Raw genomic sequence first — 69,367 nt, forward strand, 5'->3', positions numbered from 1 at the left:
GAATTTACCATAGAGAAAAATGACTTTTAATTTTTAGAAGATTATAATTATATAATATTTATAATTATATTTGTCCTTCCCTTTCCTCCCTCTTATCTCTTCCATGTGCCCCTCTCTACTCCCCTTTAGTTAATGAAGGAACAGTAGGGTAAAAAGATAAAATATATATCAATAAAAATAAAACATAACTAAGCAGTGCCTTGGTCCTCTTGTGGGACTCCTAACAGAGGGAACAGGGGCTGTCTCTCACGCTTTTACCAGCTTTTGAGACCCTACTCTCCATACTGTGTACCTTGCCCAGCCTCAACAATAGGGGGCGTGCTCAGTCCTACTACAACTTGATATGCCATGTTTCATTGATACTCAGGGGAGACCTGCCCTTTCCTAAACAGAAATGGAAAAGGAGTGGATGGGGGGTTGGAAACAGACAGGGGGGTGGCAAGGAGCTGGGAGGAGAGGAGGGAAGGAGCCGGGATATAACATAAATAAATAAATGGAGGAGTGGAGGGAGTCTCACTGGGAAAACAAACTACTCTTTTTTTTAATTTATTTATTCATTTATTAAAGATTTCTGTCTCTTGCCCACCACCGCCTCCCATTTCCCTCCCCCTCCCTCGTCAGCCCAAAGAGCAATCAGAGTTCCCTGCCCTGTGGGAAGTTCAAGGACCACCGCCCTCCATCCAGGTCTAATAAGGTGAGCATCAAAACTGCCTAGGCTCCCACAAAGCCAATACGTGCAGTAGGATCATAAACCCATTGCCATTGTTCTTGAGTTCTCAGTACTCCTAAGTAGACTACATGGCCAGCACAGTAGTTTGTTTTCCCAGTGAGCCTCCCTTGGAGGGAACTAACTTCTCATTCACAAGTGGTTATCAGTTGGAGATTGCTTCTAGGTTAGGGAAGGAAGCATGTGTCCACTCCTCCATTCAGTTCTAATACACAATCTGGTGCTTGCTACCTTAGTCTCCGTGAGTTCATATGTGCTTGGGTCATGTTGATTTAGGGACATTTTGCTTCCTTGGCATCCTTTTTCCCCTCTGGTTCTTACACTCATTCTGCCTCCTCTTCTGCAGAGTTCCCTGAGACCTGAGGAAAGGGATTTGATGGAAACATACCATTTAGAGCTGAGTGTTCCAAAGTCTCTCTCTTTCTGTCTCTGTCTCTCTGCATGTTATCTTACTGTGAGTCTCTGCATTTCTTCTCATCTTCTGGAGAAGGAAGTAAGTTTCTCTGCTGATGGGTAAGTAATGCTTTAATCTACTTTCCTGGTCAGAGCATTATAACCTTTGTTTCCAAATATCATATGTTCTTGAAGAAACAAGATAAAAAGAGAATGCAAATAGATTTATAAGTGCTTATATATCAGCTTATCATTCATGATGTTTCCATCTGTTGTTATATTGTTTGAATTGCCATCTGGAAAAAACTTCGTTTACCTGAAGAACTTTCTAGAATAGGATAGAATAGAATAGAATAGAATAGAATAGAATGCTGTGCTCTATAGTGTAAATTCAGTGATAACTTGTTCTTTTGATTTTAAATAGACTATTTCTATATTTAATCTTCATTATTGAAAGTTATACATGATATACTTGTTCCTGGTAGTTAATATAACATAAATGTTCTATTTTAAAAAAATATCACCTTTTCTGGTTACTTCCAAGATTTACTATTTTAACTCTGATAATCTGGGTGTTGCTTCTTGTACTTTTTCTGGTAGATTTTCTTTGAGATTCTTGGATCTGTACTTTAATATTATTCACCAGATTTGTGGAAGCTTATAGCTGAGATTTCCTTCCATGGTTCTAGTCACATTTCTTTCACCCTTCTTCTGGAACCTCAGTCACACTCATATTGAAATTCCTGCTGGTTCCAAGAGTATTTTTTTTCTGGCTTTCTTGATTTATCTATAAAATATGAAGTGTTGCTATATGCTATAGCATAGATAAGACTTGAAAACATTTGGTAAGTAAGGGAAACCAGACTAAGAGCATCTCTTATCCAATGGGTTGATTTATTTTAAAGGCATTTGGGGTCAGCAGGGAACAGCAGTAGTATGGTTGACTATATGTATATGTATATATATGTATATGAGTACAAGTGTCCTTGAGGGATGGTAAAATCGAATGGGATGAGATAAAGATCACTGCACAACGGTTTGAGTATTTGTTCCTCCAGATTCATGTATGTCAGCCTCTACCCTCAAAATGATACATTAAGGGTATTTGGAAGCAGTGCTTCTTAAAAATGGTTAGTTCATCCAATAGTTCATTCATAGGAGCTCTTAGGCAGTAGTTGTGTTAAAGAAGTGAGGTCTGTCTGTTGTTCTCCGACCTGATCTTCATTCATGTATAACCTCCTGACAAAGAGATTCAGGAACCACATACCTGGCTTCCTAGTCTCCAGAACTATGAGCCAAATAAATTTCTATTCTTTTCCATGAACAGTATGCGATATTCAAATATAACACAGAACATGGACTCAAGTAGACAACTTCCTGAGACCTAAAGGCCAATGAACCTTTAAAATAGCAAGACAGTGCTATGTGAATTATAGCTCTATTTTAGAGCATGTGAGGAGTTGTGGAGAGAAAAGTATTACAACTGAGGAGACCGAGAATAAACACCCATAGAGATGCGAAAGAATAGGAGACAATGGTGTCGTAAAAAGTAAGACAGAAAGATGTTCATGGAGTGCTGTGCAGTACCAAGAATGAGTGTGGGTGGAGGCTGAAACCTAACCACTGGGTTGAGAACTGGGTAGAACTGATATCTTAGTAAGAGACCTTACAGCAGGTTGCTAAGAGAAACCAGGGAGCTGTGTGGGAGGAGATTAAAGGAAGGTAAGAACGCAATTACTATTTACTTCTTCTGGATGTTTTATAGGGTAAGAAAGAGCAGGCAGGGAGAATATAAATGAGGTATAAGTTTTCATTGAAAAACTAATTTGGGGGCTTAATTGCTTTTTATGTGTTATCTAATCTTCGAAATAAAACTTCGAAAATGACAATGACTGTAACTGAAGTAATTTAGGCTTCTTAAAAGGAGTATGTAATTTCTTTCCCTAGCGTCATGCAACCCTTCATCTACCATTACTTAGTATCAATTTGAAATATTTAGTGATTTCCCTATAATTAATGGGCTTTAGCAATAGTTCCTATTTTATATTTGATTTGCTACTGACATTTTATGTTGCTTTGTATTATCTTAATATTTTGATACTGTACAATGCCATAGAAATCACTTCTTAAGAGTAGAGAATTAGATAATTCATTACATAAAGGAAATCTGTGGTTTCTCATTTTCTGTTCTTCTAAAATACCTACTCATTGTTACTAGTTTGGAATGGAAAGGAAAGAAGTAGTTTCAAAGAAAGCGTCTGTGTGACTTAAGCCACTGAGTATATAATGCTTAAGTTTGGTTTACAGTTTTCAGTAGAAACTTTTATCAATTTTGTTTGAGATTTTTAAATCTATTTTTTGCTTTTCTTAGGAATACCAACTCTTGCCAAATAGCAAAGCCTTATGTTTTTGACTAGTACCTCTTATGTCTCAAATAAGCCCCCTCCCACCAAAAAAGCCAAAAAATTAGTGTGTATTCCCATACATTTAAATCATTAAGAGAAGTTATGTTTAATTCTTTCAGCTACTCATTGTTTCTTCTAATGATAAACATAAAAAACCTGACACATGTGAGGCGAATAGAAACAAGAATCTGAGGCACCTGAAACTAATGTAAACAATGCTTCAAGATCGTTAACTGGGGGAAAAAATATACAAAGAAAAGAATTTCCTTCTTTCAGACACACTGTGTCTCTAGAACTCACAGAAGTGGTAGCAGCTGGGTAAGGAAGTCTCTGGGCTCTGTTTCAGTAATAAAAACACAGGTTATAAATTGAAATCTTCTACTGCACCTATTGCTCAATGTTTTTGTTGGTTTCACTTACACTTCCGTTTTTTTTTTTTGGCTTTTTTTTATTATTGATTCTTTGTGAACTTCACATCACGCACGCCAATTCTGCTCACCTCCCAGTTTCCTCATATCTGCTCTTCACCCTTGCAGAGTCTCCCCTTGAAAGAAACTTTTTAAAAATCGGAAACAAAACAGACAAAAAAAATTAAAAAATATAAAAACTTTTCATTCCTCATCTTTCCTGACTCTCCAACACCTCTTCATTCCTCCTAGTGGCATTGGGAGCGGAGGTGTGTCTCACAGTAGACCCTTTTGTCCAATCAGCTTTACTAGCAAATGTTCGTTGCCATGAGTCATTGGTCTGGTCCAAGGCCTCTGGTTTCTGGTACACCATCATCACTGGGCCTTCACTGAGACTCCTCTGATATCCTGTAGCCTCACCAACTCATGGAGATCCTGTGGTTATAGTTCCACAGGACCAATCCCTTCATGTGATCCAGCAGGACATAGATGAGGTGGATCAACCGAAAGCCCTGGATGTGGGCCTGGCAGGCATCTGAGCTGGTTATTCCAGGCCACTGGGGCCCTAACCCTCCCTCAGGTGAGGGGTGAGGCCCTCTCTCCCTAGTGTTGGAAGCCCTGTGACTTAGTTTTGGATCAGCATATGAACACTTGTCCAATGGGTCTTCAAGAGGCGAAACCCATGCAGAAGGTATCTCAGTTGACAAGAGCCAGTGGATCTCAGGGCAGCGCAAAATACTGCTGAGACCACACAGCTGGCAAGCTCTCTTCTCCCTCATAATGTGGATGATTCTCTTGGCAGCTCTTGGTTTCACTTTGCCAGCCATGCATGGGACAGTTGTGATCATTCCTGGAAACGCCATTTTTTTCTCCAATATTTTCCCCTAAAATTCTTTGGGCACTGACACTTCTCAGGTCTCTTATAGAGAGGCTTAGTTGTGCAGGACCCTTTTGTAGGACAAGGGAACAGTTGGAGAAACACAAGCTAACTGTGTGCATGCAGTTTTTGGCAAATCATCCCTGGTTCTATAAATACGCTTTGTTAAGTTTTGGATGACATTGTAGTTCTTGAGAATGTGTGCCTATGTTTACCACCTTTTAGCTTTGTAAGGATAGGACATGACTGACTTGACATTTAGCCAAGCTAACAAAATGCTGAGCATTGTTTTTGTTTTAAAAGTTGTTTTGATAAACAAGATGGGGAAACAAAACCTATTTTTGTTTATTCCAGAGGTTAATCCTGGAAGGTAAGAAAAACCGTTTGTTTTTAAAGTAAAAATAAGGATGGTTTGAGCTATTTGGAGCTGGCCACTTGTGTGAAACACACCTGGTAGTCAGACAATTCATCTTCTGCTGATGCACCTTCTTAATCAGGACCTGAACCCAGGCTGCGGCAGGACCGAGGCACCCAAGTACAGGGAGCCAGCTCTCCCGTGAGGACTGGGGCCAGTTCTCTTGATGTAATGTCCAATGAGGCAGGGCCAACTTACCCAGGACCAGTGAAGGGTGGGGCCGGCTCAGTATGACCCTCTGGTTTCATCACACATGGTTCATATAACCCCCTGTGATAACACAGTTCATAGACAGCAATGCATATCCCAGCTGCAGCAAGACCACAGACCCAGACATGGCCCTCAGCAGCAGTTCAAACCTGGTTGACACCATGGCTCTGGGTGGTAGCCCAGGCCACTAAGATCAGGATAGTTCTGGCAGCGAAACAACCCTCAGACACCAACAAGGCCACAGGTTGCAGCCCAGATCCTGACCTTTGGTGGCAACATGGACCCTAGACTCCAACACAGACCCCATGCCGTGGTGGGAGCACGGATCTAGCTGTGGTCCTTAGCAGCAACCTGACCTCGATAATGGTGACCATTACCTCAGTTGATAGCTCAGGCCACTCAGATTGCCATGGCCCCAGTGGTATCATGGCCTTCAGACCCCTTCATAACCACAGGGAGCAGCCTAGACACTGGGCATCCTTGTGGCCCTTGGCAGCAACTTGGACCACAGGTGTCAACACAGACTCTGGCTGTGGTAGAACCACAGATCCTGACACGGCCCTTGGCAGCTGCTTGGGCCGGGATGTTACCATGGCCCTAGGTGGTACAGGCTACCCACATCAGCCCGTTTTTTTACCACTTTCTCTTCTTCCACCCTGTATCTCTCTACAGCAAGTGAACCACTCCACTTCTCTTTCCCTCCCATTTCTCCACCACACATTTGCTCATCAAAATGGCATCCACCTGCCCTGAGTGTCTGTGGCTATCTTCCTGCCAATCAAGGCCTTGAGAGGACCCAGGTTGATCTGTGGGTGGTTAACACCCACCTGAGCAGGATTGATTCCTTTTAAAAATTCTGTTCTTAGGTAAGTCATATTCCCAGTGGGAACTCATTTTCATACAATTGTCAGTTAAGAGCAAAGAATCTTACACTTTTAGGTTATTAAGTATTGTGAACTTGCTGAATATATTTTGCCGGCCTTGGTATGACAGTTTGTGTACACTCCTATTGTGTCTTGTTATGCTGTATTCCATTAATACTCCTGGGATACCTCCTCTTTCCTGAAGGGAAATGGAGGTACAATGAATCGGAGGGAGAGGGGAGGTAGGAACTGGGAGGAGTAGAGGGATGGTCATCTGTGGTTGGGATGTATTGTATGAGCAAATAAATGAAAAGGGAAAAAAAGTTATACTAGAACAGCAAGAACAAAAAGATTTGATTTTTCTAAGGTCTCATCAATGGACTCAGGGGGCACATCTAGAACTTGGACAGTGTTGGTCAGATGCAGGACACTTTCTACCAAACCAGTCCTTCCCTCTCTCATTTAGAGAGAATTCGTCTCTGATTACTAAAATTTCTTTTGAGCTAAGTCTTCTAAGAATCTTTCATCCCTGATGACAATACCTATAAGCCCTTTAGTATGATTCTGACTCAGCCGTCCAGAAGTAGAGTCTTTGTACATTGAATCATGGAGTCTGCGGCTCTATCAAATATAGTAGAATATAGTAGGAAGATACTTGACTTCGAAAACTGACCCATGAAATGTGACACATCTTCTGCCAGATTCCCAGAAGCTGTTGAGTTTGAGGACATATACCACTACGGAAGAAATGGGCAATTCAAGACATATAACCCTGGCCTGGGACCAACAGTCTACACGGAAACCAGGCAAGATGAGGAAAACATATCCAGACACCTTAGTCAGGATTAGAGTCTTTGATCTAAACAACTGAGGGACCAGATATGAATCCAACCACTGAGTCCCCCTTTGTGTCCTTCTGGCTGAGGTCCCAGACTCTGGATGGGAAACAAGTCACCTAGACCACACACTGAAGGAAAGAATCCTCAGAATCATGAGAGCAATAAAATAGTCATTGTTTTGAGCACCAAGTGTTAAGGGAGTTTATTACATGTCAACAGTAACCACACAAAACAAAGAAGAGTCACAGAAATCTGTGGAGTGCAATGTTGAAGAGTGCTGAATTGTTGGACAGTCCTGTCTGCCCTCCTCTCCAGCTCAGCAGGGACAACGGCCTGTCTTTGTACCTTAGATGTAGCTCCCCAGTCAGTGACTGCTTTAAACAGCGAGGTGCCCACAAGGATTCAAACCGCCTTCTTCATGTGCCACTTTTGCTGTTACTCCTGGTCAGACTGAACCAACATGAGCCTTGTTCCTTTCCTTTCGGTTTCCTTTTTGGTGGGACTGAAGTTGAACCCAGGACCTCGAGCATGCAAAGCAAGGGCTCTGCTGTTGAACTACAGCCCTAGCCCTACACTGGCTTTTGAAAATTAGTCAACTTATCTTCCCCCACTTGACCTGCTGCTGCTTCAGGGACAGCAGGTGCCCTCACTTCTGGATTCACTTGACACTATCTGAATTGCATTGACGTTACTATGGCCTCTTGGAGGCAGCAACAGCTGCCGATCTTGGAGACCAATCTTCAAATCTCTGATCATCATCTTGGAGGCAGTAAGTACTGGAGCCTGTGCTCTGAGTGACCAGGTAATGCAAAATTGGCTCAAATTTTTTCCAGCCCTGGAGTGCAATGGTTGTATCGTTTCTTCTGAGATAAAATGTCCCTCGGCTTGGGTCAAACCATCCTGTGGTTGCACTTGCACTTTCTTTTGCTATTGTAACTGTTCCCCTGTTTCAAATCCTAGCCCTTGAAATCTCTTTTGCAGGTTGTATTGCAAACTGTTCCATTAGAGTGATGACTATCGTCTTGACATAAACCAAGCAATAAGGCTGCCAGGAGCCTGAGATTTGTTCTTTTGTTTGTTTTGTTTTTCTTCATTCAACAGACTTTTAGCAAACATCTACAAATAGAAGCATTTACTTGACTTTGGAAATAAAAGGTAGGCACTACCCAGTCCTTTTATTCAGGGAAATAAAAGGATGTAAAAAACCAACCTTAAGTGGATTATGTACCCATCATATTGTTTGCAGTCTAGCATATCACTGACAGCCCACTGATCAATACCAAGAAGCGTCTTGTATTGCATTTACCTCTACTAATTTTGACTGCTTCGGGTATGTGTCCTACTTTTTTAGGTTTGGCTCTTAAAATGAAGACACATACATTGTGAATCACTCACTTTTATCTTTTTCAAAGATGTACGTAACTCCATGAGTCCTGAACACCAAATTATTAGCAAGAGTAGAGATAGGTTAGTAAATATGATTTTATTTAAGCATCTTTTTTATAACACAAAAGGGTATATTGCAGAAATATTTAGTAAAATGGATGAAGAGTGAGAGAAAAGTTGCAAACCAGCTATGACAAATGTAGTTTTAAGATGTTTGAGAATAATTCTTTGAAGAAAAACATCCCTACTCTCTCTTCTGTTTGAAAATGTATCATAAAACAAGAAAGGGCCTTATTCAGTCACCATCTTGTGTTCTAATCTTGTTTATTTTGAGACCAACTTTTTTTTTTAATGTCCCTTTCCTCTTTCTGCTATCTTGTGAAACTGCCAGTATCTTTGCCTGAGATTCTTGCTGGCAAGTATCAACCTACAAAAATCAAAATGGTAAATTTATCATGAGAATATTGGTGGTTCTCACTGACATGAGAAATACATTGGATATAGAAGTATTGGAACCAGGGTATTAAATGTTTAGGTGTAATGGCAAAAATAAAATGGTGCCATTACTAAGGGGCCCACAGGCCACAGGTCACGAAGGGCAGTGGGTACCTGGCAGGGAGCAGCATGGCCGGTGAGAGACCTCGGAGGGAAGCAGGAAGGGGTGACTGTCTGTTGTTAGCCTACCCATTTCACTGACGAGAAAGGCCTGTGGGTTTCCAGGGAACGCCTACTGTCATTGGAGGCAAGGGTAAACCGATGAGCGGTGGAAGGCAAGTTAGGACGGGAAGTCTGTAGGACCCCCTGGAGAAGGGACCCACAGGAGGAAGGGAGGCTGCAGCAGGTGTTCTGTTGCAGAGCTGGGGATGGGGATCAGACTTGGAGGAGCAGAAGTGGAGGGCTGCAGTTAGCCTACCTGCTTCCTTGACCAGTGTGGTCTGTAGGTTCCCAGGGAGGGCCTGCTGGAGTTGGCGGCTGGAGTAAAGCAATGGGTGGGGTGAGAGAGGCGAGGAGGGAAAGATCGATGGGATCCACTCTAGAAAGGAAGAGGAATGAGACTGTCGCAGGCTCCGCTACAGAGCCGAGGTTGAGGCTGAGTGATAGGAGTTGGCAGGATAGAGACAGAGGGAAAGACGTGGTGTAAGTTACCCTCCATGTTTCCCTGACCAGAGCTGATATAATTCCTCTTAAGCATCTACTCTAGATGTTCTAACATATCACCCTAAGTGTGACTTTTAACAATCTTGTAACAAACCTACATCTATCCACGCTAGGCACTGTGACTCTGCTAAGTGGTTGTATCATTCAGGGACTGGCCAGGAAACAAAAATCATATGAGCATGTAATACAGATTTGATATCAGATAGCTTTATCCAGACTTTCTTAATCCAAAGTCTCTGCAGCTTTTCCCAAAACACTTTCTAGCATCATAGCTGGCCTTTCAGCTCTTAAACCCTAAAGAGCAATATTAAGAACGACTAAGATCGCTCTGAGAAATAAACAGGCATATAGTCCAAGTCACGAAGATAGGGTAATAAAAAAGCAAATGGTCCAAGTGGCAACGACGAGGGTACAGGGCACAGCTGTACTTAAGAGTCTGGCCACAGACCATGAATCTTTTTCTGTTAAACAAAACAAAAATTTTGCTCTAACTTTTTACATAAATCATTATTGTTCTATTGAATGGGGCTGCTATAAACTCAATAACCTGAAGGATTTGCAAACATTTTAATGAAAAAGGGACTGGCATTTTAGAGGAAATTAATTTGTTCCAGAGAGAGATAGTTTGGATACAGGGGGAATTTATCCTAGATAATCTGCTATGAGTTCTGTTACCTGGGTGATATAACACATTACAAAAGATGAGTTCATGCGATAAGTTGCATGCAAGCAACATGCAGAACCTGAAGGTGAGTGGAAGGGCTCAGAAGAAGGATGAGTTACCCAGGATGCCAAGTGGAGACGAGGGAAGATGGGCTGGGCTGTGAAGTAAAGACCACTTGAAGAAGAGTGGATGGCTAGGGGAAGTTTTCTGGATTTGTTGTTAGGAACCTGCTAACCAATCACTAACTTGTACAAGTGTGTGCGTGGTTGAGCCATGTGCTAAATTCTCGAGTTCTTGAAAACCAGGTGTTCACATATTCCGATATCAAAAGTAAAGTTTCCTGTGCTTGATGATTACCATTATTTTCCTTGAAGAAAGAGAGAGCATATATAATACTTGAGTGTGTGTGTGTGTGTGTGTGTGTGTGTGTGTTAGTTTGGGGTTTTTTCTTGCTTGCTTATTGTGCCGTGCACACAAACTAAGCTCAGAACTCTTAGCTTTGCTTGGCCTCTTAAAATGAGGGAACAGAGGAATTCCCATCCCACAGCCGAGCTGCTGGCGAACCTGGTTCCTGTCACCACAATTATTGCCGAGAGACAAGTTTACAAACCAAGGACATCTGAAGGCCAAAACTGGGATTTCTTCTCTCTCCTTTTTCTTTCTTCTTTTTTGTGACTAGCAAATCGTAAATCATTATTAGTGAGGTATACTGTAAACTGTGACAAGACAAACTGTCAGCAGACAGAGAAATACTAGAATCAGCATGATAGTGTGCAAGTGATGTACTAAGAAGAAGAACCCAGACAGGATGTGTGTCAATGGTTTTGAAGTTCTAGTTCATGTTCTCAAGTCCCACATAGCTCCTGGTTCACGAAGCTCATTCCTCCCAAGAAGTGCATCTGTTAGAACCAAAGTCCTCGCTGAACGTAGCTGCTATAGGTGTAATAACAGTGGTTCAAATCCATGAGATTTCTTTCAAACCACCTCTTTATTCGTGAAGCTTTCTCCCCCTCCCTGCCCCAGTAAGGCCTCTCCCCTATTTTCAAAGACAAAAGTTAATTCCTAGGGAAGTTTATATTCTTCCTACCACTTGAGTAAGTGGACTCAGCTTCTTGTATGTAAATTACCTGTACCAAATCACAAACTGAAAACACCATAGCCTCTTGTGTGAACCTCCTCATAAAATTCAAGCATCCGCATATGTGAGTTCAACATATTGTACAATGGTTTAGTGGCACTTGAGGAATAGCCACATGGTGTATCTCATGGCCTTTTGTTTTCCACATTTATTTATTTGTACATATGTTTGTGTGTACACACTCACATGCCACTGAGTGCACACTCAGTGGACAACTTGTAGGAGTTGGTTTCTTCTTCCACCATGTGGGTCCCAAGGATGAAACCCAGGACATCAGTTTTAATCACAAGAACCTTTTATCAACTGAGCCTCCTCACCAGTCCCCCTCAGGGCCGTTTACTGTAGGGACCACATTCTCCCCTGTAATCACCCCTTCCTCCTCTCTTGGATATATGTTCATATATCAGCTATTTGGTTGTTAGAACTACATTTTCACCTCTGTGAACACAAAACCTTTTCCTAATGTCTCACAAAGGCAAAGACGAGGGTTAAAATTTAAACTTCAAAGCCTGAGATCACATCACAGTATTTGAATCATGCCTTCTTTATCTTCAATTTTGTATTTTGTTCAGGAATCTGATTTACCATTTGCTGTCTTATACATGATAAGTATGCTTAGCAAACACTGAGTAGGTCAAACATGGATTCCACTCCCTGAGGATTTTCATCTTGAAACCTTGTTCCTCAGTCCATCAACTGCTGATTCCTCTGCTTCTATAGCTGTCCAAGGAGACTCTTCTTATCACTTCATTTCCTAGTCTGGTATTTCTTATGCGTTCTCTTGGTTCTTTCTCTCATGCATTTGACAAACCGTACTTAGTAAGAAAATCTTCACCATTCTGAGAGCTTACACATGGCAACATATCCAATCTGAACTTACATTGAACTGATGGTTTGTAGGATAAAAGTTTCTAGATTGGAAATAACTTTATGACAGAATTTTTAATTTACTGTGTCATTATTTTTGTTTGTCAGTATAACTTGGGGCAAATTAGTGAACTGGGTTTTTTCCCTTTGAAGTACGTAGGATTAGAATTTTGTGTTGTTATTGTGAAAGCTCAGTCTCCCTGTAAAAATTCAGTCCTTTTAGGCTGAGGACTCTTCTTTGTTTTGCTAATATTCACACAATTGTCATTATTGATAACCATCCAATTTTGTTTAAAATGTCATGTTATAGCACCACTGATCATATTCTCTGATATTGAGAATATTGATTTCTTTTTAGATGAAGTCATTTTCCAGGGAACAAGAAAAGCAACCAGGCCCCTCCTTAACCTAGGAAATCCAGGGAGGAATTCAGTGTCTGTTCATTAGTACAAAGCACCCTGCTGTGAGCCAGCAGAGAGCCATCTGCGAAGCTATAGCTCTTTCCAAATTCTCAAATGAGAGAGACTTTTCTCAGAAATGTTAATGTCTTTACCACGAATCTGGGTTCAGAGAATCCGTCCTGGTTTTTGCACTTGAGTAGAAAAGGCCACAGATGCTCTTCTGTCTTGAAGAATGCTACATCCTTGTGGCCTGTGAACATGGAAGAGGATGAAAAAGGAAGCCCCAGGTCCATTTGCTTCTATGGAAACAAGAGAGTTGCCTAAGTAGTCCTTCTGATTGGGTCTGATTGTGGAAAGCTCATGTTGTCAGGTGGTTGAATCTGAGTCCAGGGTTACCATGGAGTTCCATCTTGGTGATCTGGTTCCTGTTCCCTCAGTAGCCTTCTCAAAGTGCCTCTAAAACAAAACAAAACAAAGCAAAAAAGAAAAAGACATAAAAGAAAAAAGAAAATCCAACCAGAGAACTTATTAAACAAACAGAATGAGGGAGAAGCCCGTGAAGTTCCATCCCTACCGAGGAGCTGAGCTATTGCCAATGGTTTGAGGAAAAGGAGAGTCGATATCATTCAGCTGTACAATCCCTGAAAGTCTACACATGCTCGCTCCCATAGATGGCCCTACACTCCACCACATACATGAAACACCAAGTGGACTCAATAGTTTTTTAAAAAAACAAAGAAAAGAGCACATGAAGGTGAAATGGAAAAACAGTGGTGGTGCTGGGCGATGTAGGAGGAACTGGAAGGGAGGGAGAGGTGAGGAGATTTGATCGATCCACTCGGTCCATCAAGGCACATCACATGCATGCACGGAACTGGGAGTTAAAAATAAAATGGGGCCAAGAGTCAAACAATTCCCGCCGAGGAGCTGGTAAGGGACCTGAGCAGGTAAAGGCACCAGCACCAAAGCCAAGGACCTGAGTTGGATCCTGCAGCTCACTAGGAGGAGAGAACTGACTCCGTGTTGACTGACCTGCACAGGACCCGTTCTGCCTAAAATAAATAAACAGACAGAAGCCCACAAATGAACCATTGCCTGAAAGACAGATATTCAGGAGAGGCTCAGGCAGCTTTCCTTTCCGTGGTTCCAAGCACTAACCTTTTAAAGCCTGTTTGGAGCCATCCTAGCCCACAGCTCGAGTCGCTGGTTCCTTCGGAGCACAGCAGAAGTCATAAAAAGGAATTCATTCAGAAGCAATTTCAGAAACAGCGTTCATGAAAATCACAGTGGAGAGCAACCTATCTGCCATGTATGAGATAGTCATGAGCTTTCTAACATCACAAATCAAGTTTCCCACTGCTTTGAACCATTTTTTTCAAAGCCCTTGTCCTTGAAGACGGTGAATTTTGACAACTGTAAGGAAAGTCACAAACACCAAGATAAAAGCAGTTGTTGAGACGTGCATGCGTGCCCGATGCTCTATCTGCCTATTATACTAAAGACGTGAGACAGAGACAATTTAAGTCATCATCATCAGAATCATGAAAACTCGGCCATCAACTGAAGACCCAGCTCAGTGCTACACTGCCGGCTTAGCACACCAGGAACCTTTGGTTCTCAGCAACAAAGGAAAGCACTGATAAGCTGCTGTTTGTCTAAAGCAGACCTGATTATCTTGGTTCAAATCAAGGCCTCACCACTCACCGGCTGTGCAACTCAGACAAGCGACTTTATTTCTCTTTTAGGTGGCTATAAAAATAGGATTAATGTGTAAAGTGTCCTAACACTGGCTGGTTCAGAGTAGCGCTCTAGACATATTCGCTTCAGTAGCCGTTCAATCCTCCACTACACGTGTAAGCTTAAGGTGTGTTTGTTCATTCATCTTGTTTCAAGATCTCAAGAGCTTTGCTATTGTTTCTGAAAGGAGAATTCTGTCTTTTTTTTTTTTTCGAGACAGGGTTTCTCTGTGGCTTTGGAGCCTGTCCTGGAACTAGCTCTGTAGACCAGGCTGGTCTCGAACTCACAGAGATCCGCCTGCCTCTGCCTCCCGAGTGCTGGGATTAAAGGCATGCGCCACCATCGCCCGGCAGAGAATTCTGTCTTTAAAGTATGGTTTTTCAAAGGAATTTAAGACTGAGTAGTAACAGGAGAACAAACCCCGCCCCTCACACCTGTCAAGCTAACACTGTGCTGCTGGGCTACACCACCTGAAGAAGGTTTGCAAGGGTCAGTTTATTTCCTGTACATCTTAGCCCCGAAATTCCTTCAGTTCCCTGTCTCTAAAACTTAAATTTTAAGGCCCTATCCAATTTGATAACTTAATGTTCCAAACCTACCCCCATCCGCTCACTACTCTATCACAGCAGCCCACCATGAACACTTTTGTTCCCAACACATATTCGGTCGTCTTCATTGTCAAAGACTAGACTCAGAAACACCTAGAAGACTGAAAAAAGAGGCTCCACATTTCAACGTGCGGCATCATCCCATGAGGGGCCCAGCCTGAAGAAAAGCAAAAAGGAGAAAGCCAGATGAGCACCCAGATTCCCTCCTGCTCCACCTCAGTGTGAGCGGCTTTCTGTTCCCACAGCTGGGAGCCACTCCTGCTGCTCTAGGTCTTAGCACTAACAGCCTGCATCCCCTAACCATGGAGCAGAGCCTGCCGTCCTTCACTTACATCTTGTCCTAGAGAGGAGAAAAGCAACTAGATACTGAAAAGAGGAGATGCTGCAGTGGCAAACGCGGATCATTGTTTTGTGGGATTCATGCACAACAGGGTGCAGCTGTGGGTTAGAGGTCCTAGAACGGTGGGAAGCTGGGGAAGCAGCGATTATGGGTTGTTCCTCTGAGTTTGGAAGACTTGAACGCCAAGTCAAATACAGGGAGCCATGGTTTCAGAAGGGGACAGATTCTCATCAGTCAGGTTCTCTACAGGAACAGAATCAAGATGAGTACTCTCTCTCTCTCTCTCTCTCTCTCTCTCTCTCTCTCTCTCACACACACACACACACACACACACATCTCAGAACTTTATTAAGTGAGCTTTTAAATAATAAGACAGCCAAATCACACCTCAGATGCTAAGAACACGGCATTGGGTCCTCAAGGCTGAGTGCCTCAACAGTCAGAATGGTCCCAGAGGAGCTCTCCCTCACTAGGAGGTGATGACCAGCAATTTGTCAGCCCACAAAGCAGGGTGCCTCAGCCGTCCCAGTTTGGTACTGGAAGCCTGGAAAGTCCCTGAGAGCCACTGGTCCCTAGTTCAGGAAAGTTTGGGGAGGCTGATTCTGCTACCGGTGGTGGTGGTGGAGTGAGGAGTGGGGAGGAGCAACAGAATAAATCAGCTTGGCAAGAGGGAGGGCCAAGTCAGTAAGCGAGAACTTCCGTCTAAAATGTCCTTTATTATCTGACTTGCTACCCGAAGGTGATCAGCCTTCCCAAAGCAAGTCAGTTCTTCAGGTGGGGTCTCTCTTGAGTTGATTCTTAATTGTGGCAAGTTGGCATTAAAACCAACCATTACAAAGGACCTGATTGTTTTGCCTGCATACTGCAAAGTTGGATGAGGCTAAGTTCAAAAGCCAGGGACTAAGCTGTAGTGCCTGCACTACAGGACGGTACGAGAGCTGGGAACTAGGATGGAGATTTAAAAACATACGCACACAGAGACGTAGGGAGATAGGTCATCCTTGAAACAAGAATGCCAACTTTATTGTGCTCCAGGTATGTTTATATAGGGATCCTTAACTGATAGCCATGCCCCAGCTCTTGGGATTTCCAGCTGTAAAACACACCAGAATTCACTCCCCTGCCATCAGGAACTCATGAGGGTCTCGTGCTCAGAACAGCTGCAAACACAGGAAAACAAGTTGTTTTGCTCAGTTAATTCCAGCAGGCAAATGGTCTGAGGCAAGCAAAGAAAATCAAGGGGCCAGGGGTCTGCAGCCCCCAACACTAGGTCGTTTGGCAGACAACACAACATCCAGGCAGTGGCATGGCTATTCCTCTTACTTCACTAGGGACTTGCAGTGTGAGAGAGTAGAAATGGATTCAGTCTGAGACGGAAGCAGAGCAGATTATGTGGAAAACGTACCATTCAGGCAAGGAGAGCCAAGTGAACCTGGTTAAAATCGGGGGCAGGCATGCATTTACCAGGAAGGGAGCCCGAGCCTGGTTAAAGTTAAGGACAAGCTCAGAAGTCATCTACAGGTGACTGACTGCAAGGAGCCCTCAGCAGGGAGCTTTTTAAAGAGATGAACATGTTTGACTTCAACAAAAACAGAGCTATAGATTTAGGGATTATATGGCAAAAAGGAATGTTAGATCAACATATATTTCATAATTTAATTGTGCAGCGTATTGTATGTTAACCAGTTCAAATGATACCACAAAGATTTAAAAAAAAAAAAAAGATTGTCTTTGGGGAAGAGGAATTCATAATTGAAGTTCAGGAGAAGATTTCAGGGATTTAGGTAGCTGTCCATCAGTGTCCCAAGCAAGGTGTAGCAAGTAGGAGCTTAAATGGGACACTGAAGTCTGAGAAAGAACAGGGGACACAGGACACGGCAGAAAAAGATGGTATTGGCAGAGCAGTAATGTCTGTAAGTCAAATCTGCTGACATCTCAACCCCCAGGGCACAGTGCAATCCAGGAGTCTGATGCCTGTGGCTGGAATTGAGGGGCATATTCTAGGCAGCGCCTGGGGCTGTGCATACACGCTGTTTACTATCTCCCTGTCTGAAAAGCCAGCTTTATTGCATTACATCTTTCTTCTGAATTTCAGTCAATCCTTTAGTAATACTGTGATAAGGTTTAAATTAGGGATTGAAAATTATCAAAATTCTCCATATAATCCTTATTTTGCTACAGTTCCATTTTTATTAACTTTTCTTATAAAGCCATGGCTTCTCAATGACCATTTCTTGTTTTTGAGCATCAGCATCCACTCTCCTTCGTACTGGAAGCCGCACTATCACTTCCGATTCCATATATTTGTATGTTACTGGATCCAGCCTTGGCACCAGTGTGGAGAATATCGCAAAGGAGAAGCCAGTTGCAAGGTCCCTTGGTGACTGTTTTCTGCTCCAGTGAGCACTTGACCCCCTTAAACCAATGGTTCAGAATAAGCATTTGCTACCATCTTTGCAACAAACATTGATTGGATATGATAGTGATGAGGTTTAGACTTGTATTGGTCACTGCAGTCAGGCAAAAACTTTTCAAACTACACAGCCAACCGAGAGATGGAGCTTAGTGGCTGTAGAGAAAGTGGGCTGTGGTGGTATATTGGTACTACCTACTACCAATGCTCAGCTGTTTTTGGACTTCCTGGTAATGTGAATCTCTATGGCTTCTTTTCGGCCAAGTTACTGTAGGTCAGGTGTTCCTATTTGTACTCAGAAGAGGCATGTGTGTGTGTGTGTGTGTGTGACTATACCCTCCCATATCTTATTCTATTTCATTTCAGTTTATGGATAAGATTTTTTTATTTCATTTCCAAACAGTTTAGCAACTCCTCAAAGATACCTATTTATATAAAAATAAAATGAAAGAACCGTCTTTGATACCAAGAAGATAAGAGAAGTTGCAGAATCTTTCAATCCTGAAAATGTTCAGAAATTCCTCTATCTGAACGATACATCTCTATTCTATACGGAAAAGGACTGTTCTGTAATAATCTGAGGCCATTTAAATTTCCCTCTGGAAACTGCATTCCGAGGAAGAGCCGAGTCACTCACTCTCCTGGGCATCAAACACAGCGCCTTCAACAGTGTTGCCGTATTTCACTCTGGTCCTGCCGGTCTTTGGGATCTCTGCTGAAAGAATTCAGACGAAACACACCAGGCAGTGTATAAGACAGGCAGAGTTTACTAGAAAGTAAAGAGTCACTGTTGACAACGAGGAGGGCACTGGCCAGAGCAGCCACTGGAGGGTGGTGGTGGTGGGATTGGGCGTCATGGGGGAACCTCAAGGTGAAAGGGAGCAATGGTCAGAGAGACTATCGTACTGACCTACACTCTTAGGTGTGCTTTGTATTACTTCTTTGAGTCCCTAGAACTCCTTCCTGGGCCTTTTCTTCCTGGGTCCAGGTGACTGACAGGCTCATCTGAATTAACTCTTAATGGAAGAGAACAGGTTTTTTTTTTTTTTTTTTTTGTTAGAAACCCTCACCAGATAGCAACCTTGGGATCTTTTCAACAGTTCCACGGGGATCTCAGATCCCATTCTTTTGGCTACTAATCAGGGTTCCACAGCTTGCGTTCCTTGTTTAACATGATGATTATAAAAGGGTCCAAGTGCAGTGATCTTTAATCTTATTACTCCTGGATAGTAATCTTACTACTCCTAGATAGTAGCTCTACCACTGAGCAATGAAGAATTTAGATGTGTAATCTTCTTTCCTCTTTTGTCTCTCAAGATGGCCTGCCTTCCTTGCTTCACTCCTTCCTTTCTTATTCTCACTCACTATGCTGGGGAACGAATGCAAGAATTCACACACACTAAACTTTTTTTTAAAATATTTATTTATTTACTTTTTATGTATACAATATTCTGTCTGTGTGTATGTCTGCAGGCCAGAAGAGGGCGCCAGACCTCATTATAGATGGTTGTGAGCCACCATGTGGTTGAAGTCAGGACCTTTGGAAGAGCAGGCAATGCTCTTAACCGCTGAGCCATCTCTCCAGCCCCACACACTAAACTTTAAATTCAGTCAAATTTAAATTGAAACTAGGTGTTGTGGTCCATGCCCTTCAGAAGACTGAGGTAAGAAAAGGATGACCATGAGTTCCAGGCCAGCCTGGGCTACAGTGAGAACTGTCTCAAAAATTGAACTTAGCCACAGCAACAACAACAACAAAGTTACACCTAACTGAAACTACCCAGTCAAATACTAGCTAAAACTCTTCCTCTCTCTCACCCTCTCCCCCTCCCTCCCTTCCTTCCTCCCCCTCTCTCTCTCATGTTTATGAGTCTATGCAGGCATGTGGAGGACAAATGTTCAAATGTCGACATGAGGAGCTTTGCTCATCTGAACCCAGAGTTCAGCTGATATGGCTAGGCTGTGTGGCCAGCAAGAATGCGCCTGTCTCTATTAGCAAGTGTGTCAGGATTATAGATGATACAGCTGTGCCCACTTGCTTTTCTTTTCTTTTTCTAATGTGAGGAACAGGAATCTAGAGCTCGGGTCTTTGTGCTTATGCTGCAATCAGGTTATGGACAGAGCCGTCTCCCAGACCAGAAACCTCTTTAAACTGAATTCAGTCCAGTGTTGGTTCCAGATAGGCAATCACGTTATGGACAGAGCCGTCTCCCAGACCAGAAACCTCTTTAAACTGAATTCAGTCCCGTGTTGGTTCCAGATAGGCAAAACATACATTCATACAAATATTTTCTATCTTATGTTCTTTTATTTTCTTTCTCTTTAAAATTTTAAGGACATTAATAAAATATGAACTCTAAAAATAATGTAAAAATAAAGCAAAACAAATCCACAATAAATATAAATTGAAAGAAGTTTGGAGAATAATTCTGAGCCACAAATATTTGTGAAGAAAAAAATTAATGTAGAAATAAATAAACTGTCAGAAAAGTAAGGAGATCTTAGTGAGACAAATGTATTATAATCTGTCCTATGTGTCTGTCACCTAAATGGCCCCAACGTACCACAGCTCTGCTGTCTGTCTAGACTCGGCCATGTGAGTCACACTGTCCATGTTTTTTACTAATCATGAAAATCCAAGCTTGGCAAACCCTTGCACCCTGGGGTTTGCTCTTAGAATGTGTTCTCTGTCACGGTAGGATGCACAGCCAGCCTACTAGAAGACAAGAGACCATCTAGTACACAAAGACCCAATTCACAGAACCATGAAAAACCATAAAGCTTGAGTTGCTTTTCTTTTTTGAGACAAGGTCTTGATATGTGGCCCAGGCTGGCCTTGAACTGGTATTTCTCCAGCCTTAGCTTCCCAGGAGCTGGAATAATCTCTTTTTTTTTTTTTTTTTTTTTTGGTTTTTCGAGACAGGGTTTCTCTGTAGCTTAGGTGCCTGTCTCAGAACTAGCTCTTGTAGACCAGGCTGGCCTTGAACTCCCAGAGATCCGCCTGCCTCTGCTGGGATTAAAGGTGTGTGCTACCTCCGCCCAGCTGGAATAATCTCTTAAACACCTGAATTTTGTGGTATTTGGTTATGCAATAATGGAAAATGCTTCTCTGATATAGTAGAGCAAATCTATGCTGACATAAGCAAATCTATGCTTACTATGAAAATAAGGTTTATAAGCAAACATCAAAACTGCTCTACTCTTACAACTCTACACTTACAACAATTTTTCTGTAGATTTCAACCTGTTAAAATACCTTATAATATTCAGTGTTTGACTGCTACCCACACATTCTATAGAGTGACTATACCAATCTAAACAATGAGCTAGGTACATGATAAACAGTTTTATTTTTAAACAATGAATTCATATTTTTTCTATAAAAGATGAGATTTAATCACCAGGTTTTAAAAAATAACTATATTTGCCAATATCTTCATTTTTTACAGAAGCCAATTTCTCTAAATCAGTAGCTTCATCTATCACATAGCTTTTACAGATTCATAATCTCTTGAATACATTTCCAATATCCTTTAAAAATAAAACTTCATAAAGGATGTTTGTAGTTAACACAGTAAAACCTAACAAGTTACAGGACAACTGTCTAGCCCTCCAGGTACCACTGGATACTTGATTTCAGCCAAATATTGGAGGATCAATTTTCTGTATTTACTTTTATTAAAAAGAGGTTTTTGGTAGTAAGAACAAATAATCTCTCGTTTGTTGCCTGAAAGCCTAAAATAGGATCATTGGTTTCTAGGCTTGCTACTTGCTGCTTAGCAACCTGGCCCACGTGCCTGCCTTCCTTCCTGTTGTAGAGCACAGTGGACATGGGAGCAGGCTGTCGGTAGATGAACACTCGGCGAAGGCACTCACAGAGGGCTGCGTAGGAGGAGTTTGGAGAACAGGCAAAAAATTTCTTGTCTCTCTTTGAGGCTTGGACATAACCTGCCAAAAACATAAGGGAAAAGAAAAAACTGATATATTAAAATAAAGGGAGAAAAGTCAGGATTTAAGGCTTACTATTTCACAGTAACCATCACAAACTTAAATCCTTCAGTAAAACATACACCATAGTCAACAATAAATGAATTCAGCATCATTATTGTAAGCCACAGTTTCTTCTAATAGTGCAAAAATACAACTTTAATTACTAAGAAACAAAACAGGGCTTCTCTTCAACAAAGCATAATACAGTTCTTTTAATTTCCATGAGCTAAAAAAATAAGAATTTGAAATCTTAAATACCAAAACACATAAAAATTTAAATGCCTAGGTCAAAAATAAAAAACCTAAAATGATGTCTTAAAAACCTTTTTTAAGCAAATGAAGAAAACACGAGATGATGGGAAGAGCTCCCATGCCCTTGGGTTGGCAAAAGTCCTGAGAAATGGCGACATTAGTGAAATGAAAGTTTAAAAAAGATCCTCATCAAATTATAATGACATTCTTTACAGAAACAGAACAACAATCCTAATATTCATAAGGGAACACAAAGGACCATAAATAGACAAAGAAATCCTACGCATAAAATAATGGCTAGAGGTTACTACAATATTTACTGATCTACAGAGCCACAAGCCAAAAGCAGCATACATAATACAGACACGACAACAGACACACAGACCAACGGAATGGTATAAATAAACACAGCCAAGGCGACAGCACAGCTGATCACAGAGGTGCCGCTAGCAGGCATTAGCATCCTACAGCCGCTGTGACAAGAACACTGGGAAACGGAATCCACAGGGAAAAGGAGGGGACTAGTCTCAGTTTGAAGAATCAACTCAAAGTGGACCAAAAACTTTAAGACCTGTAATTCTGAAATTAGTAAAGAAAAAGATGTAAATAACAATTAATAAAAAAGGAAGGAATTTCTGGGAAGGACTACAATAGCTCCAAAAATAAAACCAGAAGATGCTGTTGGGTCCCATGGGATTAAAGAGGTAATGCACAGAAAGGAACAACTAACTGTCACAGAGTATCGAAGCTACGTGCACAGGAGAGATGACTTGTATCCAGAATATACAAAGAGGTCACAAACTACCCCAATCCCAAACAATTCAGTGTATAAATGGGTGATGAAATGAACCGGCAGTTCCCAAAAGTTGAAGCACAAATGTCCAGTAAACATATAAAGAATGTTCCCCATCTTTACTATGGAAATTCAAATTAGATCTCCACTGAGATTCTACTGGAGAGTAGGCAGTATAGCTGTTGTTAAGAGAACAAAAAGGACAATAAATGTCGAGGAGAATGTGGGCAAAGAAGAGCTGACGGGAGTGTACATCCCTATACAGCAGCTGTATAACGTTTTAGAAGACTACTCTGAAGATACTCACACAAGTTGCATGTACTGCAATGTCAAAGACCCTGATGATAATGTATTTTGTCCGTATTTAATTCAACTCATTAAAAAGATTCAAATGGTTATATTGCCACTTCCATGTCCATTCTGTGTTATCTTCCATGCAACTGTAATAACAGGTTCATCTTTGTATTTTAACACTTTAACCCCGGTCAACAGAACACAGACACCCAAACCGCAGCATGAACCAATTAACTAGCAGGCCTGGCTCAAATGAAACAGAGCAGCTTTCCTCTGAGACGACGACTGCTAGGCGGCCTGGAACCCTCCTGAGGAACATGCTTTCTACCTAGGGCATTGAAGGTGGCGATGTGCTCCCACATGTCATCCTGCTGGCTGCAGTGCGGCTGCCAGAGGAGGGCATCGACGTCATGGCGCAGACAGAAACAGGGCATTTCTTTAGGATCCACAGTGACTGAGAACAGATACTGGTTGCTGCCAAGATTCACCTAAAGGGATAAAAATCAATTTATTCAAAAGTTAGTAATGAAAACGGACATAAGACATAACTGTTTTGAAGCCAACTTTTCCTCCTCCATTCTTCCTAAGACACGCTCTAAGTCTGCAGTTCAGGCTGCCTCGTACTTGGCAGTCCTGTCCCAGCCTAGGATTTCACACGTGTACCAGCCACCATGTTTTGCTTGCTCTAAACTCTGAGGACCTGGTTTCTGGGCTGATTTTTCATAGAGATCCTGAAAGGAATGTCTCTGTCACACTCATTCTAAAGCTGACGGAAGCAATGATGTGGGGCACTTAGCTGTCCAAGGTCAGGATGAGCTGAAGCTACTGACATGAAATTTGGACCCAGACTCTCTGTTCTTAACCATTATGGAAGGACAGAGGAAAAAATATGGTGGCAAAAACTTGGCAACTGCTAAGATTTGAGCTACGGACTGAATTGCTGCCCCCTCCCCGATACATGATGTACCAAACCCTGGCATTGCAGAATGTGCCTATGCGATTTATCACATCCAATACCTTTCAACCAAACTATTTTTGCAAAACATGTATTTCATTCAATTTTTATCTGCCAACTTTCTATTTATTATCTACAGCTTTTTAGAATTCTTATTATCAAGAACTTACCACATGGGTTGTCTTTAATGTATTGCCATCAAATCTGCATAAACTGGAGCTCTCTTCAAAGAAAATATCACATTCTTCTAATTCCTGAGCATTACATGGAGGTTTCTCTTTATCTGGATTTGGATTCTTAAGCCAAAAAAAATTAATGAATACTTAAAAAACAATTAATAATCAAACAATAAGAAATAATTTATTCATCCTAAAAAATATGTCAAAATGGCAGCTTCGGTCATCTGGACACAGTGTCTCAGGCCTATGAACCCAGGACTCAAATGCTGGAGACAGAAGGACCAAGCATCATGACTTCAAAGCCAGTCTGAGTACACAGAGAGACTGGTTCAGGCTGGACCTGCATCCTGTACCAAGACACTAAAACCAATCAACCAACCAACTAGTCAACCAGCCAGCAACAACAAAAACACTTAGGTACTGTAAATATAGTTTATATACTCAAAGACGAAAAGAAAACTGGGCATGTTGAGATATGGAAGATAGAAGAAAAGGACCTAGTGAATTTTTTCCATATGAAAATGCAAAGTGAGAACAGAAAACCAAACAGGAGGTAGGTAATTAGCCAATGCATGAGTATAAAGACAGAACACTAAACACCACAGCACATCACAAATCACGGCGTGTTTAAAAACATCAGAGTACTGGAAGTCACAATAATACGACTGCTGAAAAGCAGTGATAAAGAGAAACCCTAACAGCAGTCAGAAGAAACTATTTTGCATGGCTGAACAAAGATTCAAATATCTGACTTCTCACAAAAGCTCTTTCAGCCAAATACAATACAGCCTTTCTAAAAAGAACAATAACTGTGCTACCACTGAATCATAATCCTCACAAAGGCAACTGAAAGAACTTAAGCAAGAAAAGTAAGTCTACCAACAAAAGCCGAGAGAATTAATCACCAGATTATATACACCACTGCAGGCAACACTGAGGGAAATTCTTCATGGAGGGAAAAATGTAATTGACGGCTGAGTCAACACAAATGGAAAGCAGAGGAAATGAGGACCACGTAAGTGAATGGCTTGTCTCTCTCACTTTTGCTCTTCTTCAAAAATCTGATAAGGCTAAAAATACTGTATTATGAGGGATCGGAGACAGAACTAAAATATATGACAACAATACAAATGATAAGGGAATGGATATATTATATAATTCTTAAGTTGTACATAAATAATACTTTTTAAAAGACAAATAATGTCAGAGATAGACATGACATATACACAAATATTCACCCAAAAGTGTATACATTAAATGATTATTTTAAAAATTAATTATCTAAACTACTTTGAAAGCAGAAAAAATAACAAACTAAGCAGAGGAGAGAGATAAACGTAGCAATTAAAGAGAGAAAAAAATTTAAAGTCAACAGAAAGTGATATTTAAGATAACACTCTATGTATTAAATTGAATTGTTAAAAACACCAAAAAAGGGAACTCAAAGCTCAGATGGCTAAGACACAACACCAACATTACATAATCTCTTCCATGATGGAGGATGAATTCCCTAATCACTTTATGATATAAGCATTACCTAGGTATCAAAAGTGGGTAGACAACTTCCAAAAACGGAAAAAGAGAGCAATTTACAATCTACCATTTCCCTAGCTTACTGATGTTAGATATATTTTTCATAAAACATAAGACACTGTTTGGGGCATAAGTAACTTCTCTCATAAATATCAATGCTTCTCTGAAACCATGAAGTTTAAAAAGCCCTCCGCTTAATAGTTCATTCATTAAAACAATTACTGAGCTAGAAGATGGTGAAGTAGGAACAAAGAGCGATCTTCCCCACAAATGTTAACTCAAGACTGGACTTGAGAAAGAAGTGGGAGGCGCAGAAAGGCAAAGGACAGCAATAAGCACAGACACAGAACAGATAAAGAAAGGAACACTGACTGTTACAAATGACTTACAAAGGAGCAAAGCTCCAACTCCATGAGACAGGAAAGGGATGCAGGGACTCGGTGACACTAACAGAGAGACATGGCTACCGTTGTTTCTATTTTATTTTTATCTCACGCTACCCTTTTTTTAATTAGGTTTTATATTGGTTAGGCTTTGACTATTCTGTTCACCGATGTATGCTCGTGACGACGTGGGGAAAGAGGGACTTACACACTTGCTGGGCGTGGAATGCGGTGCAGCTCACACCCATGGCAGTTTGGTGAGGAAACTCCAGAGTAATTTCTACACTGCTTACGTATGTAGTGCAGAGACATCTGTACATTTATGTTTATTATAGCACTATTTACAACAGTTTACTATACAATCAAGTCTCGGGTATTGGCATATAAATGGCACAATTGTAATTGCTGCTTCTGTCAACATTGGTTGATTCTTTTAAGGAATCTCAAGATATAGCTACACACATACACCATGTAAAATATGCCTTCACATTTCTGTATATATATTCATAATAAAACATATAAATATTAAAATTTCAATCCATACTAAAACATTAATTAGGTTGATAATCAATTATTGGTGGCATTTACATAAGGAAAGGCACATTAATGTTTGACATGGCATAATATTCATATAAGATACTCCTGGGGGCTGGAGAGATGGCTCAGAGGTTAAGAGCACTGACTGTTCTTCCAGAGGTCCTGAGTTCAATTCCCAGCAACCACAAGGTGGCTCACAACCATCTGTAAATAAGATCTGGTGCCCTCTTCTGGCCAGCAAGCATACAGACAGACAGAACACTGTATACATAATAAATAAATAAATCTTAAAAAAAAAAAAAAGATACTCCTGGATTCTGGGACAGTGTCTTATACTACTGTACTTGCTTACCAGTTCATCAGAGGTCAGGTGCATCAAGCGTTCTGCTATTGCAGCACACTGGGCTGGGTCCCTTATAAGTTCCCCCCGTTTATCACCAACGACCAGCTCTGGCCACATCAGACCTTCATTCTTCTTAATCAAGGTAATCTCCAAGCTAAATGATTAAATGAGAAACACGATGCTACATTAAATATTATTCATTTAAACCGGTGCAGTATTTCATTACAGTATCCCAGCACTCAGTAGGCTCAAACAGCAAAAAATCAAGAGTTCATGGCTACTTGAGGCTAAGGAGTGAGAGCACATATCAAAATTAGAGAGAGAGGAAAAAGAGCGAAGGGGAAGACTAGAAAGAAAGGAGGAAGAGAGGGAGGTAAAAATTACCTATCTAGTATCTAGAGAGTATTTTACCAAAAATCTCACTCACTTTGACTTTTATCTATAATACAATGATAACCTAAACTTCATAACTAAGCATGAAAGTGCCACCTGAAATAGAGCTCCACGTGGCCTGAAGATAGAATTGGAGTGACTGAGAAGACAGAAAATGGAATACAGGTATGTAGCGTGCTACTAAATCCAAGTAATAAAAGCACAAGCAGCATGGATCTATGGGACACAGCAGATAGATGAGCAGTGCACCATATACAACAACAACAACTGACCCACAACTAACCTCTTAAGATACAGACCCAACAATTTACTATCAGAAACTAAGAGCCTTAACATGTAATTTTAATCAGAGACAGGGCAAGTTAAATTAATGTCAACGGTAATTTTTAAAACATCAACTTTTAAAGAACTGAAAACAAATGTAGGAATTAAAAAGAAACTTTGTAACACAGGAAAAATGTTAATACAGTCTATATAACTTGCTTAATATCTAATTCTACACATTTAAGCCGTTAAACAGAAACTTCAATTGCACTAGGCAGGCCGTGCCAGAGACCCAGTGATGAGAAACTTCTGCTGCAGGAAAATGAAGTGCTGAGTAAGGACAGACCATGGGCAGAGGAGGAAGCAGCCACCTGTGTCTTTTGGACAGGAGAGGCAACCCAGGTAGCAGGCCTTGTGTTGCCTCCACAGTAAGGAAGCTTTTCCATGCGCCATCTCTGATAAATGTGCAGCACACTAAATCACATCCTGGAGCACAGCTTCAAGCACACAAAACCAAGAATACAATATGACCTATTATTGTAATTATCAAAGTAAACATGCAAACTTATCAACTATTCTTTAGCAAGGCTGTTGTTATCACGAAGTCATAAAACAATTAAAGCACTAAATTTTTTCTGCAACTATTTAAGAGACTATACAAAATAATATCACTCACATAATAAAAGTTCTTATCATTAACACTGAAAATTACCACCACAATCAATAATACCCAGACTTAGTTACAGTCTCTAAGGAATTCGCCAGTCTGATGAGAATGGTAGCAAAAGCAACAACACTGGCTCACACTCACCTAATGCTTTAACCTGTGAGAGGGACTACCCCGGGCACTTCATGTTTTCCCTCATCTACTGCTTCACACAACCAAATAAAGTTCTGTCTTTATGTCCGTGTTCCAAATAGGAATGGAAAACACCTAAGAGGCTAAGCAACTTCCAACTGAGCAGTGTGTTCGAGCTACCAACTGTACTGGCTGATTTTCAATTGCCAGTTCTAAATGCTATCAAGACTTTTGCATACACATAAACACAGTCAAACAGATGTGGAAACATACTGTCCTTTCAAAAAAACTTCAAACATAATTGTTTTTCCATATATTATAAAAACCAAAAAAAAAAACAATAAATTTGTGCATGCTAAGCAATCCCTGTACCAACTGAAATACAGTCTAAGCCCCTTGGTTATCTTAGGAGTTTGTAGGGCTTTTATACAGTGAAAATGTCTTTTATATAAATATTTTCTTAACGGTTCATGTCTTGCTTTTAAAAAATACTATTAGATGAGCAAAAAGTTTCGAGGTCAGCCTGGTCTACAAGAGCTAGTTCCAGAACAGGCTCCAAGCCCTGTCTCAAAAAACCATAAAACCATATATATAAAAGAAAAGAAATCACAGAAGTACAGCAGCATCTTCACTCCTTAACTACTTTTTGATGTAGTTTCAGCATTTTTAATCTATCTAAAAAGTCACCAATATGGATGGAACTATTAACATTCATCTTTAACCTAACTACTGTAGAAAGTATTAAAAAGTAAAATCATAAAATTTAAAATTTAAAATGTAAAACTACAAAAATACCTGTCATTCTCTTTAATTGTCCATGCACTGCTTTCATGATCAATAGATGAATAGAGCTTTCCTTCCAAAACCTGGACATCCTTCAGCATAACGCTGATGTTATCAGGCAAAAACCGTATTTCAATATCTTCCTTCGCACAGTTTTCTGGAAGCCTCACTGTTACTGTCAAGTCATCGTCAGTTTGCTGCCAGTAATACAGAGGTTCGACTGGGAAAAAGAAAATGCATACATAATAAAAATTAGACGTAACACACAAAATCGAAGAGAAAACCTATCCAGCCAATCACTGTATTTCCTAGTAAGTATTCTCTCACATATACACAAATTGTAAGCACAAAGACTTCAAGGAATTTGACACAAAGAGTTGTAACAAATGCACAGGATACTTTCCTCTTCCAGGCTCACCCAATACATTAAGAGATGGCACTCATAAATACTACTGACAGCAACCCCTTACTTTGTTACTTCACTTTCTGCCTCTTTTTAACCTCCCCCTTCTTCTCCCTCTTATTTACAACACACACACACACACACACACACACACACACACACACACACTCTCTCCAGTCTCTCTGAAATGTGAACATATCAGTTACTCAATCTAATCACATAATGGATAACTTCTGACAATAAGGCTAAGAGGAACCTGTAAAATTACATGTTTTAGTGAAAACAGACTAAAGAAAATTATTATGATAATACCAAATAGTCCACAAGTACCATATTCATGAGATTTACAGAGAATGAAACCAGTTTCTATTCTCAGAAGTGTTAAGAATGTTAACCAAACATATATAATTTAAAATATCCTCTTTTCCTTTATCATCGTGAAAATATCACAAACAATAATTGATAAATTGCAAGATGTAACACAAAGCATCAACAAGAAAACCAGCAGGTGGACATAAACGCACACTGTGCTCTGCTGGGACTGGTTTGCCGTGGTCACAGCATGGAGGCAGAGACATCCCCAGTGATCAAGGCTCTCAGTCCTTCACACCTGCTCAGTGAATGAGTTCTAAGGGCACGGAGGTTTGCTTTAAGAACACTGACTTGGTAAAGTACATTGAGCAATGAAATAAGGTTACTGCATTTATTGGGAAGAAGTCCACGTCTAACAAAAACTGTATATGAGGTAACAAAGTGAGGAAAGAGAAGAAAAAGCCCTAAAGGCACAACTCTTTCTGTATCGGGAGGCTCATATATTCATAAATTTGGGAACATATTTTTAACATTAATTACATTAGTATATTTAAATATGACATAAAGGATTAATCTTTTTTAAAAAGTACTCAGATTTACTGAGGCCAATTTTATTTTAAAGCTTTCTTTATTTCTATTTAATATGTATGAGTGCTCACACGTATGTCCTGGAGATAAGGATGGTTGTGAGCCACCACATGGGTGCTAGGTATCACACCCAGGTCAGCAAGATCAGCAAGTGCTCTTAGCTTCTGAGTCATCTCTTCAGTCCCCAATTTTATTCCAAATAATTTAGTCATTTCAGAATAAAAGGCAGATGCAAAGAATATGTGATTATCAAATGCTATATAATTTTGTTAAATATACTATTCTGATTAATCCTAACGTTTTTATTCTGAGGCATGATCTCCTGACCTTTATCCACTTACCGTCAAGAAAGTGCCAGTTTAAATAAAGGTAAGAATATGGATATTAGACCTTATTTTAGAAGAGCATTATCATACTACCTTATCCATTATTAACATAAACATTATTTATTTATTATCTAATAAGTATTAAACAGAGAATCAAGTAAGCCAACTGCAATTTCTAAAACACCATATTATTACAAAATTACGAAGGTAAACTAGTTCACATCATTCAGGGAGAATCTTCCAAAAAAATGGGGCCATGAAATAAAATTAAGAGAAAGCAATCTATTGTGCCCTAGTGGGACTCATAACAAAGCAGACATACATGTATATGTACATCAGTACACATGAGCGCCCCCTGGCAGGTTAAATTACCTTTGATTTTCTCTGACTTGTCTTCATCCATACTTTCTTCAAGCTCCTGATCAACCGAAACAACCTTGAAGGACTTATAGGACACAACCATGAGGCCGTTTCCGTCAGGCTCGACAGCAGCGTAATGTGGCACCGACTTTCCACGGAGAACATGATGCTTCGTAATCTCATACTTTTTACTGTCTGGAGGAAAGTAAGGATTATGAAAAGCTATAATATAAAAAAAATCTTATTAGGAATAGAAAATTGACATCTTATGGCCACCAAGGTAGCTAGCTCAGTGAGTAAGGGCTCTTGCCACCAAGCCTGATCACAAGAGTCTGATCCACAAGACCCACATGGTGGAAGAGAGAACTGACTCTCATAACTGTCCTCTGGCCTCCACATTCACACACACACACACACACACACACACACACACACACACACACACACACACCACAAATATACACACAAAAAAACCCACACACATACACATATTCCTGACAACTTTATCTACCTCAAATAAATCCCTACTTTAATACACTGGTTTGATGAAATCTGCTCTAAATTGTACTGTCCAGTACAGCAGCCACTTGCTGCAAATGGCAGCTTAATTAAAATGAGGTAAATTTTAAAATGCACTTCCTCCGTTACTTCTCCACATTTCCAGTGCTCAATAGTCACACGTGCCTGGTGGCAGGTCCCAGTGAATGACACGTAGGTAAAGTACATCAAACCTGCACAATTTCGTCTGGAGAACAAAGTCTAGACCTTCAGGGGACTAACTACTTTCCCCGCAGGCATGTAATAGGCACCTTTTGAAAAGAGACACTAGCTGAGAGCGAGGGGGAACGTGCGGAATGAATTTTTTTTCTCGTTACTAATGAAGGCTTCTAAAAATAAAACATTTACAGAGTAATTGATTCTTATATACCAAAAGAGAACTATACAATTATTATAATAATGAAATAACAACTTAAAACCTTTACAATAAATACCATTTTAACTGAATTTTAAAGTTTTAATGAACTTATTCTCTGATGAAGACAGATTGTTTTCTACACACTCCAAACACTTCAGATAAAAGAACTACTCTCTACCAAGAACCCCACAGGCAACACGGTTGGCTGGGACCCTGAACACTGCTTTGATACACTTCCTGCAACAAGGCCACACCTCCTAACAGTGCCACTCCCTTCTTACAAAGAAAACATTTAACTGGGTGGACTACAGTTCAGAGGTTGAGTACCTTATCATCATGGTGGGACATGGCAATGTGCAGGCGGACATGATGCTGGAGAAGGAGCTTAGGGTCCTCCATCTTAATCAGAATGCCACAGGACGTGAACTGAGACACTGATCGTGGCTTGAACGTACATGAGACATCAAAGTCCAACCCCACAGGGTCATTTTTGCTCCAAGGCCACACCAACTCTAAGGAGGCCATAGTTCCTAGTAGGGCCACTCCCTATGAGCTTACGGGGACCAATCACATTCAAACTACCACAGGGATCTATGCAGAAGATGAAGTGGAAAGGCCAGAGGTAGAGAATAACTTCAAGGAAGCAGTGTTATCCGGACAAAACAGGGCTAATACACCTATGAACTCAGAGACTGTGACAATATGCACAGACCTGTACAAGTTCATGCCACATAAAACTCTAGCACAAAGAAGTATGCGTCAAAGTGTATGCAAAGTCCCACTACTAACGAGGAGGTAATTAGCAATAGACACCTGCTGGTAAAATGAAAATCAGCTTTTCCCAATGCAGTATTGCTGGGTAGACAAACACACTTCAGGACAGGGTAGTTGACCAATACTTTGGTTCCCAAAATATACATGTAAAACTCCAAGAGGATTGTTTTCTTTTGTGTGTGTGCGCACACACACTTTTTGGTTTTTTGTTTGTTTGTTTTATTTTGCTTTCTTGTTTTTTTGTTTTGGGACCTTTTGGTGTTTTGAGAAAGAATGAAGGAACATGATGTTGGGTAGGGAGTATCTGGGAGGACTTGTGGGAAGAGAAAGAATGTGATCAAAATAAATTACACAAAAAATTTAAAAATGTAATAATTTAAAAATATAATAAGGAAGGAAAGAATACAAACCAGTGAGCAAACAAAAAAAAATCATTTCAGGTGACTATATACCTTTATAGTATTCATATTTTTATAAATATGTGCTCTGAAATAATCCTATTGTACACTGTAAATATTTGTCACTCAAATTGGTTTAATAAAACGGTGATGACCAGTAATCTGGCAGAAAGTACAGACAGGGTGAGCAAACTAAGGATGATGGAAAGAAAAGGCAGCGTCTGAGGAGTTGCCAGACAGACAGAGGGAGCAGGAGATGAACATGCCTGTTAATAAAGGTCCCACCAAGTGGCAAAGTCTAAATAGGGCATATGGGTTAACTTAAAGGTGAGAGCTAGTTAGTGACAAGCCTGAGCTACTGGCCCAACACTTATAATTGTTATTAAGCCTCTATGTAGTAATTTGGGAAACGGTGGCTGGGCATTTGGGAACTGGCAGACGGGACAAGAAACTAACGTTTACAATTTGAGGTCTCGAAAATTCATGTAATTCTTTTAAACAAACTGCATAGTTGGTTGTATTATAGAAGCATATCATAGCGTTTTTAGAAGCATAGTTTATTACATTGCTCAAGAAGCAAGCAGTAAATCTTCCATTTCAAGCCCACACAAGGGAAGGCTAACTAGAGAGGTGTGGAATCTTGTTTACTTTACCTTCATTTTTCTTACTGACAGTGATCCACTCCAAAGAAACATAGAAACCACTTCCTTTCATGTCCAGTTCCTCCTTCTCTATTCGAAGAAGAAGCACAGCTACTGAATGTTCTTCAGCTTTCAGCAACGAGATACTGTGAATTATAATAAACGGATTCCCAAGTTCTTCATTAAACACTATCTGTAGGGGAAAAAATTACACATAGTTTGAATGCATAGTTTATAAAAGAGAAATATGGTCAGCACTCTTGACAAAAGAAAAAAAAAAAGACCAAATAACAGGACATTTGAAAGGAATGGACAGGAGGAAAAGAAAGAAAGCAATGTCCCAGAATCATGACGGGAAAGGGTGCTTCACAGAGCACACAGCGCAGTCAGAAAGTGGCTCTCCATGTAGTTTGCATACACCTTCTGGATTCTGCACAAGTCTTACAAAGAACAAAAACAACTCACTTCCCATTTTTCAGGATTATTTCCACGGTCACCTGTTCCGATGACATATAATCTTCCAGTTCCATCTGACAAGGTAACCCAGGTAGGGGATGTAAAATGGAGAGACGCACAAAGACGATTGTCATATGCTGTCAGATCTGTAGGAAGACGAAAAACCTCTCGAGGTTTTCCTAAGGCAGTGTCCTGAAACAAAACCAAGGATGATAAGCAAATCCCTCTCTTCCTGATCTGTACAAATGCAAAATACCTACAGTACAGCTGATTCTTCAATATTAGAAAGTTGCGTCAATTTCCCTTCAAGTATGAACTTTATGTACTGATTTTAACAAATAAGAACAGTAGATGGGAGCGGTGGCGTACAACCTCTAGGAGATTACAAAACAAGTTACATCATCATCTTTGCCCTTTCTTAGGTTACATGCTGCAAGGGGGCTAGCCGGAAGCTGTGGTGATGACCAGATTGGGGAGTAAAGACCCACACAGGGAGGAACCCAACAATCACAGAATTCCCATGAGACACCAACAGGGAGACTGCCACTTTACGATTCCTGACAGAGACTGAAATGATCACTGTTTACTTTCCAAGTGACTGGGTACTGTAGCTGTTATGTCAAAGAGGCTAGTATGGCGCGGTAATCTCATTTCTTTCTCTTAGCTTTAGGGCTAATGATCACCAGTGTTAATTTTCTAACTAGAAATATTATATTGTATTTCAAATGCCTATGTGGATAATATTCTACACCAGTGATTTCCAGCCTTCGTATCGCTGCGATCTTTAAATATAGTTAGTCACGTGGTGCTAACTCCCAACCATAAAATAATTTTTGTTGCTATTTCATAGCTATAATTTTGCTGCTGTTATGAATTGCAATGTAAGTATCTGTGGGGTTTTTTAAATGGTCTCAGAAGACCCCTGTGAAAGGACTGTGACTTCCAAATGGGTCATGACCCACAGGTTCTATAGCAAAAAAAAAAAGGTGTTATTAAACAAAAATGAACTTCCTCAAAAATCCTGAAAAACAAATAAATGTGCCTTTAATTCCAGAACTCGGAAGGCAGAAGCAGTTGGATCTCTGTGAGTGAGGCCAGCCTGGTATACAGAACGAGTTCCAGGACAGACAGGGCTATACAGGAAAGCCCTGTCTGAAGGCAAGGGTAAGTATTAAATTTAGATAATGCAAACTTACATTTCTGTTAACAAATTTTCAGTTGTTATCTGCCTTTACAATATAGAGCTATGATAAGAAGAATCACCAAAATGTTTCATGAAAAAAAATATTCAAAATTTATCATTTAGGAAATAAATGCTCATAAATCACTATATTTCTATATTCAATTGTACATTTAAAAAATGTTTAATTGTCAGTTTTCTACACAGTGATCCTTGATTAATGCATCTTATTCTTGTGATTCTATAATTGTTTCAATCTATACTTTTTAACTATAAGATTTTGAAAAAAGCAAACCACTTTTAGTCATCTATGAAATTATCTTTCTTTTTTATTCACATTATTTTATTTGGTAATGTCAAATTAAATAAGAAATATAAAATAGCAAGCATAGCAAATAACAACTGCTTTTAGAAACATCAAATCTGAATACTGGCAATGTAAAACAGGATTATATCAAGATTATATATTATATCAGTACTGAAATGCATTATACACAGTGCAGTACAGCCACCATCAGTAAACACTTGGCTTATTGCAGTCTCCAGTCCCGATGTTTTACAGAGGAAACAGAACAAGACCCAATCAGGTAGATGGAGGTCAGTTAACAGAAATTGTGCCGTAGGCTGATGTCCATGCCTGCATTTAGAACACAACATGGTACTCCCACTAAATGAAAACAGCGAGACTCATCAACAAGCGATACTGGTATGCTAGCATACATCTGGGGAACCTCATCTCTGACAAACACAGGAATACTACATATTTCAGTAGGACTGTTAATCTGAAGGCTTTACAGGAAAAGTTAAACGACTGATAGAGGACAGTTTAATAATTGTAGGGTAGTCAGTCGATGACTGTCCATACACAAAAGTGACACACAGGAAACAAAGAAGCACACACAGGGCTAATATCCAGATAAACATTGGCTTGTTCCTAAAACCTCTAGAGCCCCTAAAGTCTTTTAAAAATGTTTTTTAAAGGTAAAATAATATTCTACCATTATCAAAGAGAAAAAAATTAGACTTGCAATGCCTATCCTTGGCTTAAGTGCCCTATTGGCAGAAGAAATACATATAGGCTTATAAAAAAAATGGTAAGAAATCAAATTTAATGATATAATTATACCCTTTGATATAATCCAACCTACAGGGATTTATATAGTATTTCTATTAATATAAAGCTCAAGCATAAAGAAAAAGAAAATTTAAGCCAGTGAAAACTGGGATGTCGTGTTACAGCAGCTCCTGATGCAATGGCACTGGCTTTGCAGCCTCCCGCAGGTCTTGGTTTGGCTACAAAATCCAAAATTAGAGCATTCTTCTACTGAACATAAATGTCAGACAAACACTGCGACTACAACGGGACAAGACAAAACAGCGTCACTCCATGAGAATTTCCACACGGAGAAGAACACATCACTACAAACAGGATCTACAGCACGTGACAGGAGCCACTGCGTCTTCCTGACTGTCACAGGCAGAACTCCAGTCCGGTCTTCTATCCTAGGTGACACTTGACAGCCCCATCTCCCGCTTCCTGAAACCCTGCCGCTCCAAATCACCCCACGAGTCAGATCCCTTACTATCACCAATGCTAAATCCTCCCAGACACCACCCTGTGGCTCTCCTTCACTTATGTTCTCCCTTACTGCAAGGAGTAATAGATCCAACTTGTTCAAACAGTGTGACTGTTCTGTCGTCTAGAAAGTGTTGGCAAAGAAATAGAACAGCCACTCTAAGGAAACCCAAATACCAGATAAATGTACTCAGATAGATTTGTATTGCTAACAAAAAATAATAAACTCAATGAGATACTGACAAAGAAAAAGACAGAATGATATAATGTGCTTACCATTCAACTTGAATTCATACATGCACAAACAAATGTGAGGCGCCATCAGCTCACAGCAATGACAGACACGGAACAGTGCTTAGCATCAGGAAGAGAAATAAGACTGGAGTGTGGCTGGGCAGGGAGACTGCTGGCAAAGGCTTTAAATATGTTGTGATTCTTGTTCCATACCAAATCATTTGTGTAGCATACATAATTTAAAAATATAAATAAAGAGATAAAATAATAAAGGTAAAATAGACTTCCACAAAGCAGGTGTTGACTGCATGGTCCGTCAGACCTACTCTGGTGAACCATCATTAAGAAGGAAGGCTAAACTAGGCAATCGCTGTTCAAGTGTTTTAGGCTATTTTCTTTTAAATATATGGCTACACATGACTGAAGTTAATAGAAATATAATTATCAGATAAATTGGTGCAATATCTAATAGAATAATTAAGACACTTGAGTATACAAATGTGAACCAAAATTAACGAACTTAAAACACACAGTGTTTGCCTCACTTGAGTTAAATGATAAAACGAAAACAACCCAAATGTTCCCAATTTAGAATTTAGTTCAGTTCTAAAGGGTCCTCATGATAATGCCTCAGGAAAGTGACATCTCCAGCTCCAGGCTCCACATATTATCCTTTACTCACAAACAAAGCAAAACAAAAATGTAACCATGTTAAAAAATTACTAGAAAATCACTTGGGGTAATAATTCCCTGCTGATTTGCAGAACTGGAATTGTGCTGGCAAATTTAATACTCAATGAGGGACTACAGCATGAGGCATTTTCAACGTTGGCCATCTCATTTAAACATCACCAAACTGATGAGGCTGCAATCATTAACCCAGCTTAAGAGGGGTTCACATGGATCAATCCGACTGAAACTCCACGGCAACAGGGCCAAGATTCCAGTCCTACCGAGTCCTGTAGATGGTAAATCTCTCTTCTTTGTCATTATCATCTAGGAAAGAAACCATTTTTTCTAACAAATACTTCAAATCTCAACGCAATGCACAAATGCCATTCCCTAAAACATTCACTCTGCAATTAGCACATTAAGTCCTATGGGGAAACTGGAGGTTAAAAACATGTTCAAGCAGAACTTGGGAGGGATGCCACCCAGGAGTGCTGTTACAATGGGATTAACATCAACCACTGTGAAACATTAACTTCATTTCTTAAATGTTTTCCATTTCTATTCTTTCTTTTATTGAGCTCTATATTTTTTATGCTCCCCTCCCTTCCTCCCCCATCCCCTTCTCCTCTTTCCCATGATCCCCACACTTCCAATTTACTCAGGAGGTCTTAACTTTTTCTACTTCCCATGTAGATTACATCCATGTATGTCTCTCTTAGGGTCCTCATGGTTGTCTAAATTGTCTGGGATTGTGAATTTTAGAATTTTTTTCTTTGTTTTATGTCTAAAAGCCACTTACTGGCACCCAAGGATCTGGGCTATAAAGTAATTATTACTTGTTTTTCTATGGCATAGTCACACATTACATGAAATCCAAGAGCTACTGCCCACACTTTAAAGACACCACAGAAAATGACATTCTTGTTACTGGAGAAAACAAGAAAGCTTGCCAAGTAAACAGAAGTCTGTTATGACAGAAATATTCTAAATATTGAGAAGCAGCAAGTTTCAGTAAATTGAGCAGTAGCAGTAGCCCCCCAAGGCTTTTTCTACACCCTAAACACACTTTCTCCTCATGGACATTCCTAAACGCTTAAATATTGCAAGCCTACAGTGAAACTTGCTTGGCGTGGAAGGCCTCTTACAGCTACACCGAGTTGCTGCCATCTGCTGGCTCTCACAGGTAGGGAAGGCCCTTTCATTTTCACAAGGTGTCATTTTGCAGATTTAACAAGGGTGCTCATTTACACCAGCCACAAGGAAAGGCTGGTCTCTAATTAGTGGTCTGCATTCTTCACATGCTCTCAACAGAGCAGCTCAAAGAATTTGCTGGTTTATTTTGTTGCTGAGGAGAAAAAAAATACTAAGCATGGTATTCCACTGGCCACCACCAGGGCCCTGGGAAAATCGCCTACTGTGCTGGATAAAATTTTAAATTTCCAGACCACTGTCAGCCATAACACACTGATTCAGAGTCTTTGAAAATGGGATTCTGAAATTAGTTCTTATGTTAGCTAAGTACTATACATGATTCTCAGGTGAAGTGGAATTGGAAAATCAAAGAAAAGAGCTGAATTGATGGAGAAAAAAAACAAAGCAAACAAAAGAAAAACAAAACCCCTGAAACCTGGCTTTTTATAATATAACATATACATTATAGTAACAGCATCTTTTTAAAACTTGATTGGGTAAACAGAGGAATATTACAGAAAAGAGAAAAGGCAATAACTAAACTAAAAAAAAAGTAAAACCACTTTCTCTAAGTTGCCCATAAAGAAGACAAATTAGGTCAGAAAAGAATGAATTTCAAAGGTATTGGTATTTGCCCCAATTACACATCAAATAATCTGCTTGGGTATAATTATAATAACTTATTTCCTGGGGAAGTTTCCAACAGAAAAATACTTGGACCAAACCACAGTGGTTCTGGTGATTTCCAGGGAAAATAAGTTTTATCTCAGATTTCTAATAAAGTATTTGTGGTTTAAGCTGGGCATGGCACTGCAAGTCCTGGTCATCAGCAACAACTGATAAAGCCAAGCTCGTGGCTCTAACTGTGACCCTGTCCACCCACCCCTCACAGTTCAGCACAGTGCCTACAGGGAGTCACCATGCCTTAACTTTGTCAAGTGTGTTTCTAAGCTGCCGGAATGCCCATCACCCCAATGTAAAAGGCAAGTTCTTTTCTTTCTTTCCCCCATTAGAGACAGTTTTGTTTAGGTAGCTCAGTTTGCATCCGTCTTCTGGTTCTCCCATTTCCATGCCTCAGGAATGGGATGAGGAGTGCATCATCAAGCCCAGCTCCTGTGAGGTGACGTCAACCGCATCCCTAACATCTGCCGTGTATTCCCGTGTACTCCCGTGTACTCCCGTGTACTATTGCGCATCTCACGGCTGTACTTCATTTTGGCATGCTATCAACTTATTTTTAACTAACCATATAGAAACATTCAATCATGTTTAAAGAAAAATATTTCTTTACCCAGGAAATTAATTTATCTCAAAAACTAAAGATAACTAAAATGTATATTCATGTTGGTTTTTTTTTTTTAAAAAAAAATACTAACTGGTGAAAAATTAGTAAAACAGAATAAAAGGGGTTATAAATGAGCCTTTTATGGAGTGCTAATGGAGCTTTCCCCTTCAAGAACACGACATTTTATTGAAAATACTCCCCTTAGAGCAAGCTATTTCTACTTTACTAAAAATTTTGAGAGAAAAATGAACAAAGAAATATGATTTCACTGATGAATAATGGTAGAATATCCTCGTGTCTAAAGTAGGCCAAACTGATTCTCAGCACATAATTCAAGGAGCTCCGAGACACTATTCAGAGGACAGACTGAAAGGGGCAGTCTGATGGGCTATTTACACAGGAATCAGAGCATCCACCTTAGCCGCCCACTCTTCTTCCTTCACGTGTGCTAACAAGGTTCGCTCTTACCTTACTCACCAATTCAAGTCAGTATCATACACTCTAGTGACAATGACATAAAAACCCTAAGAAATCGTTTGACGAGAGTTAAAAATGTATATAGAGTTCAAGTGGTTATTTCAGAAACACAATGTCACCTGTGGATTATGCAGGCCTGTGGTTTTTACCAGGTAAGTTTCCCTGCCAGCAGATCCAGAGGCCAGAATTAAAGGAATGACCATTATACCTGGAATTCAAAAAGTGCCTTCTATGGGATGATCCATTAATATTTATGTAAGAATAAAATCATATTCTAGACTGATTGCTATTCTGTATGCCCATTTTGGACAGGAACTTCTACGAATAAATAAAAAAAAAAACAAAAAAAAAAATAACCAACCAACCATATGGAGCAGATGAAAACACACAGAGCTGCCCCTGGAGTCATCCTGGAAAAAATAAAGGAGGGAGGATTTGTATCCACTGTTGGGAAGTAGTGTGGCTACTATGGAAACCAGTGCGGGGGCTTCTCAAAACACAAGCCATAGGACTAATGTGAGCTAGCTACACCATTTCTGGACATATACACAAAACCCAACGATGCCTGCATATCCATTGCTAACACTGTTCTAGTCACATTAGCAAGGAAATGGAGTCAAGCTAGATGAATGGATAATGAAAATGTGGAACATATTACAACGATACTTATGAAATCATGGATAGAACTAGAAAATACTGTATAACAAGATGCAGGCACAGATAAACAGATCCTAGACTCCAAGTGTTAAACATGTGTTTCCAGATGGGTGTAAAAATGGGTAAAGACAGGACACTAGAAAAAAGCCCAAGTGAGCAGGGGAAAAAAGAGGCTTTCACGGAGTGGAGAGGGGAAGACAATACAAAGGTGAAAGGTTACAGCAGGCAAGGGGGGACAGAGAGGAAGGGGGAGTAAATAAGAAAGGAGAATCAGCCAAAACAATACAAATATATGGTAATCTATTACTTTTTAAGTTAATTTAAAAAGTAAAAATAAATTATAAATATGCTCTATGTCCCGTGCCTAACAACATCTATCTGTTCCTCCTAATCTATTACTCAATACCTAACTTCTGTGGTACTATGTAATGTAGCTTGGGTATAATTGATTTCACAGCTACTACCAGACAAAAGAAAATACAGACCATATTTGTCTTTTTTCAGTGTGGGATACCTCACTCAAGATGATTTATTTTCTAATTCCATCCATTTACCTGCAAAACTACTTATTTCATATTTAAACAGCTGAATAATACTCCATTTTGTAAATGTATCACATTTTCTTTATCCATTCTGTTAACAGACATCTAGATTATTTTCAAATTGTGGCTATTATGAATAGAGCAGCAATGAACATGGTATTGGTCATTCTGATGGGTGTAAGACAAAATCTCAAAGTAGTTTTCATTTTCCTGATGATAAAGGATGCTGAACATTTCTTTAAGTGTTTCACGGCCATTTGAGTTTCTACTTTTAACAATTCTATTTAGATCTGTATTCCATTTTCAATTGGGTTTATATTATTTGAGGCTATTGTAAAAGGTGCTGTTTCTTCTATTTCTTTCTCAGACTGCTTGTTATTTGTACTTAGGAATGTTACTGATTTTTGTGAGTTAATTATGTATCCAGCCACCTTGCTGAAAGTGTTTATCACCTGGAGGGGTTTCCTGGTGGAATTTTTAGGGTCATTTATGTATACTTTAGCATCATCTGCAAATAAATGTATTTTGCTCTTCTTTTTTCTATCTCCTTGATCCCCTTCAGTTGTCTTATTGTTCTAGCTAAGACTTCAAGTATTATACCGAATTTGTATAGCGTGTAGACAACCTTACTTGTCCTTGATTTTAGTGGAATTGTTTCTTAGTTTCTCTCCATTCAAGTTTATGTTGGCTATGGGCTTGCTGTAAACTGCCTTTATTACGTTAAGGCATATCCCTGGTATCAATAATCTCTCTATAACTTTTATCATGAAGAGGTATTGGATTTTGTCAAAGGTCTTTTCTTCATCTGATGATGATTATGTGTTTTTTGTCTTTCAGTTTCTTTATCTGGTGGATTATATTTATCAATTTCTGTATGTTGAACCATCCCTGTACTTCTGTGATGAAGCTTACTGGGTTATGAACGATCTTTTTGATCTTGGATTCAGTTTGCAAGTACTTTGTTGAGTATTTTTGTATCTGTGTTCACGTGGAAAACTGGTCTGTAATTATTTTTTCCTTTGGGTCTTTATGTGGTTTGAGTATCGGGGTGACCGGCCTCTTATGAACTGGGCAGCGCTCCTTCTGTCTCCGTGTTGTGGGATGACTTGAGGAGTATTGGTATTAATTCTTCTTGGGTGCTAAAACCATCCAGTCTGAGGCTTTCTGTGGTTGGGAGCTTTGAATAACTGCTTCTATTTCACTAGGAGTCAGAGGTCTTTTTAAATTGCTCACCTGGCCTTGATTTAACTTTGGCGAGTGATATGTATTGAGAGAATTAGCCATTTCTTTTAGATTTTCCAATTTGGTGGAGTACAGGTTTTTAAAAGTGTGTCCTTAGGGTTCTCCAATTCCCTAGGTATCAGTTGCTATACTCCTGTTTTCATTTCCAATTTTGTTAACTTGGATAAATGAATACATAACATATTGAAACTTACGAAACACAATGAAGGTGGTTCTAAGAGGCAAACCCACAGCAATAAGTGCCTACATTAAAAAAAAAAAAAAACAACACAGACATCTCATAGTAGTAACTTAACAGTACACTTGAGAATTCTATAACAACAAAAATAAATCACACCCAAAAGTACACAGCAGGAAATAATCAAACTCAGGGCTGAAATCAGAAAAACAGAAACAATCAGAAAACCAAAAACATAACCAACAACAAATACAAAAAATTAGTAAAGCATACAGTTGGATTTTTGAGAAAAAAACAGTAAGGCTGACAAACCTTTATCAAAATTAACTACAAGCTACTTATAAGAGATGCACTTTTAACTTTAACCCTTTGAAAGTAAGAACACTGGTAATTACAAAGAGAAAAGAAAAAGAACACTTTGTGTGTACCTGTGAGTGTCATCACACTAGGATTTTTGACACTGGCTCCAGATATGGAACTCAGATCCACAAGAGTCAAGCACTTTACTGACTGAGATTTCTCCCTAGCCAGAATTTTAGTTTTGAAGTGAGTTGTGACTCTATTAGTATCAAACCAACAAGATTTCAAGGTAAAGAAAATTATTCCCAAGACCTAGAGAAAAAAGGACTACTTCATAATGCTAAAAGAATCAATTCAAACAACCAAACATAAATGTTAACATAGTTTAAATTACAAAATGGCTGGGTAGAGGGATTATAAAAACTAGAACGAGTAAAAGCTCCAATTGACATAAGCAGAAAGGAGTGTTACAGCTTGATGACATGTTTCCACATTCCAGAGGAATGTGCACCTTGACTGTCGGGATATCAAACTCAAAGAGACTATAAGGAGTGAACACAACAGAATGAGCTGTCTTTACACTCTGCATGATTTTCTTACCAGCATCACTGTTAAGTTCATGATTCTCCCAAGGTTATCAATGTAGTAGACACTGTCTTGATACCAGGCATCACAGTGCAGATAATTATACATTCCAAAAGCATGCATGTGCTCCAGTGTATACTGGTCATCCCGAAGTTTTACTTCTGCTACAGCTGAAAGACAATATAAGTAAATAAACACACATGTTTACATATACATAGCTATGAACACAATCATCAAAACATACACCTCAGATCATTCCTTTGTGGAGAATGCCTACAGGGCACAGAAATCAGGCAGTGCCAGCTACAGAGGCTAGAACATGCAGGACTTTCATAGTACAATCCTCTTCCTTAATGGACCTCTACAATTTTGAATTATAAGAATAGAAATTCTAAAAACAAAGGACTTCTAATCTAAGAGCAAACAAGCCCAGCTTGTAAATTCTTACCCTAGTGTATTGTTCATATTTATAACACAAAAAGAGATACAGATAAACTGTACTATATGATTATACAGCTAGAAAACTATCTCGGATGGGAATAGATGGCCCAGATGATTCAGACTACCCCTGTTCTACTTTCCTCTGAGTTCTGCATCCAGAATACCTTCAAGGCTGCTGCTGGCTAAAATAATCCAGCCTCACAGACTACTCTAGTCAGGAATTTACCATAATCCCAAAGATAAGCAATGCCCCCAATCAACAAGAAGTAGTCTAGAGAACTATGCCCACATTGCCCAAAATAACTTACGGATATTTGTCATTGTTTAGGGGTTTGTTTTCAAATTATTATTGGTCATGGTAAAAAAATAAATAAATAAACAAATGAGTTAAATTCCAAGATCTCTTTCTAAAGGAAAAAAGAGATAATATATAATATTGATAGGATAAAAGGATAGATTATTGAATCTACTTTAACACCCCCCCCCCAAAAAAACAGCTATTAATCTCAGGATATTTTACATTGGCATGGAGTTTAGTTTATTAATATAAATTTAAAGTTATTTCTGATATACTGCATTTTTCTACTCTTGTTTGGGATATTGTGCTTATACAGCTCATTTAAAAATATAATGGATCATTAAAAATACAGATTCATAGTCATCTATAATAGTCAAACTTATAGTTATGTTAGATATATTTTCAAGGTCATAGAGAGATATATTTCAGATAGATGGGTAATCTTCAAACACTTCAAAGACCTCAGAATATGACATTTAATATGTTTAATATCTAAGGCTTTTCATGACAGTGAGACATATCTATTTCTGGCAGCACCAATCTACTTCAAAGAAAATAATGGGCAGTGAGGAAACCCTATATGAAGTTTACTTTCTTTGTGGCAAAAGATAGTCACTGGACAAAAAAACTACCCTTGCTTCAATTGCTAACAACTACTGTCCAAACTGGACCAGCAGGATGCAAGAAAGGTAACTGCCAAACTTTTCCAAAACAAGTAGGAGGACAGTCCTTTAGAACTCTCTGCTTCACAGGAAAATCTGTCAGATACATTAGGACTGTCGGCCAGAATTGGATGTCACAACATTACAGAGAAACTCTGGATGGCTGTCCAGGCAGCCTATTGTCCCTTTCACTAGATAACATTTCACCCTTTTGGGGTCTTTGATGGATGGATATTCAACATCCTTAGTCATCAGAGAAATGCAAATCAAAACAACTCTGAGATTCCATCTTATACCTGTAAGAATGGCCAGGATCAAAAACACTGATGACAACTTATGCTGGAGAGGTTGTAGGGAAAAGGGAACACTTCTGCATTGCTGGTGGGAATGCAAGCTGGTACAACCCCTTTGGATGTCAGTGTGGCGATTTCTCAGAAAATTAGGAAACAACCTTCCTCAAGACCCAGTAATGCCACTTTGGGGTATATATCCAAAGAAAGCTCAATTGTGCCACAAGGACATGTGCTCAATTATGTTCATAGCAGCTTTGTTTGTCATAGCCATAACCTGGAAACAACCCAAATGTCCCTCGACTGAAGAATGGATGAAGAAAATGTGGTACATTTATACAATGGAGTACTACACAACAGAAAAAATAATGACATCTCGAATTTTGCAGGAACATGGATGGAGCTAGAAAACATTATTTTGAGTGAAGTAACCTAGACACAGAAAGACAATTATCACATGTACTCACTCATAGGTGGTTTTTAAACATAAAGCAAAGAAAGCTAGCCTACAAACCACAATCCCAGAGAACTTAGACAACAATGAGGACACTAAGAGAGACTTACATAGATCTAATCTACCTGAGAGGTAGAAAAAGACAAGATCTTCTGAGTAAATTGGGAGCATGGGGACCTTGGGAAAGGATTGAAGGGGAGAGGCAGGGAGGGGAGTGTAGAAAAATGTAGAGCTCAATAAAAATCAATTAAAAAAAAAAAAACAGAAAAAAAACCTACTAGTTCTAAATGTTTTACACTGGATTGGACTTTTGTATATTGTATACAAAAAAAAAAAACAGAATGAATGTGCACTAGGTGCTAAAATCATCTTTTCCTGTCACTCAAGTCAGGGCCCAACCCACTAAACGGTATGCCTTCCCACCTCAATTAACTGAACCTCAATTAATTCTCATACTCATACCCACAGGCCAACCTAATCTATTCCTTATAATCTCAATAAGAGAGACTCCAGATTGTGTCAAGGTGACAGTTAGAACTAGCCACCACCCTGGCTTTGTAAAATACAAGAACTATGTACCAAGAACAGCTGCAAAGGAATGCAGCTGGAGAGTGAGGACAACAATTTGATTTCTATAAAACAATGTGACTTCATCTTCACTCCTTCCTTTATAAACTCACTGTAAGGATCCACTGGTTCCTAAACAGGAGGGAGAAGTTCAGATTTGAGTTCCTGAGACAGTACTTCATGCAGCAGACAGAGAAGGGGCAAAACCACTAGAAAGTTACTAAGGTCATCCAAGTCACATCCAACTCACACCAAGAGGATGACTGAAGCCTGGAAACACTTCAATTCACAGGCAAACTCCTAAGCTTATAGAACACTGATGGGGGTTGTGGAAACGTCCCCTTTAGTTTAAGAAAGTATTATTTTATAAGGAGCGGTTAAAAATATATACACTATTAAATAAGTGAGTTGGTTTTCTAGCACCACCGTGTGGATGAAACTTAATAATGCAGGAAGCGTGTATGAACATAATAGCTCAAAGCAGTAACGATATTAGACAATAGTAAGCTAAGTATGTTCTGCTGTATTTGGATAAAGAGTCCTGGGTAACCTTAAACAAACCAAAAGTTTTTAACCTTTTGCCTCATTATAACACCACCCACAAACATATATCCGGATATGATTGACGGATTTTTATAAGATATTTACATATCATTAGAATACAAAAGCCAGCAGTGGGTTTATAACATGATGACTATTTTACAAATCTGTTTGTTAGGTCACAGATTTGGGCTGCCTCTCTGGCCCCAGATGAGCAGTGAAGAGTTGTCACTGCAGTTATCATGCCGATCATCTTAAATACAAGGAGGGGTGCAGAGCACCACAAAGGGGGAAGCAGAGTTCTCTCCATGGCAGAACTAAAGCACCAGAAGAAGTCTTCCAGAAAGCCTGCCCATCCCAAGAAATAGACGAGGGCCCAGGCTGGACCTAATCTCTCTTGGATCTTTGAAACTGGTGAAGACCAGTTTTACAGAGAAGCTGAAAGTCGGTGTTTTATTATTTAATGTTACCATGCATTATAAATAAGCATTAATTAAAAAGTCATTATTTTAGAAAGAACTCAGGATCCACGGAGATCTCCCCTAAACCTTTACAACTCCTGCGCCAACAGACCCTCCAAAGCATCTGTGGTTATACAATGGACTACTACAGGCCAGGCACTGACTGTGTTTGGCTTTGGGCACAAACTGCTGAGGAAAGTCGACGTCACTCCTGCACTAAAGGTGTTACCAATGCTACTCGCTACTACTCCTGACCTCTGGGAATATAGTATTCCGATGAACCCATGAAATCCCCTGTATTTAACTCTTGGCCAATGAAGTATGAAACATCTCATGTGTTTATAAGTACCCTAGTTCACAACAGGGAGCACAAGGAACACTGTTTGCAAAGTTGACTGAGACCATGAGCACCGTAACTTTTCCTTTACATTGTGACAAGAACTAACACAGTCTCCCTGCACTTCTCAAACTTCTTTCCAGAGCTGTGTCCGCCTCTATTCTACATATCCTTAGCAGCCGTTCCCAACTGTTTCCCACTCAAATGCTCCACAGAAATCATTTTTTCACTTAAAATACATCTTGAACAATATTTATTTCCAACCAAGGCACGATAACAGAACCTAATTTCTCTTTCATCAAAACAACCAGTAAGACAAATCGGACAAAACTACATGAAACAACAGTTTCCAAGAACGATACACAGACAGCTAAGGATCGCGATCCTTGAGACACCAGACACACAGAAGGGCAGCCTACCATCCTACCATGCCCCATCTTACAGTCCTGGAAAGCTTCCAGTGCATGGGACAAGGTGCCTAAGATAGAAGACAGCCAAGTACTTGACTTGAAGACACTGCCCTGTGATTCTAAGAAAGCCTAAGGGGCCACAGTTCCTTAGGCAGAGCAGCACAAGACACAATCCTGCAGATGGACACAAGGTTTCCCTCAAGCACTCAGCACAGCAGAAGCTGCCTGAGTTGACGGAAGTAACGAGCCAAAGTAAGAGACACAGCAAGGATTAGAGGAACAGTGCTCAGCCTCACACAAGGCTGGGAATGACTAACACCAGCAGGTAGAAGGGGAAATGTGCTAACCAAGGAGTACTGGGAGGAATACTGGGAAGGGCTTGTTTCAGCACTAAGGATAGTTTGTCCTACCCTGAGCACTATTCCCTACCAGCTTCGCGATAAAAACAAGGCCCACTGGTCTTAATGTTTAAGCACAGCCTGGAGAAAAAAAATTTAAGAAGACTGTAGGATTGCAAAATTGATCTACATCCACATAATCAACAAATGTAATACAATGTCATCTTCTTAATCAATTCAGAAAAGGCACTAGACTAAGTTCATAATATCTTCATGACAAAAGTCATGAAGACTTTTCATAGAGAAATTAGGACTACACCTCAAAATAAGAAGTAACAAACCCATAACCAACCCATTACCAAGAAGAGTATTTCTTCTAAAACTAAGATGAGACAAGAGTACTCACTTTTTCCATCTTGTTTAATACGGCATTTGATGTCTGAGGTAGAGCAATAGAAAATAGATCCTTGCACATTCATGTGTGCTCTGCTATGTTCACAATAACTAGGAAGCAGAATCAATCTAGATGTTCATCAATAGAGGAACAAATAAAGTAAACTTATCACTCTGGATCTAGACCCTCTGCTAGGGCCTTCCAACAGTGACTCTTGATTTGATCATTTAATTTGCTTTGGCCAATAGGACAAGTAGAAACTGGTCAAAAGCACACTGAACCAGCACTTGTACACTGTGACCTACCTCCTGCAAAAGGCCTGGGCTGGCCTGCAGAAAAGATGACCAACCACGTGGGGGGGGGGGGGCTCAAGTCAAGATTATACGACAATACCTGAAACAAGGGACTAGCCAGCAGAGCCTCCTCACACCGAGATGACCAGAACTGCCCCTGCCAACCCATCCCTGAGCAAAGATGCATGAATGAGCCCTGTGAGAGGACCTGCTGACCCATCCATTTGAGAGCAACAATGCCTTCTGTTCTGAGCCAAAAGGCTTTGTGCCTTTAGGTTTTGTTTCCAATGAATTAGCTAACTGAAGATAGCGGTATCTGTTACTGTAAAAGCCCAAGAGGAAGAGGAAAAGAAAGGAAGCTCATCTTTGCTGCTGCCCAACAGCTACACACAACTCAGTTCTCCAGGGTGCTTTCCCAGATATACCATTGCATGCTCACTTCCTAGCCATGCTTGCCCAGACTGTAGACGCTTCTTAAACGGATTATGATTTGTCAGCTACTTATGAACTGTTTCCTACCAATCATGACCATCCTAGTATAACACAAAACAGACCCACAACGATTACTTCTAAATTGAATAAACAAATTTAAAAAACAGGCATTTGTTGGCCTGCCTGGGGGCACGGGAGAGTATGCCTTTAAATCCCAGCACTCGGGAGGCAAAGGAAGCTGGGTATCTTTGAGTTTGGGGCCAGCCCAGTCTACAAAGCAAGTGCCAAGCAGTCAAGGCTACAGAGTCACTCTCTAAACAAATGAACGAACAAATATCAACATTTGCTCGATTTTTAAACGTCTACTAATACTTCTGGATCAGTATTTCTCCAAGCGTAACCCTTGGGAAACATGTATCAGAAACAGAATTTGCAGAGGCGTGTATTAAAAAACACAAAAATCTCTGGGCGTTTTCGTTAATAAAACTGCAGTTCCTTTTTTTTTTTTTTTTTGGGTTTTCAAGACAGTTTCTCTGTGTCTTTGAAGCCTGTCCTAAAACTAGCTCTTGTATACCAGGCTGGCATCAGATAGCTCCCTCTGCCTCCCGAGTGCTGGGATTAAAGGCGTGTGCCACCACCGCCCGGCAAAATTGCAGTTCTTAACGTTGTAAAAAGAAGTTTGAGCCAACCTGGTCTACAGAGCAAGTTGTAGGACTGGCTCCATAGCTACTAAGAAACACTGTCTCTAAAAAAGCAAAAAGAAACAAAACAATATATCGAAGAAAGAGAGAAGTTTGAGAATAGCCTCTGGCCAGTTACAAATGAAGGAAGTAGCAGCAGTATGCAGTACTAAGCGCACTAAATCTGTTTCCCTCAATAACTTGTAGGGTCGTTTGTGTGTGTATCGAGGACCTGAGTACTTGAAACTGTTGACTAAATGTGGTGGTGGTGGGGGGGGGGTTCTCCAAAGAAATGATACTGCGTCAGAAGAAAAAAGGGAGCTGGGGATTTTCCAAGGAGGCGTGGCTTCCTGGTGAACACGTTTACAAAAAGGTGCTTGCTTCGGGGAAGGAAAGGCAACCTCCAGCCCAGCGGGGGCCAGGGATGCAGGGAACCTCCGAGCTCGGCTGCGGGTGCCAGCCAAGGCCCAGGGTCCCGAGGCTCGGACACGGAGGGAAGGGGGTGCGCCCCCAGGTCCCCGCGTGGGTAGCGGTCTCCGGGGACGGCCGCTCTAGGTGCAACCCCGCAGGACGCGTCCAGGGAAAAGCCATCATGCCTGGCCAGCCAGAGTGACAGAGGGTCGCGCCGATGGCAGCCTAAACGAAAAGGAACCGCGTGCGAGAGGGCGCCGCCGATCCCACCTGCATCGAGCTCCAGCTGGTAGCAGGGCAGCGGCTCGAGAGACAGCTTGTAGCCCTCGAAGCGGGGATCCAGCAAGGGTCGCTTCACCCGCAGGGAGCAATTGGCTGCCTCCATGGCGTTCCGGGAGCCTAGCGAGAGAATCAATAAAGCTCTTGTTGAAAGGTCCGCGCTTCGCTCCTGGAACTGAGGGTGGGAAGCGGCGTGGTTCCCATCCCAGAGGACTCTGCGGCGCCCAGTCGCGTCTGGGAAATGTAGTATTCATGAGAAAGCTGACTCGTGTTGCCTCCTAGGAAGTGTAGTTCACCGAGGACACACGCCCGCCCGCTAAGCTGACTGCGGACTTCCCTACCCAGAAGGCCGAGCGACCAGAAGGCGGCCCGCGCTAGTTGAATTCTCACATTATAGGCAGGGTGGCCAGATCCCGCCCCGGAAATGCGTGGTCTAGCTTTCTGTGTGCTTAGGTGCCCGAGCTACTGAGGGTCTAAGTCCGGGCAGCCGAAGAGTGTGGTAGGTAACGGTCGTCAGCGCAAGGGTCATTTCGTCGCTGGGAAGGGACGGCCCTCGCCCGCGGTGATGGTGGTGAGCTATGCCCGTGGTCCTCAGGGCCGGGACCCGGGCCCAGCCCAGGCTCCTTTCGATGTGCTGTCTTCTCGTTAGCTTCCCCGACCCGCGCTCGCGGGCCTGTAGGGCTCTCCGACAGGGCGTGCTGCTGGAGTTGGCCCGGAGCCAGACCTCGCTTTGTTTTCTGGCTCCTCCCCTCCCGCCTCTCCAGCTGTCTCGGCCGGGGTGCCTTTTCCCCAAGAATGTCAGAGCGGGGAGGGGTTCCCTACCCTAGCGCCCTTGTTTTACCAGTGAGAAAACTGAGGCCTTTGGGAAGTAAGTGACTTGGCCAAGGTCACCAGCCGGGATCTCTTTAGGGGCCCAGACGAGGTGAAGTTTCGCTGTGCTCGGTGTGGGTCTGACTGAACTTTGCAGGTATTTTGAAAAGGTTAAGCGCTAGCCACAGGAGTAGGACATTATTCCCTAGTTATTAACCCTCTGCTCTCCTGTGCCTTGCCCAACCCGACTCTGAAAATTTTGTCAGTCCGAGTTTTCAGATAGACGAGGTGGGCAGCTACCCAGTAGTCCCAAGTTAGTGACTTTAAGTAGGAAAACATTAACTTAGTTCTGATTTTATTTTAAACCTTTAAAAGGCAAAAATGCCCTCAAAACTTAACCTTGCTTTTTTTTTTTAATGAAAATGGAGAATTTTCTCAATTAAGGACTAGTTCGAGATTTGTTTTCTCTTATCATACCGTCCAGAAAAAGTGTGTTTGTGGGCACAGATACCCACAGTTAGGGTGGCAGTTATAATTCTCAGTAAATTTTAGTGAACACTAAAGCACACAGAGTCCTATGTCATTCTTCACGATAGTGTATCTCTTATTGGTGTGCATACTATATGCCTGTCCCAAAATTTGAATGCGGTTAAGATGCAGAAATGAGCAGTAGTCAATTATTAATCTGCAGCTAAGTGAGGTGTTTGGGGCTCTTGGTGGCTGAGTGCCCGAGTTCAAATTTACCCATCACCATTTTCTGTTTCTGTGCCTCAGTGTTCTCATCTGTAAAATAAAGTCGTGTTCACAGAGCGAGTGTGGGAGTTCAGGATGCTCGGTGTGAGGTAGTAAGCGCTTGATGACGTTGTTCCCTTCAGGGGTAGCACAGCAAAGGTGAATTGGGATGCGGTAACTAATACACATACGTGAAGTTCTCATCCTCTCCTTCCTAGAATGGTGAATGTGCTGTTAGGATGGTTGTCTAGAGAGGACTTAGCAGGAGCCGGTTCTCTAAATGTGATGTATCTCACACTCATGTTGCTGTCCAGGTTAGCAAGATGAACAAAGATGCGCAGATGAGAGCAGCGATTAACCAAAAGTTAATAGAAACTGGAGAAAGAGAACGGTGAGTAGTCAACCGGGTTCACAAGTCAGGTTTTCCCGTCCTTAATGGCTATGTGTGAATGGAAGAATTTCTAGTGTCCAGGGACAAAACCTATCTGGAAAGAATTAGAGAGAAGGAAAGATGACCAAAGTTTCTGTTCTTAACGTCTATAATAGTCGGAACAAGCATTGCAAGATTTGCAGAGTCACATACAAAGACGGCAGTAAAGGGCACTGCTGGAGCATGGACACAAATAACCACCGCCGGAGAGTAATGCCCAGTTTAGTTTCCTCCTGCTCTTAGCTCTGCAGAATTGGGCTGTTACTCTTTGCCAAAGTGTTTTCTTCTTCCTCTTCTGTTCAGTTACTTATCTTCAAATTCTAGCTCTTGTATCCACTATGTATTCCATTAGTTTATGGTCGTCAATGTAATCAAGGTTCCATGAGAGAAATGCCTGCCGGGCGATGGTGGAACACGCCTTTAATCCCAGCACTTAGGAGGCAGAGGCAGGCGGATCTCTGCGAGTTCGAGACCAGCCTGGTCTACAGAGCTAGTTCCAGGACAGGCTCCAAAGCCACAGAGAAACCCTATCAAAAAAAAGAGAGAGAGAGAAATGCCTTTGTATACCCATTATATAACGTTATGCTTAAAACCTTATTTAAGGTGCAAATGTTTAAAGAAATATAAAAAGGCTCCCAGAGCAGAGTAATAATTTACAAAAGAAAGCCAGGCAGTGGTGGCACATGCATTTAATCCCAGCACTTGGGAGGCAGATACAGGCGGATCTCTGAATTCAATGCCAGCCTGGACTAGAAGAGCTAGTTACAGGACAGTTAGGGCTATTACACAGAGAAATCAAGTCTTAGAGAGAGAGAGAGAGAGAGAGAGAGAGAGAGAGAGAGAGAGAGAGAGAGAGAGAGGAGAGAGAAATTTACAAAAGGAAAGTGCATTTACTGGAGCGGAGGGATTTCTCCCTCCCTGAAGGTGATTGGGTAAATTTCAATAGAAAAGCTGGATGCTAGTGGTGCAGGCCTTTAATCCCAGCTGAGGCAGGTGGATCTCTGAGTTCAAGGCCAGCCTGGTCTACAAGAGCTAGTTCCAGGACAGGCTCCAAAAGCTACAGAGAGGGAAAAAAAAGATTTTCACATAGGATAGAAGAAGAATCAGCAGTTCTCTAGGTCAGAAAGAGAAAAGATGGTCTAGGCTTGTGGAGCAGGAGGCGCATTCAGAGCTTTGGTACCTAATAAGTGCTCAGGGAACTTCAGGATATAAAATATAAAATAAAGAGAGAGTGTGAGAGCTTGTGACTGGAGCAAGGTGCAGAAGTGTGGAATTTCGTGTAAGAATTCTGACCTTTGAAAACATACTGAATTTTACAAGTTAAACAGTGGCATATTTAAGCCCATGAAATGAAAACATTGACAATCTGAAGATGCTCTGTACATCACTGTGTCCGGGCCCTAGAAACGGTTGCACATGGTTCTTTTCCTCCCGCAGCTCTCCTTTCCTCTGTTGTCTTTATTCTCAAGCAGGCCCTATTCACAGGTGGCAGAGGTTAGCAGTTCAAAATTTACATCATACCAGCAAAGAGCCTCACTTGGTTACCATCTTGCTTAGGAAATAGGCAAGTTATGACCAACCATGCCCAGGTCATATTTCAAATTACAAGAATCTTCTTAAATAAATAAATAAGAATCTTCTCAGCTGGGCGATGGTGGTGCACGCCTTTAATCCCAGCACTTGGGAGGCCAAGGCAGGTGGATCTCTGTGAGACCATCTACAGAGAGAGTTCCAGGACAGGCTCCAAAGCCACAGAGAAACCCTGTCTCGAAAAACCAAAAAAAAAAAATCTTTTCCATATTTGTATGGGGAGAGTGACTCAGTAGAGCTGTTTGCTTGTGTTTCTGTTACAGAGCAGAAAACTGAGTTTGCACAAGCGTATGTTGCTGTCTTTATCCTTAGGTGATGGGAAATTTTGGAAAGGAAGTGACTAAGCTACATTGTCCTTGTAGGGATATTATTTTGGCAGTGTGAATGTAGATTTGAAGGGGGTAAGATGGACGGTAGGAAGATTAGTTAGAAAGGTGATGGGGTGAAGGTGAGAAGCAGCCATCGGAAAGGAGGACATAGCCGTGTACTTTTTCCAAATGGAGAGAGATCAGATGCTGTGCTGGGTGCCTGCAGACAGCATGGGTAGCGGTGTGTGTGGAGATTGCCGTTCTCTTTCTTACTCATGCACTGCTGCTATGCACCATTACCTGTCAGGTGCCCGGGATACAGGAGGAAAGTGTACTTTCATGGGGCTTCCGCTTTACTGGAGGAAACACGTCATAACTGTGATGTGTCACACAGTAATGAGTATTGGGGAAAGAATAAGGCCAAGGGGTATGCAGGGAGGCTGATGTTTTAGACAAAAAAGTAAAATATCTCTTGTAAAGAAGAGATCAGACAAGTATGAAGAAATCGGGGAGCTCAGAGAGTCACAGTCCTAAGATAAACTTGTCTCCTAATCACATCCTAGCCATGGAATAAAGCAGGTGAAGGGAGAGGAGATAGACTCAGAAGCGTAACTGAGGAGAAGGCAGATCATTTTGGTCTGTAGTAGAATCTTTGGCTTTTACCATGATAAATTGGGAAGGCACTGGGAGATTTTGAAGGGAATCAAGGGAGCAGGTGGGGAGGTGATGTAGGAAGTTAGGTGTGAGTCCAGACAAGAAAAGATGGTGGCTAGAACTAGGGTACTCTTGGCAGAGAAACATTTAAATTCTAGATAAACATTTTAAAACTGAAACTGCAGGATTTACTCATACATTGCATGCATAGTGAGTTGAAGGATGCTCCCAAGTGTCCAGAAGAATGACATTGTCATTTTGAGAAGAAGGAGGGAAAATGAAGCTGTGTTTTGGCTCTCGAAAGCCCTACTCAGGCATCAAAGTTGATGTGTCACATGGTCAGTCTCTGGGGCTGTTGAGAGACTGGTGGTCTGCAGGGAAAGAGTTTAAGAGAAGAAAATCCTGCTAATTATAGTACAGTAGCCATGCCAGTTTTGCTGAAGTGTGGGAATCGAGAGAGACACAGGGCAGCTTAAGACTGGAGTCAGTGAATGGAGACAGACACGGGGCAGGTTAAGACTGGAGTCAGTGAATGGAGACAGACACGGGGCAGGTTAAGACTGGAGTCAGTGAATGGATTCGGAACCCTGAACCTGACAATCAGTGAGGCCGAGAACTGGCTTGTGTGACATCTGAAAACTAAGCAGTGACTCAGGATTTGACCCCAGATAAAGCCTGGGGACGGAAGCAGGGGGTTTTAGTTGAACAGTTTGTACTTGTACATTGCTTCAGACATTGCTATTTAAAGTATCTTGCTACGATTGATTTGAAAACGTTTCCTTTTAAAACAGCCTCAAAGAGTTGCTGCGAGCTAAATTAATCGAGTGCGGCTGGAAGGATCAGTTGAAGGCACACTGTAAAGGTAATCAGTTTCACTTAGATACGCCATGGCTGTTGTCTGAACTGGGTTGGTCTGGGAATCATTACAATAAAGAATAGTTCATATCTTACAGTGTCAATCCTCAGTCATCATTTTAAGCAGATAGAAAAGTGAGTCTTATGGTGAGAGTTTTCTTCTCGGTGATATTTTTAGACTTAATTCCTGAATTTTTAGAATTTTCCAAAATTGAAGCATAACTACTAAAGATTCTGTGGGACCAAAGTATAGTCGCCTGTGTTTTTTAGTGATGCTAGTGATCTTGATGTACTTTTCATTAAAACAAGCACTTGATGGTTGGTAGATGTAGAGGAATTGTGTGTTCTGTTTCAGTGTGGTCGGGGAATTAAGCATGCTGTAGAAAATATACAATAAAAGTCTTGTGATTTTGGTAGCTATGAGTCCCTTTTATGTTACAGCTTTTGATGGATTGAAATTCTAGATATTTTTAATGAGTTGTCCTTATTACATTTCCTACAAGTAAAAAATAATAGACTGTCATTATTAACTGTTAAAAAAACCCATCTGGACAAGTAAATAAAAGGGGAAGCTGAGTTGTGCAAACCTTGGCCAGAGCTCATTTTTGGCCATGTACTGAACTTTATGCTTTAGTTGCCTCGCCCCTTGATGTGGGTGTTATCGTGGGTACCGAAAGTTGTAAATGCTAAAGGGTCCAGTAAATGTGATTGTGTTCCCTCTTGTTTCCTTTGGTCCAGACTGGAGAAGAGAAAAAAGCAAAGTAGCTCAACATCCTAATTCTTGCCTATAAAGTTATGACATAGGCTCCAATAATAAATTTTATTCCTTGATGCATTTAAGCTTAATATAATTATAGTAAAATCTGTTAAATTACAAATTTTCAGATTTTTACAAGTTACATTTGACACTGCACAGTTCTTATTTATTCTGAGTATTCCTGCTATTTGTTTGCTTAAAAAAGTCATTTAGTGGAAGGATGAACCAACTGTCTGTAATCTGGAGATTGATACATTTATGAGGCAATTAATTTTCATTAAAAAAGAAAAAAGAAGTGTCCTCTTTTTATATAAAAGACCAATCTATACTCTAAAAACATGATTTTAACCCTTCCTCTATGAAAATCTTTCTTACAGATAATGATTTTAAATGATATGATTTGTTTTTTGCTTTTGCATAAGAGGTAATTAAAGAAAAAGGACTAGAACACGTTACTGTTGATGACTTGGTGGCTGAAATCACTCCAAAAGGCAGAGGTAAGAAGCACAAATTATGTCAGAGGAAATACAGGCTTTCTGTAAGAAAACGTCCTTGCCAAAATCATGGAGTTGTTCTTCCTGTGGGAAAGGCTTAAGCACAGTTGCCCAGCTGACTGTTGGAGAAGTCTGGAGTAGTTGGTATAAATTGGCATGCTCCCTGTCTGCGGTGTTAGATTGATGTTTGTATTAGTAAGGCAGATCATTTTTGACATGAGATTTTATACAGGAAAATGACACCTGAATCTTGGATTTATAAAGTTTATTAGATATGGCCCGACTCCACTTAAATATTTAATAATTCAGAGTTTTACTCCAGTCCTGAGTCATTGTCCTGCTATCTCTTTCCTTATTAACAATTAATGAAAGTCTGTCTTCTTGAATGTCTAATTAAGAATTTGGTGATTCAGGGTGATACATATTTAAGACTTAGAAGTGAAAGCATCTAAATTAGCTGAGTTGTAGGATGTCTTTACACATGGCCACAGTCAAAATCCTTGACTATAGAATAAATACCTGAAAATTACACAGATACTCATTCCATGTCAAGAAGGAAGCATAAAACCCATGGTCCTTTTCTTAAAGTTTATTTACCACTGAAAAACATTTGTTTTATTAACTATGGCTCAGGAAAAACATTTATTCATTTTATCTGTTTATACTTTAAGCTAATTTTCTCTGATTTCTTTTTCTACTTTTTTTTCTTAATCTTTTAACATTAATTGTTTAAATAAACAATTAGAGATTGTTTATTTAAGTAGGAAATTATCCTGTTTCTCCTTCAATGTTTCCATCTTGGATTTGTTCATATCTTTCAGATTTTCTATTGGTTTCCAATAAAAATTGACTTTTTTGAGATTATAATTACAACATTTTTTCCTTTCCCTTTTCTCCCTTTTAGTCTTCCCACCTCTCCCCCACTTCTTCAAATTTATGGCCTCTGTTTTAAAGAAAAGTTTTGTGTATTTTGTACACATGTTTAGATCTGTTTAGCCACCACCTCACGAAGGTTTACACCCCACCCCCCTTAAAGTTTCTCTTCAGCTCCATTGATGACTTTATGGTCAGACAGTTCAGAGGTGACATGTTTGGTGTCAGTCTTGTTTAGGTCAGATTTATCAGTGTGCCTTTGCATTTTCAAATGGACTTGTATATGTCTAGTTTAAAGAATTTCCCAGGCTTTTGCTTCTCATCGATGTGCTATGTTTTTAGGTCTTAGATGTTAAAGTCCTGATACCATCTTTTTGTTTTTTCATTCAAACGTGAATGTTCTGTGAAATCCCTGTATTGGTAATCTGTAATAAAACATCAAGTCAAATTGATATGTGATCACTGGAGTCCTCTGACTTTGATTTTTATGTTTCAGCCCTGGTACCTGACAGTGTAAAGAAGGAACTCCTACAAAGAATAAGAACATTCCTTGCTCAGCATGCCAGTCTTTAAGGGTGAACTAGAATGTGTTGTTCTGTGGGTTTATTTCTGAAAGTAAAACTTGCCATAAATTAGAAATTGATTTCCCAAAATAAAGTCCTTTTTTGTATGATGGTATACAGTTTTCAGTAATGATGTATACATTGTATTGGTTTTTTTCCCTAAATGTGTTATTTTAATAAATATCTCATGAATGAGTTTCAATTTTTTTCAATTTTGGAATAAATGGGACTGTGTTTATTACTGATTGAGTAGATATGTTGAGAGAAAATGCCAGCAATTACTTACTATAATTCAGTATTTCTATGTGTGATTCTCTGTACTAACAGCTGAGAAGGCTTTCTGGGTTGTCTAGTTATGGTATGTTCCTCTTTGAGTTCTCATATTTGATAACTGTTATGCCCCCATCTTGTACTGTAGGTTATTTGTCTTATTTGTTACAAGTTCAGAGGGTTAGGACTGGGTCTTATCTGTATGTGCCTTTCTTGTGCTTCAAAGAATTTACCATCTAGTGGAAGACAACATTTACAAGCTGGCTGCTCACCATCTGAACTTTGAAAGCAGCATCTCTAAATTGCATCCTTATATACTGAGGTCAAGAAAGAACGTAAATGGAAACTAAACTCTGTACCCACTAGCTTTCCTCTGCCATCAGGATTGCTAGATCTGATGGACTCTTGTCTGTTAATGTGCCCTTCGCAGGGTGACAATGTTGACCGTCCTTCCATTTGGAGCTTTGCCTCCCATTCCTCGCATTGCTTACTACCATTGGAAGTTCTTTCTGCTTGTTTTTGGTCGCTTGGGTTTTTTTCAAGGTGTTTTGTCGAGTACTTGTTCTATGTAACCTTCAAGTAATGTTCTGTAGGACTTTATTGAGTCCTCTAGTTAACAGTATGTTTTTCCCTGGCTTGAAACCCAGGAAATGGGTCTGACCATGGCTTCAAATACCAACAGATTGATAAATGCTAAACTTCCTCACAGCCAGACTTCATTCCAGCCTCAATACCCATATACCTATCAACGAATCTAGTTCCTTGGATATTACACAAGCACCTTAAAGTGACCATACTTTAAATAGTAACTTTCTCCATGGTAACTCCCCTTGTTGTATTCCTTATTCATGGAATATATCAGATATAGATGACTCAAGATGATTGTTAATGCTATTTCTGAAGGTAAGAGAGAGGATTAGTTCTGAGACACCCTAAGCTTATGTTACTGATGCTGATTGAGGACCGCTGTGAGAATACCCGACATCAACTTGGATCGTCCTTTTTGGCCCTCTTAAGCCCAAGTGACTGCAGTGCCCCCTTTGTGCCTCCATTATCTCTCCCTTACTGTTACTGCCTATGTGGCCTTATAAATTCAAGTCTGACATTTTATTCCCCTACTTGAAATGTTTCAATTCTGGATGAAATCCAAGCTCTATATATTAGCTAGGCCTTCCTAAGTCTAGTATGTAGTCATCTCCCCAATCTGTAGAATCCCCAACATATTACATTGTTCTACCCCTTAGTCCTTTTCAAAATCCGTCAGCCTGGGAAGCCCTCTAAGTCATCTCATTACTACTTTCCCTTCAGAGTTCAGCTTGAGTTTTAAATGTTCTGACAGTCCTATGATTTAAACTCCTTTTCACTGATTTCTTTTTGGATTTTTGAGATTGACTGTCCCTGTGTAGGCCAGATAGCCTCAAACTCGTATAGCCCAGGCTGGCCTTGAGCATGAATCCTGAGAGCTGGGTTTACAGGCATTTGGTGGTACATCTGTAGGGGGGCAAACATGACTTCATTGTATGGTGTACGTTTCTGAATGGATGAGTAAGGGAATGAATGGGCTGTTCTGCAGGAGCATGAGATAAAGTCCTGATAAATGGGGGTGTAACTGAGAAAAGGTTTCTCAATTTTTGGTTCATAGTTCACACTTAATGTCATGAGTTCAAATGTCATCGAGTAATTTGCATAACTGTAAATTATATTTGGATCTTGATCTATGTACACACAAAAAATCTTACCCAAAGTAATGTTGTGTTTCAGTTTCATAATGTAGAGTATTGATAGGGTTGTTCATTTGTTGCCCATTTTCAGAAAGGAAATAGTCTTACATGGTACACATAAAATACTAGAGATAAGGGGTAGTTCTTCATAATTCTGTACATAGAAACAAATGGAAAAAGGGCTTATAAAGATACTGTTTTAATATCCTAAAAGTTAAAAGAAATAACCAAGTTTTGGAAATACCTTGAAAATGGGAAAAATAGCTGAATTGAAAATACTTTGTAGAAATTTAAGTAAGAACATAGATTTTGGGTTTTGAAGGTGTTTTTTTGTTTTGTTTTTCATGTTATTTTGGGGTTTTGCCGTTTGTTTTGAGACAGGGTCACATGTAGTCCAGGCTTTCCCTGTACTTGCTATGTAGCCTAGGTAAGCCTTGAATACCTGCTCCTCCTACCTCTACCTCCCAAGTGCTGGGATTACAGGTGTGTGCCACCGCCGGGGCCCATAACTAAGTCTAGATTTAAAATAATGCTAAGACTCCCCTACCACTTTTTTTCTTTGGCATCTTATAAATGTCTTGTAGATTGAATCTAGAATCACTGGTATTTGTAAATAAATCAACTTTGTGAACATTTTGGCTCTCATTGATTTATGTAAAGAAGCAATACACTGAAACCACTTCACCCTTTCACACTGAGTGTTGGAAATGTAATACAGTTCCATGCTGCACTGGGTTAGTATGATCGGCATCACTATCCTCCGTTATAGGGTAAAAGAAGACCCAACTAAATTATTTATACAATCACTTTGGGCGTTACAAGTGTATCATTTGGTTAAGCATTGCCAAGCTAGAGACTGGTTGATGCTGGGGGGTTAGTAATTGGATACAGGACTTCACATAACTTGGTAGGAAGTTCCACCCAACACAAGAGAACTGTGACAGCTGCTCAGTGGCTGGCGTTGGAATTGATCCTGCCCACGTGTGGGTGTGTGTCACACATGCACCTGCATGTGCCTGGCCCTTGTAGAAGCCTAGCTTGTGTTTGACATCATACATTCCTACATATTTTCTACTAGGAACCTTTGAACAGAAATTGAGTGAACCTATCAAAAAAACTGTTAAGTATAAGCAGATCATTCTGGTTCTGAACTCATTTATGAAACCGGATTAACAGATGAGGACAACTCTTGCCTTGATTTCTCTGTATAGTAAATCATATAATATCCTGCCTGGAATTAATAAAGACTTAAATACTGATAGGGTAATGAGAGCATGTGGATGTATGTTACCAAAAAGTGTAGAAATGGTATGATTGTTTATTTTCCTATACTTTTGTATGGAATGAATCCCATTAGTCAGGAGTTTCTAGATGGTATTAACCACTATGTGATGCATTCAAAAATGGTGTTCTTGGGGTTGGGGACTAGTTCAGTTTTAGCTGCATACTTCTGAATGATTCAAATTTGTTTCTCAGGATCAATGTCACTGAAGCCCTTAACAAGGAGGATTGAAATATAGTCATTTTTAGCCTTTTATCTATGGCTTGGAGTGTATCTATCACATTTACCTTTCTGTCTTCAGTACTTAACAGAATCCTTAAGATGGTCTTTTAACTGAATCAACGAAAGAAAGATACAAATAAATTTGTGGCAAGTACAGTCAATATGTTCCTGTTTATTCCAGATTTCAAATTGTATTTGGTTACTCTGCTTGTCAGCCACAAGGGGGCCCCTGGCACCCATACTTGTTCCTCTCTGGAACTCACTAATTGAACTGAGTATCACATTTTACCAGGCCCAGGTCCAATCTAGAGGCCAACCAGCTTGTTCAAGAGAAAAGTGTTGTTGGATTAAAACTTAATATGAGAACATATAATGTGCTTCTGATACAAATAAGGTGCCTTTGTCATATGGTGTAGATGACGGGATCTTCAGAAGCCAATTCAGAAATTCAGGAACTTGACTTAAAGAGTATATACAACTCCCAAAATAGAAAGAGCATGTACGAGTCCTAAAATACTGTGATCTCACTGATTTATAACCAGAAAGGGAAATAGATTTTAATTAATTAACCTGTGTTTTTAATCACAATGGAGGGGTCTCATTCACACTATAGATAGTTATTGCTGAGCTGAATCCCAGGCCCAGGGGTCTTAACAAATGAAATAAAAATGTTTTAATTCTTCCCAAAAAAATAATACTCAATTTTTTTTCCTTTTCATTCTCTGCTCTATTTTAAAGAGGAAAGATAAAGGGCTTATCTAATACCCAAAGCCCGTGGACATTCAATGATGTGTTTTACAATGACAGCAGCAATCAAAACGAAATCAAAGAGCATGTGGGCTCTAGGCTCGTGTCGCAGTGTTGCACCAGAGTAGTTCGAAGTGTAGATGGCAGCACCATGTTTATTGCAGAGTTTGGCGTTGTGCTTGAATCACCAGAATTAAGTAAACAACTTTCAGCTGGCCTAATTTTGGTTGATGGCATATCCTTCAAAATGTATCCCTTCTAGGTAGTTACCTACAGCAAAGTTGGGCTTTGACAAGGTAAGAGCCACAAGATAGGATAATCAATACAGAAAAGCCCACAGAACTATAACTGGGTTCTGTTCCGCTGATTGAAGTGATGCTCTGCATTGTATGGTGTGCCTATTCAGTTGGGTGGAGATACAGACACTGAGGCCAAGATACTACCAACATAGGAGTATTGTTTCTACCCTAATGTGCTTAAGGACGTCTTTAGTTATCTAAGAGTTCCACCTGACAGTGCCTATCAATAGGATAGCTCCTGTTTTGCTGGGAACGGTCACAGTGTAATGAAGTATGAGATTATGGGTGTGCCTCCTAAGAAAGGTGATATAAAGTCAAAGAAATGGAAAGACCCCAGCACACATATTCTAACGTTCGGTCCTCAAAAGTGGCGCTACACATAAGGTTTGTCTTTCATATTCTGCCCATCCATAAAGACAGGTTTTGCACACGTACAAGCATATTTAGTAAAAATATGACATTTATCTGCTGCATTTTCTATTCTCCAATTCTGTCACTTTGTAGTACAGACTTCAGTGAAGTCACTGCCCTTTTTTATTTTATTTATTTATTTAGGGGGGCAGGGTTTCTCTGTAGCTTTGGAAGCTCCTGGAACCAGCCCTTCTAGACAAGGCTGGCCTGCAACTCACAGAGATCCTGCCTTGCCTCCCGAGTGCTGGGATTAAAGGCATAGCCACCACCCAGCCTTTTATTCCTATAGTAACTCCTCAGACTGTAAGTACTTCCCTTGAGCTCAGAGTTTATGGTTTATCATTAGAACCCCCTTGCCTACTTCTTGTTTCTAACCACACACAGTTCCATGTAACAACTTATACATGACTGCCCCAAACTTACTCAGTGTAGACACCTACCATTTAAACTTTGTTGAAGAATACTTCATTGTCCTTCTAAGTTTGTTTTTTAAAAATAACAGAATTCTGAATATCACATGGCACTGGTTTTGATATGGCGCTGTTGTGGTATCAAGGATTCTGCTTAAGGTCATTTGGCCTTGTGCACTTGGGCAGAACATTATATTGGCAGAAGCCCGTGGTGCCCGTGGGAGGCATTTTATATTCAAAGTATATCAAATCTTGATTAAATGTGCTGCATTGTTTTTGCTAACCTGACAAAAACTAAAGTCAAGTGGGAAGAAGAAACTTCAATTGAGAAATTGCTTCCAACAGATTAGCTTGTGGGCGTGTCTGTGGGACCTTTTCCTGGCTGCTCATTGACTGAAAGGGCCCAGTCTCCTGTGGGTGGTAGCTGGGAGGTATTTAAAAAAAAAAAAAAAAAGTGGCTGGCTGGGTGGGGCTTGAGTTCAATATACACCACCACAGAAGGAACAAGCAAACAAAGATAACATACTTTGTTTGTGGAATAATAATCACAACCAAATGCCCCTCTTTACAGTATACAAAATGCGAAAAGTATTTGAAGGGGGTAAGTCAGTAAACTGAAGAAAGTTTGCCCTTCTACAAATTAATAAACTACAATATCTCTATTTCTTTGTAATTTTTAGCAAGAATAAATGACTTTAACATTAACAATTGACTTAATAGTCAAATTATTTGACAATGATTAGGTTATGTATCTTCTTAGAGAGTTAGGAATTTTACTTATTCCAGTTATGTATGACTTTAACACACAGTATAAGACTTCAACTCTTTCCAGGTGTTGAATACAATTGTTAGATATTCTGCACATTTTCCTCACGTATTGTCTATTGCAAGAATATAGCCTCTATAAGTATGGAAAATTTAAAGGCATAACTATATTCTTATTGTCCCAAATGTTAAATATTTGCTAAAAGCAAACTACTGTTTTGAAGATCGTTCATTCCGCTCATCCTCACAGGTAAGTCTGGTCGTAAAGTCAGGCCTCAGCATTCAGCTGGTTTTCAAGGTTAAGTCAAACACTCACAGGTGGGTGCTCCATTCCCTCTGATTCCAAACAAACTTTTACCAACCCCTTTCAATTTCTGCTTGTTTTAGAGTCAAGAGATCGGGTTTTAATGTCTCCGTGTCTCAGCCCACAGCTAAGGAGAGCAGCATGATTTGCAGTGAGCACACAGCATGCAAAGTGAGAACAAGGAACCTCTGCCTCAGACTGGGAAGGACTCAGGACAGATCTAAACTACACAGGAAACCGCAACACTCAGATGCCCACGGCCCAGCCCTGCAGGCAAGGATTTGTTAGAGCTAGGATTTTTGTTGTTTTGTTTTGTTTAATCTTAAAAAGGAAATACATGACATCATGGTTAGGGTTTGCTTTTGTGCCTTCTCATGATCCTGCCCTATGATGGCTCTAAATTACAAAAGAGTTTGAGGATGCATACAGTTTTAGTCATAAACCATATAGACACATTTTTGGACCCTAGGAAACCCTTTAGTTACATGAATTTTCATTAGGTTACATTTATTTATTGCCACATTACCCACTCAAATTATTTTGAAATTTCAGGATTAAGATTCTCCCTTGTGTGATTTTACCTCATGGAGTTTATTTATCATATAAATAAGTACCATTTAAACAGGGAAAATCAGTTAAAGATGCTCATTCATTGCACAGAAGCTTATTAAAAATTTATATATGCCAAGTATAATGCTTGGATCTTCAAGAAGTCAAGCATGATAAGAAATCACGCTAATTGCCTTTAAAAAAAAAATTAACTTTCTTAAAGCCAATTAGCCAAATGATCTAGAGGATGTATTTGAGTGACCAATTTGTCAAGGTGGAAATATTTGTCTGTTTTTAACAGGATTTTTTAGTTGGGATACATATTATTATATATAAAATATAAAATGAATCACTAATATTGATATCACAGATGCATCATGCACATATATGGCAATATACATGCAAACATATTTCTGCACATACACACATAATTACATGTACACACACAAACTTAAGCTGTTAAAAAGTCTAGTGTTGATGAAAGAGAGGCTCAGTAGCGAAGACAACTGTAATGGATCAGGTAATTAGTCTTCGTTAAGTAGAAATGTAAAATAAGGGCACAATAGGTCCAGAAAGATGTCTCAGAGAGTACAGGCACTTATCACCAAGTCTAAGGCTCTGAGTTTGACCTCTGAATCTCACAAGGTAGAAAGGAGCTGACCACTGAAAGTTGCCTTCCGTATGCCAAATACTCGCTGCGGCACAGGTACCCGTACCCACACATGAACATTCATGCAAACAAATAAATGTAAATTTTAAGATGTTAAAAATAGAACGCAGTTGAAGTAATCAATATTGTATATTAAGTAGTGAATACTATATGCAACTTTTTAGACCATATTGTCTAAAAAGTTTTAAAAGAATGGTAAAAGCTGGCCTTGGTGATGGAGGCCTGTAATCCTAGCTCTTCAGGAGGCTAAGGCAAGAGCATGGCACATTTAGCCTATCTGGACTACAAAGTGAGTTCTAGGTCAGTCTGGGCCACTTAGCAAGGCTTTCTCAGATTTAAAATCAAGCGAGCAAACAGAAATCAGTGCTGAGTATATAGCTGAATGGCAGAGCACTTAGCTACCACAAGCTGAACCCTGGATTCGTTCTTAGCACGGCCTTCCTCACCTCGCCCTCACTACAGGAGCTGGGGGAGAAAGAAAAGAAAAGAAATCTTAAAGCCATTAAACGTTAAGGACAAATACATTTAGTAAAAATAAATCTTGTATCACTCTGCTGACGCCCGGAATGCAGCACAGTTTTCCTTTCTGTTGTTAACTGTGAACATCATTTCTGCAGGAGAGCTTGTCTACCCCAGTGACCCCTTATTAAAAGTCATAGCTTCTGGATAAAAGGAGGACCAATGCTTTCAACTGTTTTGCCAATCTTTTTATAATTTCTTCCAGCATCATTTTCATAATTTTAATACTGAAAGCATTTTAATATTCTTCTAGCATCGCTTAGCTTCATCCTCAAATCTATTTTATTTTGTAAATTCAGAAGCATCTGAAAGGCTGGGGATGGACCTCAGAGGTAAAGTATTTGCATAGCATGAAAGGGTTTCCAGATTTAATTCCACAAAGTATAACACGAAAGTATCTGTAAAAAATTATAGTTTAGGTAAACCTCTCAAAGTTTAATTCCGGTTAACTTTAAAACCGAATCATCTAAAGGAATCAAACAATTCCACGAATAAAAAAAATCTCATACTAAGTTTCACTTTGCTTGCTGTTGGTTTCCTGCTTACTCCCTGCATCTATAAAAAAGTGCCCTGTGGCCTGAGCTGAGCCACAGCAATGCTGACATTCAGAAAGAATGCCAGAGAGAGATGGCCAGAAAGGGAAGTCTGTTCAGAGAATGGGATTTCCTAGGTCAGAATGTATATGCACGGAGGACCCCTGGTATGTCTACACACACCCTAACTGCTCACAGTAGCTACAGCAGTAACCTGAAGGTCAGTTTGCAGAGATCTCTTAGAGCTATGGAATGACCTGAATAATGATGTCATTGTTGAAGGCTCAGCTTGATACCAAGAGTGCCTCAGATGCTAAACAACAAGAAATTTATCTTACTAATTTTGGAGTTGCCATTGATAAATAATAAGACAAACACGAGTTAAATTTGAATTTCAGATGATATGAAAAATTTTAATATAGGCTATATCTTAAACAGTGCATTTCATCAGATATAAATACGCAGAGGAGGAGAAAAGAGCGGTTGCTATTATCTTGAATTCAAATTATACCTACATATTTCTTTTTCTTTTCTTTTTTTTTTTTTTTTTTTTTGGTTTTTAAAGACAGGGTTTTTTTTTGCTTTGGAGCCTGTCCTGGAACTAGCTCTTGTAGACCAGGCTGGCTTCAAACTCACAGAGATCCACCTGCCTCTGCCTCCTGAGTGTGCCACC

The 69,367-nt window shown here is 40.1% G+C and overlaps 2 protein-coding genes across 3 annotated transcripts; one reads left to right on the forward strand and one right to left on the reverse strand.

Moving 5' to 3' along the window:
- Positions 1-21,248: 21,248 nt before the first annotated feature.
- Nudcd1 (NudC domain containing 1) lies at positions 21,249-52,147 on the reverse strand. Its single transcript, XM_050161672.1, has 10 exons — positions 51,918-52,147; positions 44,655-44,809; positions 34,530-34,712; positions 34,077-34,257; positions 31,348-31,530; positions 29,359-29,566; positions 27,117-27,261; positions 24,303-24,428; positions 23,506-23,665; positions 21,249-21,796 (listed from the first exon to the last, which is right to left on the reverse strand). The coding sequence occupies exons 1-10, from the start codon at positions 52,030-52,032 to the stop codon at positions 21,504-21,506; spliced, it is 1,749 nt and encodes a 582-aa protein (XP_050017629.1). The 5' UTR covers positions 52,033-52,147; the 3' UTR covers positions 21,249-21,503.
- A 149-nt stretch (positions 52,148-52,296) lies between these two features.
- Eny2 (ENY2 transcription and export complex 2 subunit) lies at positions 52,297-60,204 on the forward strand. Of its 2 annotated transcripts, none has more exons than XM_050161696.1 (5): positions 52,297-52,425; positions 53,783-53,859; positions 57,242-57,312; positions 58,485-58,559; positions 59,926-60,204. In XM_050161696.1, the coding sequence occupies exons 2-5, from the start codon at positions 53,792-53,794 to the stop codon at positions 60,000-60,002; spliced, it is 291 nt and encodes a 96-aa protein (XP_050017653.1). In that variant the 5' UTR covers positions 52,297-52,425; positions 53,783-53,791; the 3' UTR covers positions 60,003-60,204. The 2 variants fall into 2 exon arrangements, with proteins under 2 accessions (XP_050017653.1, XP_050017643.1); XM_050161686.1 differs by having other exon boundaries at positions 52,335-52,497.
- Positions 60,205-69,367: the final 9,163 nt, after the last annotated feature.

Source organism: Alexandromys fortis, unplaced genomic scaffold (genome assembly GCF_014885135.2).
Source record: "Alexandromys fortis isolate MF-2015 unplaced genomic scaffold, M_Fortis_MF-2015_v1.1 scaffold_17, whole genome shotgun sequence".
Classification (NCBI taxonomy): domain Eukaryota; kingdom Metazoa; phylum Chordata; class Mammalia; order Rodentia; family Cricetidae; genus Alexandromys; species Alexandromys fortis.

Coding starts and splice junctions, on each gene's coding strand:
- Nudcd1 (XM_050161672.1), bottom strand. CDS start 52,032: ATGGAGGCAGCCAATTGCTCCCTGCGGGTGAAGCGACCCTTGCTGGAT. Junction 34,713..44,654: donor TGAACTTAACAGTGATGCTG/GTAAGAAAATCA, acceptor GTTTTGTTTCAG/GACACTGCCTTAGGAAAACC. Junction 29,567..31,347: donor CAAGTCAGAGAAAATCAAAG/GTAATTTAACCT, acceptor TCTTTTTCCCAG/TCGAACCTCTGTATTACTGG.
- Eny2 (XM_050161686.1), top strand. Junction 53,860..57,241: donor GAAACTGGAGAAAGAGAACG/GTGAGTAGTCAA, acceptor CTTTTAAAACAG/CCTCAAAGAGTTGCTGCGAG. Junction 58,560..59,925: donor AATCACTCCAAAAGGCAGAG/GTAAGAAGCACA, acceptor TTTATGTTTCAG/CCCTGGTACCTGACAGTGTA.